Raw genomic sequence first — 71,504 nt, 5'->3', positions numbered from 1 at the left:
ACTAACCTAAAATTATATCAACTAACCTAAATCAAATCCTAAATTTAACCAACAAATAATTTTAATCTAAACATATAACTCAAACTGACATTTGATGCAGGTGGTGGGCGGTGGGGCGGCGGCTGGGCGATTCTCCAATCGGCGGCGGCGGCAGGAATCCAATCGGGCGCGGCGGCAGTGCGATTCTTCAAGCGGCGCGGCGGCTCAGCAGTTCTTCAATCGCCGTCGAGGTCTTCAAGCGGCAGGCTGTTGGCGGCGTCGTCTTCAATCCGGCGTCGTCTTCAATCGAGCGTCGGGGAGAGTGAAGCGGGGCGGCGCAAAGGAGGAATCGGGCGGCGCAGAAGATGAATCGGGGAGAGAAGAAAGAAAGAAAGAAAGAAAGAAAAAGAAAGAAAGTCGCGGGTTTTGTTTTTTTAATTGGTCATTACCGAAAGTTTTATGAATAACTTTCGGTTTTGATCAATTAATTATTTCCGAGAGTTAATCACAAAACTCTCGGTTTTGATGTTTCATTACCGAAAGTTTTATGATTAACTTTCGGTTTTGATCAATTGATTAATTCCGAGGGTTAATCATAAAACTCTCGGTTTTGATCAATATTTCCGAAAGTAAGGTAATTAACTTTCTGTTTTACAACTTCACAAATTGTTAAATTTATTGGTTTCTCACTTTCTAATAACCTTGAACAACATTAATTTAACACATTTGATATCCTTAAAACATTTCCCAATCCATATGATCAAACATTACACAAATACATAAGATAATCCTACATAAACATTCATATACACTTCTCTATATGATCAAACACATTCTTGAACACTTTAACATTAAACACAATCTAAAATTTTCAAATAAAACACACACTTGATAATATTAGTTAGAAGTCTAGATTATAACCAAAAAAACCAATTAATTTAACAATTTGTCACATAGTAATTCCGAGAGTTAATCATAAAACTCTCGGTTTTTATGGGTATTTCCAAAAGTTTTACTCTAAACTCTCGGAATTACCATTTCACAAATTGTTAAATTAATTGGTTTTTTTAATCTTCTAATGACTTTGAACATTATTAATTTAACACATTTAATAACCTTAACACATTACATAAGCCATATGATCAAACTTTATACACATTCATATCATCATAAACACAAACATATAAATACACTTCTTTATATAATCAAACACAATCATAAACATTTTAACATTAAACACAATCTTAATTTTTAAAAAACAACACACACTTGATTAGATTAATTAAGATTCTAGATTGGAGTGTATCAAACCAATTAATTTTCCAAATTATGATTTGGTAACACCGAAAGTTAATAGTATAACTTTCGGTTTTTATGGGTTTCACTGAAAGTTTTAAGGAAACCTCTCGGTCCTGACCTTAAACAGGAAGGGTCAAAACCGAAGGTTTTCAAATAAACCTTCGGTTTTTACCCTTCCCCATACTTAGAAAAATTTCAGATTTTTTTAAATTGGGGTCAAAACCGAAGGTTTATTTGAAAACCTTCGGTTTTTACCCTTCCCCATATTTAGAAAAATTTCAGATTTTTTTAAACTGGGGTCAAAACCGAAGGTTTTCAAATAAACCTTCGGTTTTTATCCTTCCCCATACTTAGAAAATTTTCAGATTTTTTTAAACTGGGGTCAAAACCGAAGGTTTATTTGAAAACCTTCAGTTTTTACCCTTCCCCATATTTAGAAAATTTTCAGATTTTTTTAAACTAGGGTCAAAACCGAAGGTTTTCAAATAAACCTTCAGTTTTTACCCTTCCCCATACTTAGAAAAATTTCAGATTTTTTTAAACTGGGGTCAAAACCGAAGGTTTATTTCAAAACCTTCGGTTTTTACACTTCCCCATATTTAGAAAAATTTCAGATTTTTTTAAACTAGGGTCAAAACCGAAGGTTTATTTGAAAACCTTCGGTGTTTACCCTCCCCCATATTTAGAAAATTTTCAGATTTTTTTAAACTGGGGTCAAAACTGAAGGTTTTCAAATAAACCTTCGGTTTTTACCTTCCCCCATATTTAGAAAAATTTCAGATTTTTTTAAACTGGGGTCAAAACCGAAGGTTTATTTAAAAACCTTCGGTTTTTACCCTTCCCCATATTTAGAAAATTTTCAGATTTTTTTAAACTAGGGTCAAAACCGAAGGTTTTCAAATAAACCTTCGGTTTTGACCCTTCCCCTAGGGTCAAAACCAAAGTTTTATTTGAAAACCTTCGGTTTTACCCTTAGAAATTTTTAGATTTTTGTAAATGAGGGTCAAAACCGAAGGCCATGCTGTTTTTTTTAAACAAATAAGATGAAAAGTAAACAATAGTAAAATAATTCATTAACAACCTATTAAAACCAAACATAATAATAATAATTCATGAATATTAAAACAAAACACATAAAAATATTGTCATCGTTCGTACGGAAAAACTAATAAACACATAATAAATCTAGAAATTATTAGATGGGGTGGGAGGAGGGGGTGGTTGATTCAATCGACTCCTCAACAATACAAGTTCCTGTTCGAGATTCTCTAATCTCTGGGCCATTTCGGCCCTGTCCGCTTTAATTTCACTAAGCAAACGGCCTCTTTCCGCATCCCTTAATCGGATTTGTTCCATTTCCAGCGTCATCTTTCTTACCTCTTCCTCACGTGCCGCAATTTCTGATTGTGCTATCAGATTCTGGTAACACGGATGCAGTTTCTCCGGTGTACGCCGAAGTCTCTTCCATGAATCACCCATATCCTAAATGAATTTCAGATATATGTATATATATATATTAATCAAACAAAATAACGTTAACTAGCATAAATCTAGATAATATATATATATAAACTTAAGAAATCTAAATCTCATAATAAACAAAACAAAAAAAAACCAAATGAAACAAACATGAACGAGAGAAGAGAAGAACCGGCATGGAGGAGGCTAGGCGGCTGCGGCGCGGGAGAGAGAGAAAGGAGAGATGAGTTGAATGAAAAAGAGAAGGGTTAGGGTTTGTATTTATAGAGGTAGATGCCGAAGGTTTTCATATAACTTTCGGTTTTGATATTAGTCAAAACCGAAGGTTTATTAAAAACCCTTCGGAAATAACCATTACCAAATTTAGAATTTTTTTTAATTAAGCAAAACCGAAGGTTCTTTGTAAAACTTTCGGAAAAGAGAATTTCAAAAAAGGTAAAACCGAAGGTTCTTTGAATAACCTTCGCAATTAACCCACATCCAATACTTAGAATTTTTTTGGTTTTTTGGGAAGGTAAAAACCGAAAGTTCTACAAAGAACTTTCGGTAATAATTAATAAACCCGAAGGTTTTACGCCCCCCTCGGAATCTATTTTTAATACCGAAAGATTTGTTCCTCTCGGGAGTATTTATGAGAGTTTTACAAAACCTTCGGGAAAAACCGTCGGTAAAGGTCCTTTTTTTACTAGTGTGATGCGTCAGTGTTTAAATTTAACGAAACCTAGAAAATGTCAAAGGAGAATGTTAGAATTAAATAAAAATAATGATGAACTAAGCAGAGTTGGTTGAGATATCACAAGATCAATGAGTTTCTTTTGGTTATCTGCTCAATTAGGAATTATAAGTCAAGATTTTGATACCCAATATGAAAATCAAACATAACTCACAATGTTTTAAAACAAATTAAGCGTTTCCGTTTCCGTTCAAAATCCATCAAAACCCATCAATACAAAGGAAGTATTAGGTAAATAAGATGGGTTTCTCAATTAATACTACTCTTAAACTAATTTTTAGAAACTGAGTATTTATATCCAAGTAAAATATGAAATTACAAAACTAGATTTATGTCATCTCACACAAAAAAAATGAACAAAGAAAATAAATCGGAATACCTTTGAAGTTGCTAGATCAATTTCGCCGATGAGGGAAGACGATGATAAAAGACGGCTTCAATAGTTTCCTCAAGAAGACATCTTTGAGAAGAGAGAGAAAATGTTGATAAATAATGATGTGTTTGACATTAGAAAATATTTTATTGTCACGTCAATTAACATAGACAGGCCTAACGTTCGTTTAGTAAAAAGCCCTAAATGGCCAAATCTTTAATAGTTCGAGCCTCATATGACTCAAATCATAGTTCGAGCCCCATATGATAAAAATGTCCCAATTTTGAGCCCCAAATAGTAATTGGGCCTATTATTATTTCGTTTATTTTTTAAAATCAATATATATTGTTGAATGATGAAATACATGCCGTGAGATTAGAAAATATGTCAATTTCAAATACAAATTTAGGTGATATTATATTTGGGCATAATAAGCATGGCTTTGTGGTTGGAACGAGAAGAATCATTCTTTCACAATTGAGAAGTGAAGAATTATGCACAACAAAGCTTCCGCCAAAAAATATTGCCCTTAAGAATGATTTACAAAAGTTAGCAAATCATCAAAAGGCATATGAAATTAGAACTGAAATCAAACTAAAAACAGTTCACAATGAAATATTGGCTGATAAAGCTGAATTTGAGAAAAAATAATTGGCAATTATAATATCATTTATGCCGTCCACTACATCAATGTCTCCCACTTCATCGATGTCACCAAGTGTATTGCTTCATGATATAAGTGAGATTATTACAACATTTTTTATTGTTTATATTATTATGAAATACTAATTAATTTTTTTATTTTAACTTGTTAACTAATTCATAGATGGGTTCATTTTGGATGATATTCAATAAAATAATGAATAGTTTTCATTGTTCAATGGATTAATAGGTATTTTTTTGTAGCTTTTATTATTTTAACTTGTTATCTAAATTTTAGTGGTAATTTTACTATTATGTTGGTTGATTTCACTAATTTTTCTTATTATTGATAGGTACTTTAAATTCAGAAAGATAGAGATTTTTTAAAAAATATTGAAGACTTTTGTTCTTATTGTTTAGGTTTTCTCTTTTCTCTCCATCGACGTATCTTTAATTTTTTTAAAAATTTCAATCATTCCATGTTTCAGTTTTTAATGAATTTGTCGATCTACATTAATGTTATACTGATATTAAGATTTGAGATGATTTATGTATCAATGTGTGTAAAAAAAATATTATATAGTTGATCTTTGTGGTTCAGAACCGAGCAAATAGAATGATCATGAATGATATACTAATATTAGGATTTGAGATGATTTATGTATTAATATGTGTAAAAGGAATATTATATAGTTGACTTTGTGATTCAGAATCGAGTGAGTAGAATGAACATTATTTATATACTAATATTAAGATTTGAGATGATTTTTGTATCAATATGTGTAAAAAAAATATTATAAAGTTGATTTTTATGGTTCAGAATCGAGCAAGTATAATGATCATGAATGCATTAAGATTCACAATGATTTATGTATCAATATGTGTAAAAGGAATATTATATAGCTGATTTTTGTGAGTCATAATTGAACAATTAGAATTATAATTATTGCTATACTGATATTATGATTTGAGAGTATTTATGTATCAATATGTGCAAAAGGAATATTATATAGTTGATCTTTGTGGTTCAAAATCTAGCAAATAGAATGATCATGAATGTTATAGTCATATTAGAATTTGAGATGATTTATGTATCAATATGTGTAAAAGGAATAGGGGAGGAAATGATGTGTCACCATATCACTGGTTGAAAAAAAAGATAAAGGGTGAGGAGAGAAAAGAGAGAGAAATTTGTTATTTTTTCAGCAGTTAGAACATATAAGTAAGCAAGAACTTGTTGTAGATTAAGAATGTATTTCTGTGTATTATTACAATTACAAGAGTATGAATTTATACAAAAATAAGAGAAACTAAAATGTTAGAATATGTAAAGATTTTAAATACACTTAATAGATGGAATATGAAAACCAAGAGACTAAGTATGTTGCTCTTTAATGGTAGAGTCTTTTATACCTTCCCTCAAACAAAACGGGGAGGCACACACCGTGAGTTTGTTACGTAGTAAAGTAAATCGGTTTGACGCAAGTCTTTTGGCGAAGATGTCGACAATTTTATCATCAGTAGGTATGTATCGGATTTAAAGAGCTTTCTAAGCAACACGTTCGCGAACAAAGTGAAAATCAATCTCTATATGTTTCATACGAGCATGAAAAACTGGATTAGCCGACAGAAATGCAACATCAATGTTGTCACACCATAGAGTGGGAGGTTGAAGTGGGGAGATGCAAAGTTCACGTAGCAAGGATTGGAGCCAGATGAGTTCAGCAGTGGCATGAGCTAGAGCTCGATACTCAGACTCGGTACTAGACCGAGCAATAACTTGTTGTTTCTTTGAATTCCAAGAGATAAGATTTTCACCAAGAAATATGCAGTAGCCAGTTGTGGAGTGACGATCGTCCGGACAACTAACCCAGTCGGAGTTAGAAAAGGCAGATATATCGAGAAAAGATGATGGACGAATGAGAAGTCCATGATGAGGAGTAGGACGAAGGTAGCAGAGTATTCTTTTTATTGCAGACCAATGAGTGGTGGTAGGAGACTGCATGAATTGGCAAACATGGCTGACAGTAAATGCTAGTTCAGGTCGAGTATGCGTCAAATATTGGAGAGCACCAACAATGTTGCGATACAAAAATGGTTCAGGAAGAGTGTCGCCATCATGGCGAGATAAAGATGACCCAAAAGAGATTGGAGTATTAAGAGGTTTTGAGTCACTCATATTGGCTCGAATAAGAATGTATTTGATATATTTTGATTGAGAGAGAAAAATTCCGGAGGTAGATCGATGAGCTTCAATCCCGAGAAAATAGTGTAGTGGACCTAAATCTTTAAGGGGAAATGTGGTTAAGTTGAGAGATGATAGAGGAGATGTGAGAGGAAGAATTACTAGTGAATATAATATTATCCACGTAGACAAGAAATAACGATGTAATTTGTGGAGAGTGATACATGAATAAAAAAGAATCATTTTTGGATTCTTGAAAACTAATAGAAAGAAGAGCAGATTTCAAGGTAGTATACCATTCACGGGGAGCTTGTTTAAGTCCATAGAGTGATTTGTCAAGTTTGCACACATTATTAAGATAATCAGGATGAGTGAACTCAGGCGGTTGACTCATAAGAACTTCCTCGTGTAGAGTTCTATGTAGAAAGGCATTGCTAACATCGAGTTGATGAATAAGCCATTGACGAGTGACAGTAAGTGAGAGGATGGTTCGAATGGTAGTATGTTTGACAATTGGGCTGAATGTTTCAAGATAGTCAATGCCTTCTTGTTGATGAAATCCCTTTGCAACTAAACGAGCCTTATGACGTTCAATGGAACCATCGGCTCTTTACAACTAAACTCATTTGCAACTCACGATATTCTGCGAGGATCGAGGAACAAAACACCACGTCTTGTTTTGAATTAGAGCATTAAACTCATTTGCCATGGCAGAACGCCATTGAGTATCTTTATTGGCAGTGGAGCATGTGGGTGGAGAGGTGGAGATGGTGGCAATGTTAGCATTGTGAAAGGCACGAGTTTTGGCACGTGTGATCATATGATGAGAGGAACATTCAGGAGCCTGTATAACGGTGGAAAGTCCACGTATTATAGTAGGAGGATTGATTGAAGATGAGTTGGTTGCTGATGATGGTTGATAGGAGTTTGATGTTGGCGAGTTGATTGGTAAAGATGGATGGTTGGAGTTTGATGATGATGATGAGTGTTCGGATGTTAGAGAAGATGGTACTACAGGGATTTATGATGTTAAAATTGGGGAGATTGGTGGTGATGAACGTGGCAGAAAAGAAAAGTGTGATATTGGAGAGACTGATGATGTAGAAATGTTGGTAGATTTTGATAATGTACTTTTAAATGGAAATGATAAATTGGGCATGATAGACGGTGTTGGATGCCATGAGTTTCAAGATAAGATTTCAGACTCCAGTATTCGCCTCCCCAATTAGATTGTAGAGTTTTGATAGATGTGTTGAATTGATTTTCAACAAGTGTCTTAAATTTAATAAAAGTTGGCAAGACATCAGATTTTTTATAGATAGGATATAGCCAAGTAAAGTGGTTGTAGTCATCGATAAAATGGACAAAATATCGAAAACCGTTAGTAGAAAAAAGAGGAGCAGGACCCCAAACGTCGTAATGTATTAATTCTAATGGAGATTTACAACGAGATTGAAAATTTGGAAAATGAATTTTGTGTGCTTTTCCATATTGACAAGATTCACAAAAACTTAATTTCTTGTTGCCAATAATAGGTAAATGAAAAGAAGACATAATAAAGGTTGATGTTGATAATGAAGGGTGTCTAAGATGATGATACCAAGAGTTGGCAGATGAACGAGTTCCAATAGTTTATCATTTTCATCATGTAAGAAATAAAATAATCCATATGGAAGAAAATAATCTGAATAGATGGATCCTCCAACAAAGAAATAAAGATTTCTGGTAGACCTCAATTCTCTCCAAATTTGAGTCATAATCACACCTTTTTGTTAGAATGGTCCATTTTTTCTTATGATATTATCTTTTCCCAAAAAAAAATGAACTATTTGTTACACAAAAATAATACAATTTGTATTATCATGATCTTAACTTTATTTAAGAGTTTTATCATTAAATGGAATATAAAACCTTTAAAACCTTTCATTTTTGTAATAATATTATTTTTACTTTTAAATAGTTACCTCAACTTTCAAAAGATTAATATCCATCATCGAGCTAGGAAATGTAGTACTCCATTAAAAAAATTCACCTCTAAAGAATAAATAACATTTTGATTTTGATAGAGAGTTATTGTTAAGGTTAGAGTTATGGTTAGGTTAGGGTGATCCAAGCCCATCCCAATTAAAGAAAAAGAAAAAAGAATGTGATATTGGGTATCATATTATTTTTTTTAAACTCACTTATTTTTTTTTTCACACCCATTAAACTCGAATTCTTAGATTTATCTATAAATCCCGATAAACATTTAAATTAATATATATTATAACTAAGAAGAAATTCATAAATTAGAGTTGATATAAGTTTGAAGAAAATAAAAAAATAATTGTAAATAAAACGAATATATCAATTTTAGTATTCATCCAAATTATTTAATACAAAAGAATATTCCTAATAATATTAACCATATTCCTAATAATAGCATGTGCTTACTAATACAAATAAAATATTATTTATTTATAAATATTTTAAATAAAATTAATATTATTCAAATTTAATTAATTTAATTTATTTCTAATTTATAAAAATAATGTTAAATTCAAAATTTAATGTTAATCTATAATTTAAAATTGATTAAGTATCTAAAATAAAAAATATATAATTTTATTAGATTGTAATCCTCGAAGTAATATCCTCACTGTATACCTTTTAATTATAATACAGTATATTTAAATCTTCAAAGTAATATAGCTAATATTTTAATTTATAAAATATATATACAACCAAAAAACAATCTTTCTACAAAATTGTGAAGTATTTTCTATATATGGAAGGATATAATATCTAGCAAATATTTTCAAATATCTAACGGGCCACACATCAAGCCCTATAGTTTAAATATCATAATATCTTAATCTATAGTTTAAGTTTCTCTTTCAGTTCATCTTCTTCTCTTGAATCTTCCATATAATAATTTCTGCAATTTTAGGTTTATATATTCCTAATTCAAGATCGTTAAATCTGCGGTTTATCTTCTTTGTATAAATTTCAAGATTACACAATGAGTCGAGGACTCAAATCAGTTGAATTGATGGTATTATCTAGACTACATTTTTTAATAATATATAACTAGTTGTAATTTTCAATTGATTTTTTGCTGTTTCAAAAAACCCTTTTGGATTCCAAAAGAACGATCCTCTTAACAGGTTGCCCGATGATGTTCTTAACACGATCATTTGTAAACTGGAACTGAAAGATGCAGCAAAGACAAGCGTTTTATCAAAAAGATGGAGATATGTTTGGATTAATCATCCCGATCTACACTTTACCCATTTGAATGTACTTGGATTTGATTATAGCCAACTTAAGAGAAACTGGGTAGGAGTAGATACCATCTTTGTGAATTTTGTGGATCAAATTATGAAGCAGAGGTTTAAAGGAGAAGACAAGATTAACTCCTTTTGTCTTCGGTTTGAATTGGGGAAACCCTTCTCTCATTGTATTGATAAGTGGATCAGTTATGCTGTTCGAAAAGATGTTGAAACCATTGATCTTGACTTCTCTAGATTTCCCTTCAACGCTTCTAGATATTCATCTTTCAATCATCGATTTGCGAGGTATAACTTTTCGTTGTTACGAACAACTTCAGAAAATAAAGGGTCATTGAAGCATCTTCGAGTCTCCTATTGCAATTTCATGGGTCGGTCAAGTTCCAAGAAGTTTGATTCACTGGTTTCCCTTAAGCTTCTAAAAGTAAACATAAGCGATATTCAATTGACAAAGGTTCTAGAATGTTGCTCGTTGCTCCAAGAATTATCTCTGCATAACTGTTCTAATAAACTCACTTATTTGAGTTTCGGGGATTTGAACAACAACACCCGTCTCAAGGTTTTGTCATTGAAGAACTGTCTCAAACTTAGGGAGATTAATCTAATCTGTGCCCACAATCTGATTTCCCTTGAGCTTGAAAGTATAAATATCAGCGATCTTCAATTGGCTAAGTTTCTAGAAATCTGCCCGATACTCGAAGAATTGACTCTCAATACATGTTCTCAACTAATGTATCTGAGAATTGACAATTCCAACAGCTCTTGTTTGAAGAATTTGTCCTTGAACAGTTGCTCTAATCTTAGGGAGACTCGTCTTTGTGCCAGCAATCTTCATACGCTTTCATTCACAGGTCACAAGGGAAGTTTCTATTTTCAGAGAACCCCGAATCTTGTTAATGTTTTCATAGGTGAAAACATAAATGGAATGCATCCATTCAGTTTGTTGGAGTCTGAAACCTCGGTAATCAAGAATCTAATATTGTCGCCATATCATGATTTATATGTAAGACTTGTTAAATCTTCCTTCAACTATGTTCTTGACCATAATTTCCTCTCTTTTTAACTAATATAGTGATTGTTTCTTGTTTGCCAGGATTCAGTTGTCCCATCTGATCTCGTGATGAAATTCCCAAATGTTCGGAGGTTGGTTTTGTCTAGTTCCCCGTTCAAAAACGACGACGAATTGTTATGGGTCGAGTTTATCTTTAGGAGTTTCCCATTGTTGGAAACATTGGAGTTAAATGTAAGACAAGAGACAAGATTCATTCAGTTTTAGTTATTGCATTAACAATATTCTTGACATTATTCTTTTGTTATATATGCAGTTGTGCAGCCCTATGATAAATCATGCAAAAGATCGAGATAATGTTTTCGAGAAATGCCCTAATCGATGCATAACCAAGTTAGAGTTGAATGGTTTCGTGGGTAAACAACACGAAGTTGTTTTGCTTGAGTATCTATTAGATAATCTACCCGGGCTTCGAGTATTGGCCATTGGTCCATCTCAGAAGGTTTACAATGGTTTCAATAGTTTTGTTAATGAAGAAGCAAGCATATGGGGGAAAAGATGGTTTCAAATCCATTCTAATTGGCTTCGATCTATAGTTCCTTCTTTTGTTCGTATAAAGTTTCTATAATTTGAATAATCTAGATCTGTAATAATATGTTGGTGTTTTAATAATTTTTTCATTTAACAAATAGGGAAACCTTAGTTTGAATTTGTAAAACATGTAATTGTGTTTCATAAAGTTAATGGTTTAGTTTTGATTCAGCTTATAAGCTCACATGATATATATATTCTTTATCTGTATTTATTATTTAAAATAGTATAAATTCAAAATTTAAAGACAATATAATGTACACTTTTATAATAAATAAATTAAATAATAGATAAAAATTCCACAATAAAAAGAGTACGTAAAAAATAATACTATAAAAATTAAATTACTTTCTTTCTTATTTTTGTATATTTATATAATTAATTATTTTTAGTTTAATCAAAATTAAAAATTATATATTAATAAAAAATAATATATTCCTATAACTCATTTTAAAATTAATTAATTTTTAATTTAAGTAATTTTTTAATATATAAAATTAAGTTAATAAAAAATTAAATAATTTTAAATAAAAAAATTAAGCTTATAATTATATAATTAAGTAAATAATTTTATATTATTGATGATTTATAAAACATTACTAAAATTAAAGTGATTAATAATTTTAAAATATATTTCAATTTATATTAATTATTAAAAATTATTATAAATATAATGAATAAATAAGCTATGCCATTTACACTTAATCAAACATAACTCAAAATTCAATGCAAAATAAAATGAGATATTATCATGAATTGTAACTAAAATAACAACAAAAAATACTTTATTGGAAAAATAAATTACATGTATTACAACTAATATTTTGAAAATAAGAAAACTAAGTTACATAATATGTTGTAAATACACTATATGAAAAAAAATTATGAACTAAACATGTTTTTTTTACCAATTATATTTTGATAAATTATGTTACACTTTATCTAAACATAATTGTAAAAATATAACTATTTATATTATTTATTATTTATATGAGCTCAACCCATTTTAGATTTAAAATTGTAAAATAAGTAATGAAAAATCACTAGCTAAAAAAACTCAAAGTCGTAAATATTGGGATATAAATAGTCGCTATAAATAATTAGGAGTGGTGAAAACGATTGTAGTTGTCGGCATTGCCCAAAACACATATACCGACCATTTTAGTCCACTCTCACCATTGTCATAAAATATTCTATAACGACGACTTCTACATTCGCCATAGAGGACTTAATGGCGACAACTCCTACTGTCGCTATATAATGGTCTATGGCGAAGAATCATACTGCCGACAATCGCCAGAGAGGACTCTATAACGATTACTCTCACCGTTGCCATTGAATGCTATGTAACGACCACTCTCACCGTCGCCAAAGAGAACTATATGACGTCTACTTTTATCCCCACCATTAGTAAATTTATTTTTGTACTAATAGATCTATAAAATATTAAACTAACTAAATTATATTTTTAAAACATGAACTTAATAGATCTTTCTAGTTGTAAGGCAGAGTATGTTGTTGTGATAGAGGCTGCTAAGGAGATGATGTAGTTACAACCCTTTTTTGCTAGAATTGGGTTAAGACTACGAGTGAAGTGTGTTGCGATGCGACAGTTAGAGTGCCATTCATTTGGCAAAGAATCCTGTTTATCATGGAAGGACAAAGCATATACATGTTTGTTATCATTTCATCCGGTCAGCTTTAGAAGATGGAGCATTAGCTCTTGAGAAGATTCCCGGGAGTGAGAATACAGCTGATATGTTGACGAAAGCTGTGACAAATGAGAAACTGAAGTTGTGTGCAACTTCAGTTGGTCTTCTTCGTTAAGACACCGAATGGAAAGCCACTACCGGTCGAGAGGTGATGAAGTTAGTCTCCAAGTGAGAGATTGTTGAGTTATGGAGCCTACACTTATAATAAACTCTACATTGTTAATTAGAGTTTATTGAGTTTTCTTTTTAGTTTTGGGTTTGGGCCTGACCAAAGTTATTTAGATTTATTACCTGAATGTTTACCCTATAAATATGTGATTATTAAGGGTTTACATTGTGAAAACAGAATTTATAGAGAAAAAGTGTGAGCCAAAAACTCTGTATTCATTCTTCTTCTTCATAGTGAAATCTGGTGGTGGCTGAAGTGGATGTAGCTCAATTTGAGTGAACCACTATAAATCTGTGTCTTCTTGTGTTCTTCTTTCTTGCATTTTTACAAATTGTTTCAAGCTGGTCGGATTTAGAAGATACAAATCCTAACAAAGAAGAGTCTTTCCTTCACAATTGATTAGTGAAGAATCACAACAAAGCTTCCGCCAAAAAATATTTCCCTTAAGAAAATTACAAAAGTTAGCATATCATCAAAAGACATATGAAACTAGAACTGAAGTCAAACTAAAAATAGTTCACAATGAAAGATTGGCGGATAAAGCTGAATTTGAGAAAAAACAATTAGCAAATATAATATCATTTATGGCGTCCACTGCATCAATGTCTTCCACTTCATTAATGTCACCAAGTGTATTGCTTCATGATATAAGTCAGATTATTACAATATTTTTATTGTTTATATTATTATGAAATACTTATTAATTTTGTTTATTTTAACTATTTCATAGATGGATTCATTTTGGAAGATATTCAAAAAAAATAATGAATAGTTCTCATTGTTAAATGGATTAATAGGTATTTTTTTTTTGTAACTTTTGTTATTTTAACTTGTTATCTAAATTTTAGTGGTGTTCTTACTATTAAGTTGGTTGGTTACACTAATTTTTTCTTATTATTAATAGGTACTTTAAATTTAGAAAGATTGAGATTTTTGAAAAAATACTGAAAACTTTTGTTCTTATTGTTTAGGTTTTCTCACTTCTTTTTTCTCTCCATTGACGTATTTTTAATTTTAAAGATTTCAATCATTCCATGTTTCAGTTTTGTATGAATTTGTAATGTTATACTGATATTAGGATTTGAGATGATTTATGTATCAATATGTGTAAAATCAATATTATATAGGTTATTTTTGCGGTTCAGAACCGAACAAATAGAATGATCATGAATGATATAATGATATTAGGATTTGAGATGATTTATGTATTAATATGTGTAAAAAGAATATTATATAGTTGATTTTTGTGGTTCAGAATCGAACAATTAGAATAAACATTATTGATATACTAATATTAAGATTTGAGATATTTTTGTATCAATATGTATAAAAAAAATATTATACAGTTGATCTTTGTGGTTCAGAATCGAGCAAGTAAAATGAAAATGAATGTTATACTAATATAAGGCTTTGAGATTATTATGTATCAATATTTTTGAAAAGAAATATAATATTGTCGATCTTTGTGGTTTAGAATCGAACAAATATAATAGAATGATCATGAATGTTATACTGATATTAGAATTTGAGATGATTTATGTATCAATATGTGTAAAATCAATATTATATAGTTAATATTTGTGGTTTATAATCGAGTAAGTAGAATGATCCAATAATTGTGTAAGATTTGTGCATAATTTTCTTTCGTTTATGGTTCAGGTGGACGAAGTAGATCCTGTTGTTGTGCTAAGTTGTCCTTTAAGGATGTTTCATTTGAAGTGTGAAGTGGAGTAGATGAATTTGCTCTTGAAAGTTTATCATTTCTCTTGCCTGAAATTAATCATTTTATTAAAACTGTAAAATAATTTCAATTTTATTTTATAGTAAGAAAATAATTGTGACCTAATTACTGTTCAATTTTAAGTTAGGAAGCGATTTATTAAATCCTTAAAAATAAATATTTTATAATATTCAATGTTTCGTTTATGTTTTAAAAATATCATTTACTTAGTTTTAATATTTAGTACCACAAACAGATTTACTTAATGGAGGGATAAAAGTAGTCGTTATAGATTCCTCTATGGCAAGGTAAGAGTGGTCATTACACAACATTCAATGGAGATGGTAAAAGTAATCGTTATAAATTCATATATGACGACGGTAAGAGTCGTCCACTACAACAAAAAAGAGTTTCAGCGACGCTTAAAAATGTTTTTACCAACCCTTAAAAGCGTCGCCAAAATATCACCGATACTTATTCATGCGTCGTCAGAAGCAGGGTGGACGCAAGTTATAACGACGCTTAATTAAGCGTCGGTAAAATTACTTTAAGCGTTGCTAAACGTCTATTTAATTTTTAACAATTTTCTATATTATTAATATTTTTTCACAAATTTTTCTGAATAATTTTTGTCTTTTATAAATAAATAATCATTAAAAAATTATTACATAATACTAATTATTATTGACATTTTTAACTATAACAAAATTAGCATAAATTCTCATAAAATCATATCACAATCAAAAAAATATACCTATAAACAAAATAGTTTTGAAAAAAAAACTAAATAGATAATTTTTATTACTTCATTCATCTTCTTCATGGTCCTCCACTATCTACTTCAACTTCTTCTTTCTTAGTCGTCCACTGCAATTATGTAAAAATGTAAAATAAATATAGACAAAATTTGAAGAAAAAAAAACCTAGTTTGTATATACATTTCTTATTCTTACCGTTGATAATTCATTGATGAATACTTTAGTCAGCCAACACTACAATTTAAAAAAATCAAATACAAATGATTAATTTTCCTTTTACAATACTATAACTCAAACAAAAAAAAAGTAAAAAATTAAGGTCATTGCAATGTTGATGTTGCACTTGCAACCTGTTGTAAAAATAAAAAGATTGAAATTTTGTAATATTGTTGGATTTGGGTAATGGGTATAATAATAATAATAATAACAATAATAATAATAATAATAATAATAATAATACCTGAGGGGGAATACCAAACTCTAAGAAAAGGGGACCCAATATGAAACCACCGCCTAACCCGAGCAAACCACAAGAAAAAGTAGATGTGGTTTCCAAGTTGCTGGATTCAGTTCTTTTCCCTTTAATTCAATCACTTTACTACCTTTGTATAAGCTTACAACTTCATATATTGTCACAGATGCAACTATAGACACCTAATTGTCATAAAAAACGATTACATTTTTTATATTTGAAGAGAAATTTTATTTATCAAGATTTGTTAATACCTGTCAGGCATTCAGGATAAGTAGGCAGCTGAACACGGTTCGGTGTATGTCTGTAACAGGATCACCAGCATTAGATTAGTTGATGAAATATTTAATAAGATGTTGAAACAGGTAGATTATTTAATTACCTTGACTATCTGAACTAGAAGGAATCCTAGCCAAACATATATCAACAATGACAACTCTTTCCAGTGAAACCTTATCAAATACAGGAGGAGGCAGATTACATTAGGAAAACTAATTGAATTTATAAACAGAGATCACTACTATATTTTACTTACCTCTTCTTCTTTTGAGTTATTCGAGCCACTGACAAATAATGGTCTATATTCCCCTCCCTAATCAGAAGAACCATCTTCTGCAGCAGCATATGGTTTTACTTATGATTCATACAGTTAGCTTCTTCCTACAAAAAAAAGTCATTATGCATGTCAACTTTCATTTTATTTTTTGAATAAAAAAACATATATTAAATAAACACTTGTTATAACATCTGATCTAAGAACCATATATTTCACATGATTAACATTGATGTGAGAATTTTGTACAACTTGTCGAGTTAAAAGAATCATAACAAATTTTCAAAATCATATTCATCTTTAATTGATTTAGCATATATTATAAATAAAATTATATACATGGACTTACCTATCATTTAAGATTACTATGCTGAGTTCCATGAGAGAAACAACAATGATAACAAGTGGGTTCCTAAAAAATCCTAGGTATGTGAATCACAACAAGATACATCCATAAGTTTGCAAAGATAGATGAAAGACACACAAGTGAGAGAACAAAGAGAGACCCTGCTTTACTTGATGAACATAATCCTAATAAAGTAATTGGTCTTGTAGCTTTAATATGAACATTTACTAAGAAAGTGACAGAATTTTGTCCATGGATTATCAATAGCCATTAATGAAACAACTGGAGATAATGGTGGTTCTATGAAAAAAATGACAATAAACACAAAAGCGACAACTGAGGATGATGGTTCTATAACAAAAAAAAACATTCAACACAAGACAACAAGAAAAATCAACTTCCTTATTGAGTTTCTATGGCACAAAATCAGTAAAAACACAAAACATAACTAATCATAACAAAAGAAAACAAATAATAGCCAATCTCAATAAAAGATTACCATATACTGAAATCAATCAAGACAGTTATACTTAAACCACAATAACTAAACCAAAATAACTAAAGAGATTGTAATTTGCATAATAATATAACCTACTAGAAGGTTAGCAGAAGGTTAGCAGTAGTAGTGCAGAACTTATAGAAATCCATTGCATAAATACAAAAAGAAAAAGGAATTGATTTGGGTCATTAAGCCCACCTAGTTAGACTTACCATTCCCTTCTTTCTACTGAAATAAACAACTAAGAAGTATCACCATAATCACTTACCAAGTCATTTGCACTAAATAAATATATTACTTAAAAAAAAATATTTGAAGTCAGTTTTTGTTTTCTCCATGGACATCATCAAGAAGACATTTGTCAGAAACATGCAAACTTAGTAATACATATGAAACAAATCAGTGGAAAAAACTTAGAAACATACCTAGAAAGGGAGACTTCCATGACCCGCAGATAAGGCAAACCCTAATGGACAACCCTAATGGACAACTCTGTGCACGTTTGATTCCATACCGAGGACGAGTTCTAAAGAACGCCATTTTGTTGCTTCACTTTCCATCTAATCTAAATGTTGTCCTAAATTAAGAAGCTATCTTTTAATTATTTATTTCTAATTTGAATTTATCGTCGTTTCAAATTAATGATCAAATTGTAACTGAAAGATTCAATACATACTAATAAAAGAGAGTTCTGATATGGAGCTCTTCTATCAAAATTACGCTCGTTTCAGAGAATTTAGGTTAACATCTTCAAGGTTATAATGAGTATAATGACATAGTATTATCAAAATTCAAACTACAATCTACAAAAATATACTTCCTAAAAATCGGTTTCAAATCCAGAAAAGAGAAATATATAAAGAGAGCGAGGGAGCACATGTCAAGAAGTGTAACTAAACTAACCTCGTGCACGACGAACTAGCTGCTCTTCGCGATGGAATGTGGAGACGATGAGTCAGACTGATAAGGGAGACGATGAGGGAAATTTGATAATATGACCCTTAAAAGACCCCATTTCCCATATTTAACCTCCAAAAAAACCATTTTGATTTTTAACCTTTTTTATAAAAAATTTCCCCTTTTACCCTTACTAACCTTTTCCCATTTTTTTCTTTTCTTTTTCTTTTCTTTTCCTTCCTTTCCCTCTCATTCACGGGTTGGTCCTACATGTCCCCATTTCCCAAACCCAATCACCTTTCTCTTCTTCCCCGTTTCCTTTTCACCGCGACCCCACCACCCTCCCTTCTCCCAACTGCCAGCCACCGAACTCCGAGGGAGACCCAACTACCACCGCCGCCACCGCCAACGACACAGCTCCGCTGAGACCAAGCGACGATACCTGAGACCCAACTAAGACCCCACGACGAGACCAACCGACCAACATCTAAATGAGTACGTTCATTTATATCATTCTCATTTCATTCACGTTGAAATGCTGTCAAAATATTACGGTTGAAATTCTGGGAAATGCTACGTTTGAAATGCTGTCAAAATGGGTCCCCACGTCCCACGCCCAAGCCCCACGCCCACGCCCCACGCCCAATCCCCACGCCCAATCCCCACGCCCAAGCCCCACGCCCAATCCCTACGCCCCATGCCCCACGCCCAACCCCCACGCCCAAGCCCCACGCCCAAGCCCCACGATCCATTTATGGTAGGTTTTGTTTACTACACTAACATTTAAATTTCTATCAATTGCAGATTCCAATTTATATGTTAGCTGTTTTGTCCTATATGATGGTGAGTGGCTGAAAGATGATGACGATGTTAGTTCTTTTGAGTCAAATTCTTTAGTAGGTGTGCATCTATCCCGAAATACTACATATGAAGAATTAACTGAAATCGTCTATGATGCTATTCGTGTGGACAAAGTGAGATATGATTTAGTGTTGAAAGTGAAGTATAATTGTCTTTTTAAAAAAGCTCCTCCTGCTGTTATCCGATGTGATAAAGATTTGATGTTCTATGTGCAACATATTTTGACTTCACCCCAAGAGCAAAGCACTCCTCTTTGTGTATCTTTAGTAGAGAAGTCACAACCTTCACACCCAATGGATGAAATCCAAAGAGAGGAGGTTCCTGAATTTGAGCATGATGATCCACTCCCCCAAAATGACATACCCAATGCAAAAAATGAAGAACAACAAGTTCCATTTCTTCATCCGAGTGAATTGGTTGCTAGTACCCCCCTTTTGAACTTAGGCCAGCCACTTCCCCTATGAGGAAAACATCCATCCATGTTGAGGAACCAATCCCGATTGAAATACATGCTCAATTAACCCTTGAAAACGGATTGGAAGTGAGTACGTTTTATGAGAACAAAAAAGAACTTCAATTGAGGGTGCATAGATATGCGATGGCTAATAATTTTGAATTCAAAATCGAAAAGTCAACAAAAGTTCTTTGGTTTGTGAAATGTGTGAATGAGAATTACAAGTGGAGGTTGCGTGCCGTGAAAGGGAAATTTCAAGAGATGTTTGAGATTCGAAAATTACTAAATGAACACACATGCTCAATTTTGACGAGGCAAGAGAATGTGAGGCAAGCACCATAATGGGTAATTGCGGAGTGCATCAAACGTAAGTACATGGACCATCACCATGACCACATGCCTAAGAAAATAATGGAAGACATACAGACAAATTATGGGTTTAAGCTGAAATATAATAAGGCTTGGAGGTCTAGGGAACAAGCCTTAATGGCAGTTCGAGGAATAATGGGGGAATCATATGGAAAATTGCCATCATACCTGTTCATGTTGGCGAAGAATAACCCAGGTACCATAACTGACATTCAGACGGATGAGCATGGTCATTTCAGATATATGTTCATGTCCCTAGGCTGCTCAATTAGAGGTTTCAGGTATTGTTGTCCAATATTGTGCGTCAATGCCAATTTTCTTAAACACAAGATTGGATGTCAATTATTGATTGCATTGGATGCGAATGAACAACTATTTCCCGTTGCTTTTGGCGTCGTTGATTCGGAGAATAATAACTCTTGGACATATTTCATGCAACAGTTAAGAGTGGCAATTGGATTAGTCCCAGATCTCGTTTTCGTATCTGATAGACACCCAAGTATTGCCAATACTTTGTCCACTGTTTTTCCAGAAGCACATCACGCGACATGCACATACCACATCAAAATGAATATTATGGCCAAATCTAAAACCGATAACTGCCACGATGAGTTTGATATGGCTTCCCGCGCATACACAGTGCCAAAGTTTCATCAACATTTTGACAAGATCAAGACCAAGGACCCTCGTATTACCACATATCTGGAAGAGATATGAGTGGAGAGATGGAGTCGTGCATTTTTTCCTAGTTTTTGATATAATCAAATGACAAGCAATTACGCTGAGAGCTTTAATAGTCAGTGCAGAAATACTAGGAAATATCCCATATCAACATTGGCTAAGTATTTACGAATCACACTACAAGAATGGTTTCATGATAGAAAAGAAAAAGCTTCTAACCACACAGAACATTTATCTCAATATTATGAAAAGTTCTTACGTGAACAAGCCGAGAAGGTCAGATTCTACAACGTTAATCCGCTTAACAAATTCGAGTTTCATGTGAATGACGGTGAACATGATTTTCAAGTTGATCTCCAAACTCGAACTTGTACTTGTAGGGTATTTGATCTATCAGGTCTTCCTTATAAACATGCCCTTGCTACTGCTCGTTCTCGGAAAACTATTCCATATGAGTACTGCTCAAGGTTAGAGAATTATTGTATTGTTTAATTCTAAGATTGAATTTATATAACTTAAATATTATTTTTTTCAGGTTTTTCACAACTGAAGCGTGGTGCATGGAATATGTAGATACATGTTATTCAGTTTGCAATGAAGGTTCTTGGGATATTCCAGAAAATATCAAGAAACGAGTTTGTCTAAAACCCCCCGTCAAGGTTAAGAAGGGTCGGATAACAACAAAGCGTAGGCGATCACAATGTGAGCCTCGTAAGGAACAGAGACGGTGCAATTCATGTGGCGGTCGAGGCCATAACAGGGCAACATGCAAAACAATGATGCCTGCACCATCTACTTCAAGACAACAAGTGTCACAACCTTCACAACCGTCACAGTTGGCCCAACCTTCACCATCTTCATCTTTGCCACATTCTCTAGACAATATTTCTTTTGGTTAAATTGTATCTTTTTGTTAAATTGTATGTTTTTGCACCAATTGAATCAGTGACTATTCCACATGATGTTTTATATATATATGTAGGTGGTAGTTTTGTCCAGGTGTTAGTCTTTTAATATATGTCATGTATGTGCAGATTTTATATATGTGCAGGTTAGAGAAACATTTGTGCAGGTATTGGGCGTGGGGCGTGGGCTTGTGCGTGGGGCTTGTGCGTGGGGCGTGGGGATTGGGCGTGGGTACATAATGAACAAAAATAGAGAACAAAAATACTTACCTTATCGTGTAACCATTCTTGAGGCTTGAGCAATCTGTTGAAAAAAGAACGATCTGCAGAGCAAACTGTCAACTCCTTGAAATCCTCTCCATCACTCTTTAACCATTTCTTCAACTCCTTCATCTTTTCCTCGTCAATTCGTAACAAAGGATTAACTTTAACCAGATCATTTAGTTTAAATCCTTTCCCACCAGGGTCGGTGTAGTCCCCCAATTGTTTCGACTTCTTCTTTCTCCGAAAACTTTTACCAACAAATTGTGATGGAGTCAATTATTTCACATCATTCACCTCCTTCTCCTTCTCCTTATTCTTCTCCTCCCCAGTCTCCACAATCACCTCCTTCACAATCTCCTTATCCACATCCTCTTTCTTCTCCTTTGGAACATCTTCTTCCTGTACAATCAAAAAACTAGATTAATATACATTGTGGAACGTAGGGCGTGGGACTTGGTGCAATACCTTGTCATTCTTAGTCTCCTCCTCCACCTCCTCTAGGAGATCCTTGTCATGCACATGATCATTGTCATGCACATCATCATTCTTCTCCTCAGGGCCATTAAAACTCAATTTGCGAGAGGCTTTTGGCGTGGGGCGCGAATCATCATTCTGTACAATGAAAAAATCAGATTAATATACATTGTGGAACGTGGGGATTCACACGTTCTATACCATACCTTGTCATTCTCCTTAGTCTCCTCGTCCTCCTCCCTAGTCTCCTCGTCCTTCTCCAAAGTCTCCTCCTCCTCAGTCTCCTCGTCCTCGTACTCGTCCTCCTCCTCGTCGTTCTGCAAAATCAAAAATGAAATGAGATTAATATACATTTTGAGGTTTTGGTCGTGGGGCTTGGGCGTGGGGAGTGGGCCTTGGGTGTGGGGCGTGGGGCTTGGGCGTGTGGCGCGGGGGTTGGGCGTGCAGATTGGGCGTGGGCATTGGGCGTGGGGCGTGGGGGTTGGGCGTGGGGCGTGAGACTTGGGCGTGTGGCGTGAGACTTGGGCGTGTGGGTGTGCAATTATATACCTTTTTCGAATTCCTCTTCTCATCCTTCCTCTTCTTGGCCAACTTATCAGCATTTCTCTTCTTGGCCAACTCATCAACAATCCTCTTCTTGGACAAAATCTCCAGCCTCTCTCGCCTCTCATTCATCTTTCTTGTAATCTCATCATCATCCTCCTCCTTACTCTTCTTCATCTTCTCGTCATTCTTCCTCTTAGAGTTCATCAACTCATCATTCTTCCTCTTCGTCCTATTCTCATTATCAACATCATCATTCTTCCTCTTCGTCCTATTCTCAACAAGTGCAAGATCATTATTCTTCCTCTTTGTCGTCCTCTTCTCATTATCAATTGTAGCAGTACCTGCCTTTTCCTTTTCTTTTCCTCCACCATTCTTTTATTCATTTCTTTGCCCCAATAATGTGATTATAAGTTTTTGATTCTCCTTCATGAGCTTGATTTCACTTTTAATATCATTCACAACATTTGTCAGCACATCAAGTTTGACAGTTATGTCTTGAGAGACTCGATTGGGTGCACAAGATGTAGATTTGTCTTCAGTTGGAATAGGAGTCGTCGCAGAAGGGATTGAATGAGAGGAGCTTTCTTGGCTAGTTTCATCATTAACTTCAGGACCTTGGGACTAATATGTCTACTCTTTTTGGTCGGCGATTTAGGAGTCCTTTCATGTTTTTCTTCTTCTTCTTCTTCAAAAACTTCGATCTTTCTCTTCCTCGTATCACATCCAAAGAATTCATCATAAATGTTGTCTGTCATATCTTCAAAGTCGTCCCCAGAGTACATCCGCTTCTCCTCCGCATACTCATGAATTTTTCTTCGAACAGTGTACTCCTGGATGGCTGTGGATACCTCAGGTCCGGTATAACTCCTAAAAGATTTATAGAGCACCATCCTTGGGATTGTAAGATCATCTTCCAGTGTCTTTTCAGCAAAATTGGGGACGAATGTATCGATAAGCTCATAGGTCCACACTTGGAATGCTAGTGCGAACTCATGTAAAGTATAAGCGACATCACATATGCCTTTCTTGTTCCAGTTTTTCTTCTTGGAGAGATATAACCCACAGAGGTATTTGATATCTTTGTCAATACCCTGCAGGGTAGCTCTAAAGGACACCTTTCCCCATGGAAATTGGAGGAACATCTCCATGTCTTCAACCATGTGAAAGATTCTCAAACTTATCTTCCTCCTATTATCAAATGCGAACAAATACTGGTAAATGAGAAATATGAGCCCCATCTTCCATGAATCCTCCTTATCAGAGCATCCGACGAAAATGTCTTCAAGCTCTTTCAGTCTAACATCCTTTTTACCCTTAAAATATTTGAGGACAAGGGGTAGACATTCTTCAACCTCCTCCACCAAAGGAAATCTGCCAAAGTTGAGGCCTGTCATCAATGCATAATCCTTCATGCCCTAGCAGACCTCCTTACCTTTGACCAAGAACCTTATCTCCTTCGAATTTGAACTGACTTTTCTGATAAGCATCTGATGGAGTATGGTTCCTGAAAATAATAATAATATTGGGGCTTGGAATATAGACTTGAATTGGGTCTGCAAAGCCCTATCCAAAAGATCATGGTGAGTAAACCTCTCCTTTATCTTTGCCAAGCTGGGACCGGTGGATTTCCATGAAACACGTCCATTAAAATCATTAAGAATGGTTTCCTTTGGTGCCATCTGCAAAAACAGTCATTAAAATCATATACACAATGTTAGGTGGATCAAAAACAGTAAAATCATATTAAATATTGCAGCCACGCACCACCCACACGACCCACGCCCAAGCCTCACGCCCCACGCCCCACGCCCAAGCCCCACGCCCAATCTCCACCCCCCACGCCCAACCCCCACTCCCAACGCCCAACCCCCACGCCCAAGCCCCAAGCCCCACGCCCAAGCCCCACGCCCCACGCCCAAGCCCCACGCCCAAGCCCCACGCCACACGCCCAAGCCCCACGCCCAACGCACAACCCCCACGCTCAACGCATTACCATTCTCAGCATTCAAACCCTAAACATAAACTAAAACCCTAAAACCCTAAAACATTTCATAATCAACATGCAAATATACCATTCTCAGCATTCAGAATAAGCAAAACATATACCAAATATTCACAAACATTCTCAGTATTTCAAACTATATCATTCTCATCATTTCAAACAATAAACCTAAACTAAAACCCTAAAACATTTCATACTCAACATGCAAGAGAGGGAGGAGTAGACGAACTAACCTCAGATCGTCGGGCTAGAAGCGTCTGAGGCTTGACGATCGTCGAAGAGGCTGACTGGAAGCGTCTTGGCTATCTCGTCGGGGCTCGAGGGGTTGGGCTTCTTGACGAACGTCGGGGATGGTGGTTGGCGAAGTTCGAGCTTGGCGTCTAGGGGGAGGGCTGGGCGGAAACCGGATGGGGAGAGCGGTGGGAGGGAAGGGAAGTGTAACGGTCGGGGGGAAAGCGGGCATTTTATGACGACGATGAGTGTAAAGGCCTTTATGGTGGCAGTATGATTCGTCACCATAGACCATTATATAGCGACAATAGGAGTTGTCGCCATAGAGTCCTCTATGGTGAATGAAGAAGTCGTCATCATAGAATATTCTTTGACGATGGTGAAAGTGGACTAAAATGGTTGTTCTATGTGTTTATGGGAAATAACGACAAGTGCAATGTCGACAGCTAACTACCGCTTTTTCACCATTATATATATATATATATATATATATATATATATATATATATATAAAATAATGTTTAATTTTCAAAGTGTCCGTATTACCGGGTCAAAAGTTGTGGTTAATTTGGATATATATGTGAGAGTAAATAGATATTTGGGTCGGATTGTGGATTGACCCGCCTATAAACTTAAAACGATTGTGTATGTTTTTATTTTAATATATTATTCGTGATTTATTAAAAAATTTAAACATTGTACATATTATTATAATTTTTTTAAAACCATTTTAATGTTTATATTTTATACGTGTAGATTAGGAATTTTTCTAATTATTTATAGTGATTATTTATATCCGAATATTGACGACCCACGTCGTTATTGAGTTTTAACTTGTGATTAGTCATTACCTATTTTACAATTTTATAACTAAACTGGGTTGAGCAGGAATAAATAAAATCAATAATTTGTCAAAAAAAAAAACATGTTTAGATCATAATTTTTGTTTCTCCTATCGTGTTTACAACATAATATGTAACTTAGTTTTCTTATTTTCAAAATATTAATTGTAATACATGTAATTTATAATATATCAATTAAGTACTTTTGTTGTTATTTTAGTTACAATTCATGAGAATATCTCATTTTGTTTTGCATTGAATTCAAAGTTATGTTTGATTAAGTGTAAATCATAGCTTATTTATTTATTATATTATATTTATAATCATATTTAATAATTAATATAAATTTAAAATATTTTTTTAAAATATTAATCACTTTAAATTTTTAATAATATTTTATAAATCATCAATAATATATAATTTTTTACTTAATTATATAATTATAAGCTTAATGTCTTTTATTTAAAATAATTTCATTTTTATTAACTTAATTTTATATATTAAAAAAATTACTTAAATTAAAAGTTAATTAATTTTAAAATAAATTGTAGGAATATATTAGTTTTTATTAATATATAATTTTTAATTTTGATTAAACTAAAAATAATTAATTAAATAAATATATAATAAATAAGAAAGAAAGTAATTTCATTTTTATATGTACTTTCTTTTTATTTTTATTGTCTAATTTTTATCTATTATTTAATTTATTTATTATAAAAGTTTACAAAATTTAATTTATTAATTTCTTTTAACAATTATAATATTGTTTTACGTTTATAATATGTTTTTATTATATTATTATAAATAATAAATACAAATAAGGAATATATATACATCATGTGAGCTTATAAACTAAATCAAAACTAAACCATTAACTTTATGAAACACAATTACATGTAATAAAAATTCAAATTAAGGTTTCTCTATTTGTTAAATGAAAAAATTATTAAAACACCAACATATTATTACAGATCTAGATTAAAGTCTTTGAATGAATTATAGAAACTTTATACGTACAAAAGAAGGAACTATAGATCGAAGCCAATTAGAATGGATTTGAAACCATCTTTTTCCCCATATGCTTGCTTCTTCGTTAACAAAACTATTGAAGCCATTGTAAACCTTCTTAGATGGACCAATGGCCAATACTCGAAGCCCGGGTAGATTCTCTAATAGATACTTAAGCAAAACAACTTCGTGTTGTTTACCCACGAAACCATTCAACTCTAACTTGGTTATGCATCGATTAGGGCATTTCTCGAAAACATTATCTCGATCTTTTGCATGATTTATCATAGGGCTGCACAACTGCATATATAACAAAAGAATAATGTCAAGAATATTGTTAATGCAATAACTAAAACTGAATGAATCTTGTCTCTCGTCTTACATTTAACTCCAATGTTTCCAACAATGGGAAACTCCTAAAGATAAACTCGACCCATAACAATTCATCGTCGTTTTTGAACGGGGAACTAGACAAAACCAACCTCCGAACATTTGGGAATTTCATCACGAGATCAGATGGGACAACTGAATCCTGGCAAACAAGAAACAATCACTATATTAGTTAAAAAAGAGAGGAAATTATGGTCAAGAACATAGTTGAAGTTGAAGGAAGATTTAACAAGTCTTACATATAAATCATGATACGGCGACAATATTAGATTCTTGATTACCGAGGTTTCAGACTCCAACAAACTGAATGGATGCATTCCATTTATGTTTTCACCTATGAAAACATTAACAAGATTCGGGGTTCTCTGAAAATAGAAACTTCCCTTGTGACCTGTGAATGAGAGCGTATGAAGATTGCTGGCACAAAGACGAGTCTCCCTAAGATTAGAGCAGCTGTTCAAGGACAAATTCTTCAAACAAGAGCTGTTGGAATTGTCAATTCTCAGATACATTAGTTGAGAACATGTATTCAGAGTCAATTCTTCGAGTATCGGGCAGATTTCTAGAAACTTGGCCAATTGAAGATCGCTGATATTTATACTTTCAAGCTCAAGGGAAAACAGATTGTGGGCACAAATTAGATTAATCTCCCTAAGTTTGAGACAGTTCTTCAACGACAAAACCTTAAGACGTGTGTTGTTGTTCAAATCCCCGAAACTCAAATAAGTGAGTTTATTAGAACAGTTATGCAGAGATAATTCTTGGAGCAACGAGCAACATTCTAGAACCTTTGTCAATTGAATATCGCTTATGTTTACTTTTAGAAGCTTAAGGGAAACCAGTGAATCAAACTTCTTGGAACTTGACCGACCCATGAAATTGCAATAGGAGAGTCGAAGATGCTTCAATGACCCTTTATTTTCTGAAGTTGTTCGTAACAACGAAAAGTTATACCTCGCAAATCGATGATTGAAAGATGAATATCTAGAAGCGTTGAAGGGAAATCTAGAGAAATCAAGATCAATGGTTTCAACATCTTTTCGAACAGCATAACTGATCCACTTATCAATACAATGAGAGAAGGGTTTCCCCAATTCAAACCGAAGACAAAAGGAATTAATCTTGTCTTCTCCTTTAAACCTCTGCTTCATAATTTGATCCACAAAATTGACAAAGATGGTATCTACTCCTACCCAGTTTCTCTTAAGTTGGCTATAATCAAATCCAAGTACATTCAAATGGGTAAAGTGGAGATCGGGATGATTAATCCAAACATATCTCCATCTTTTTGATAAAACGCTTGTCTTTGCTGCATCTTTCAGTTCCAGTTTACAAATGATCGTGTTAAGAACATCATCGGGCAACCTGTTAAGAGGATCGTTCTTTTGGAATCCAAAAGGGTTTTTTGAAATTAGCAAAAATCAATTGAAAATTACAACTAGTTATATATTAAAAAATGTAGTCTAGATAATACCATCAATTCAACTGATTTGAATCCTCGACTCATTGTCTAATCCTGAAATTTATACAAAGAAGATAAACTGCCGATTTAACGATCTTGAATTAGGAATATATAAACCTAAAATTGCAGAAATTATTATATGGAAGATTCAATCGAAGAAGATGAACTAAAAGAGAAACTTAAACTATAGATTAAGATATTATGATATTTATACATAGGGATTAATGGGCCGGACTTGATGTGTGGCCCGTTAGATATTTGAAAAATATTTACTAAATATTATATCCTTCCATATATAGAATATACTTCACAGTTTTTTAGAAAGATTGTTTTTTTTTTGTTGTATATATTTTATAAATTAAATATTGGCTATATTCCTTTGAGGATTTAATATACTATAATTAAAAGAAAAGGGTATTTGAATAAAATCAGAAAAAAACAATACTAGGACCTAAATTGAAAAATGGCACTTATTCTAAAATCAAATAAAATAAAGTTATGGATAAAAATTGAACATAAATTAAGGTTTGGGGGTCGGAGCGAAAGTGCAAACAACTAGTTGAGGACTATTAAATATTCGGTTAGTTTATTATTCATTCCATATTTATATTATACTTTTTTATTTTTATAAATTAACAGAAAAAGGTTAAAAATAAATAGATTAAAAATATTATGAGTAACGTCAGGTTAGCGTATTTCAGTATTTGGGTAAATGAAAATTTAATTTAATATTAAGAATGTGATTAATATTAATATATATATATATATATATATATATATTTGTGATCATCTCTTATACTTCGTTGTTGTTATAAAACTCCCTATAAAATGATAGTGCTTGAATAGACTGAGTTGTAGGTTAAGAATATATTATTTTTCTATATTACATTTGTTTTTTTTTATAGTACGTTTTGCATGGTTTAGGCTACCCAAATGAATTTTAAACACTTTCGAGATATTTTATAGGTATTCAGTGTAAGTTCCGGTCTTCGATTGAATCTTAATAAATCAGACATTTTTTTCTCATATTCTATTTCGAATAGAAAAATGATGATGTTGGCAAATGTGCAGGAGTTCAGAGTTGGTGATCTTCCATCAACATATCTTAGTATGTCATTGGGTGTTAAATTACGATCAAAGATCTATTGGGACCCGATTATCACTAAAATGAAATGTAAACTGTCTAGATGAAAAAATAAAATAATCTTGAAAGGGGTCGATTAATTAATCATCATTAAGAGTATGTTTTCATCTATGCCATATTTGAAGTCTTTATTCATTCTTCCTAAAAATGTGGCGGTAAAAATGGAGAGAATAATGTATAAATTTCTATGGGGATTCTCTAACTCATTGTTTTGTCATTTAGTTAGTTGAGATAAAGTTAAATATTTTAAATATCAAGGAGGTTTGGATATTCGAGATCTTATTACTTTAATAAAGCTCTCTATCATAATGGTGTTGTAGATTTGCAACGGAATCGAATAGTCGTTGGGTACCGATGATCAAATGTAAGTATGATTACGATTAGTCTCGTTGGTTTAAAAAAATGTATAATTATCCAACGACGTGTAGTATTTGGAGGAAAATTTCTTTTATATGGAAAAGTTTTCGTGAGAAATCTAGATTTATTGTGGGGGATGATTATTCGATCAGTTTTTAGGACGACAGTTGGTGTAGTGTCAAAAATCTAGCTATGTCGTGTCCTGGGCTTGATTCCATTATTATATGTAGAAATATCACAGTTAAGGACATGTTTGATCCTCGATCTACTAGTCAAATTTGATATAGAAGAAGATTAAACATTATAGAACATTCGTCTCATAATAGAGTTTTAATTTACTTTTGGTAGGACGCAAACAAGTGTTTTTGTTTGAACAATACGTTATGTGTTGGTAAGACATTGATAGTTTCCATGTGGGCATTGCTACAATTTATTCGATAAGATGAGTTCATATATTTTTTTGTTGGGAGAAACTTTGGGAGTCAAAGATTCTATTCAATGATTTTTGAATGAAGCGTTATTCACGATGGAATTTTTACGAATGATATGTGCATGAAATAATGTTGTGTTATGGTTAGTCATATGTGTCACGAGGAGGTTGAATCTGCAACTCACTTATTTTTGCATTGTCGATGGGTGATTAGTATCTGGAGTCTTTTGTGGAGTATCACTGTGATTCATTGGGTGATTTCCGAGTTTTTGGGTAGTTGTTGAAAAATTTGGATTGATGCGGTTAATATGGTAAGCCTATATAATTGAGTTATCATCCCAATTACTTTTTAGTGGACTATCTGGTTGAAGATAAATCGTTGAACTTTCGTTGATCGTAGTCATCTGATTCGTATCATTCATTATGCTATTATTATTATGCTTTCTAAGATTCATTCCGAAAAGTGGATAGAGTCTGTCGGGATTTAATCGTTCTTCTCGAAAACTTACGAGCTCGATAACCTATTGAGTAACGTTTTCTATTTTGTTTTTTGTTTTTATTTTTTTTATTTTCTTTCCATGTCAAAATTTTGTCGTTGTGCTTATACGATTTCATTATTTTAATATAAATATATTTTTTTAATAATAATAATAATAAATTCTTTTGTTGAAATAATTTAAATTAATACAATAAAATTGTTTAAAAACAACTTTTTTTATCTTCTTTAGGTTCAATTTGATCATTGTTTTGGTTTAATAGTTTCATTTAAGCACCAATAAATTCCTTTTCGGAAGCGATTTATCCTTCCCGAACGCAGCATACTACTGCGCTCTCCAAGTGTGCTTGTTCCCCCTTCTTCCTTACCATGGCATCATATATGTAGTCAATAAATGTATCGCCTTCTCTATAAAATAAAATAAAATATTAAAATTAATTTTGTTGAAATAAATTTTAGTTTAATATAAAAAAAACTTAAAGAAAGTTATTTTGTCTTTTTTATATTAGTTCTTTAGTTTTTTTAGTTAGTCGATTCATTTTTTCCCACATAATTATATACAAAGTTGAACGGATCATCTACTAATTAAATAAAATATTAAGTTTTCATTCTCAGATATATTTATACCAAAATAGTATATAAATATTTAATCATACAATCTAATTATTTATAAAATTATAATACTATGTTTTCAAAATAATGTTATAGTGATGTTTTTTTTGTTAGGTTTGGCTCTAGTATTTCGGTTATATGAGTTCCAGAAAATTGTAATTTAACATATTAGCCGGTTTATATTTTTAACAAATAATGATTTTAGCTGACCGGTGTATTTTCAGTTATGTCAATTTAATTGATTTATTTTATAACTTGTTAGACCATCTCCAACCCATAAACTCATTTTCAAACCCAAAATGCAGTAAACATCACATCAAACACTAATTCATCTTCAACCCAAAAACCCATTTCCAAACTCAAAAGACCTTTCTTACACTAATTTTTTTACTTTATTAATATTATCTATATATTTAACAATTTTACATATTTAACCCTAATCTTTTCTCATTCCTTTAATAAAATTAATTATTCACGATAATTTTTTTAATGTATTTTTTATGTTTATTCGTATTGTTTATAAAATATAACGTAAAAATATATAATAAAATATAAATATAAAATAAATTAAATAAAATTTCAAATATATTACAATTTAATGATTTAATTATAAATTTAAAAAATATTATAATTTTTTATCTTAAAATTAAAAATTAAATGATCAAATAATTTATATAAACAAGTTTAATATTTAAATTAAAATGTTTATATATTTGAAGGACTTAAATAAAATTTTTAAAAAAAATCACCAATAAGACGCCATTAGTCCCTAGTTTGTCATAAGTTATTCAAAACTATTCAACAATAATTAAAAAACAAATCACCAATAAGACTAAAATTCTGACTTACATCCACAAAATCAATTCTAGCAATCCAAAATAAAATAGGTGTTTTTTATTTTTTATTTTTTTGATAAATACTAATAAATGTGGTTATTTAATTTATTGCCATTCTTATAGTTGTTTGTATTGTATCATTAATTTATATTTATTATATTATTGAAAATATGGTATTATTTGCCATCTTAACATCTAAAAACAATACCTTATGATTGTCTTTTTTTTTTTTTATATTGGAAAGGTGACATAATTCTTAATTTCTTATTTTTATTTTATTTTATCCACACTTGCTTCTTTTTTTAAAGAAAGAAGACAAATTACATTTATACCCTCGTTTCATTCATAGTTTTTCTTTTATTTTTTTTTAAACTCATCTCAATTCTATTTTATGAATTTGTTCCAGGTTATAATATATATATTAATTTAAATGTTTATCAGGATCTAAAGATGGAGTTGGGTGAGTTTGAAGAAAAACTTTTATTTTTTTGAAACCCATCTCAATTATATTTTATGAATTTGTTCCAAGTTATAATATATATTAATTTAAATGTTTATCAGATCTAAAGACGGAGTTGAGTAGGTTTGAAAAAAAACTTTTATTTTTTTTGAAACTCATCTCAATTCTATTTTATGAATTTGTTTCGGGTTATGACGAAATTGGGTGAGTTTGAAAAAAAAACAATGGGTTGAACTTTAAAAAAAAATACAAGAAAATTAAGTTTTGCCCATATTTTATTAATTAGAGAAACAAAATAATAAATTAAAATTATTTATTTTTTTTTAAATGAGAGAGTTAAATCAAATTTTTTTATGGGCTTCTTCCCAACCTAACCCTAACATATATATGCCTCTGTCAGGATCAAAAATACATTTCCTACAATTCCATGGTGGATTGTATTAATCTTTGGAAAGTTTAGGTAACTATTTAAAAGTAACAATAAATTATTACAGAAATGAAAGGTTTAAAAGGTTTTATATTCCATTTTTAATGAGAAACTCTTTAAGAGTTAAATCATGATAATAAAAATTGTATTATTTTAGTGGAACAAATAGTTCTATTTTTTATGGGAAAATAAAATATCACAAAAAAGAATGGATCATTCTAACAAAAAAAGGTTTGATTATGGCTCAAATTTTGAGAGAATTGAGGTCTACCACAAATCCTTATTTCTTTGTTAGAGGATCCATCAATCAGATTATTTTCTTCCATTTGGATTATTTTATTTCTTACAAATTCAAAATGATAATTATTTAGAAATTAATATTTATAATTACAATCATTTGTTTTAAATTGACAAAGTCAAATTTGAAAATTATATATTTTTTTGTTTGATATAAAATATGTAATTTAAAAGTTCTCAAATAACAATAATGATTATTAAAAAATAAAGTTTATGGTTCAGATTCTTTCTTAAAACAAAGTAATAGATATTTATTTATTTTTTTGAAATAATTAAAGTATATACAAGAAATTAGAAAAAAAAATATGTCTTGGGCCAATTTTAATTAATAAATAAATATATTGTATGAATTAATTAATTTTTTCTTATTAATTATATTAATATTTTTAATATATATTAGGAAAGTTCTATATAATATAATATTTTATTTTTGTACCCATTTTTTTTGAATGGACCTTTACTTTACTAATAATTTTTGGTTGGGCTATCTTCTGTCTTATTTCATGGGCTTGATGGGCTGAGGGTATGTATACAGTGGGTGATTATGACATATTACATATACATGAGACACGTGGATAATTAACCTTCATATTAGTACACGTTTTAATATTTTAAATATGAATAAATTAAACTTTATTAAGCTCATTTGAAATGGTCGTCATGGTCATGTAGTTAATAATCTCTTAAAATCTACTCTCACAATAATGTATGGATTCAGGATTTCAAATGGGATGGGTTTAAAAAAAAAAATTAGAGTGAGCTTAAAATAATAACGAGAAAATTTTGAAAAAAATACGTATATAAAAGTAAAATTTTATAATTTTTTTAATAATTAGATAAAAAATAATAAATTATATTAATTTTTTTTAGGGGTATGCTTCAGCCCACCCGAATCCTACATAGATTCGTCTCTGCTCACGATTTGCTTATTTGACCTTTAGATAATTTTGTTTTTTTTATTTATATTAAAAAGGAAAAATATCCCGTAGATATTTCTAGCACATTTAAACATTCATATATACTAATAAATAAAAGATATTTAAACATACTTACTATCTTTTAAGCTCTTTCATTAAACAGAATTAAATTTTATTTTTTAATTTATATACTTATTAATTAAATATTAATATATTTTCTTTTTACTCTTACTTTTTTCATAATTTGTTTTTTATATATTCTTACATGAGTATTTATTATTAATTATATATATATATATTTATCATTAATTATTTTAACATTATATTTTTTATTAATATTGATTATTAATTATTTTAAATTTTATTATCATTCAATTTATATTGACTTATTCCTTCAAAAATCTTAAAACACAAAAATAAATTAATTAATAATCAAGAATTAAATTATAATACCAACTAATTCATCAAACAACAAAAAGACTAATAATCAAATATTAGTCAAAACAATATTCCTTACTACTATAAGTCATGAATCAAAAATTAAATAAAAAATTATTAATTTTATATTTGTTCATATTAATTTAAAAAAAAACTTTCACAAAAAAAAAAAATAGTAGAACAAAATTCATAAATAAGTTACTAAAATCTCTTAAAAAATGAGAATTTGAGGATTAAGAGAAATAAAAACAGATTAAAATGAAAAATTAAATGAAAGAAAGAGAACCTAATATACAAATTTAAGAATGAGATAAATTTAAATGGTTTAATTCATGAAAATTAAGGAGAGATAAAACATATTAATATTTAATTAATAAATGTGGGGTGATAGGAGAGGAAATTTGAGGGAGGGAATGATGTGTCACTATAAACATCACTGGTTGAAAAAATATAAAAAGTGAGGAGAGAGAAAAGATAGAGAAATTTTGTTATATTTTTGGCTAATCAAATTGGGCTACATCATTATCTCTCATTCCCTCCCAATAAATTTTTATTAGTACATACGTCTAAGTAAGCTAGTTGTACAATTACATGCTAGTGAGTTTTTTTCCTAGTAAAAATGGAAAGAAAAAAATGTTTAATCACAACAATCAAATGACATTAAAAAAAAGTTTTAAAAAATGGTACTCAAAAAGTTATCGAGCCTCGTAAATTCTCAAGAATAACGATTAACTCCCCTAAAAACTCTATTGATTTTCTTGAATGACGTTATAATTGCGCACTCGACGAAAGAGTTTTACAAGCGGCATAACCCTTCTTCACTCACGCGATATTGCTGGATCGGGCTTGAGCCCATTGTCCAAGATTCCCCATTGTTGCCCCCCGCGGGAGTCCGGGCCATGTCTCAGTCCCAGTGTGGCTAATCATCCGAAAAGATCCCTCGCGGGAGTCCAGGCCATGTCTCAGTCCCAGTGTGGCTGATCATCCGAAAAGATCGACAAAGCATCAATTGCTTGGTCAGCCTACCAGTAACCTCCTTGCAAACCATCCTTCCCTTCACATTTGGCTAGTCTTCGTAAGAACAAAATGATAAATATCAGACGATTATGATTATTGAAAGTTCGACGATTTTTCTCCAATCAAATAATCCACAAAAAAAATTGGGATGGTAACCCAAATATGTAGGCATGTTATATCAATCGAATCAATTCAAACTTTTCAACAACTACCCAAAGACTCGGGCATCACCCAATTAATCTCGATAATACTCCAAAAAAGACTACAAATACAAGTTACTCATTGACAATGCAAAAGTAAGTGAACTACCGATTGAACATATTCATGACACATACGACTAGTCATAATACAACATTTTTCATGCACGTATCATCCTTAAGAATTTCACCGCGAATAATGCTCCATCCAAAAACAAGATATTTGATGGAATCATTGACTCCCAAAATTTTTCTCAACAAAAAAATATATAAAGTCATTTTAACGAACAACTTGTAGCAATAACTCATACTTAAATTATCCATATTACTAATGGAAAATGCATCCTTAGCGACGACAAAAACCGTCGTTAAAAGCATTAATGTCGTCGCTAGTAAATATCAATGACGACGAATAAAAGTGACGTTGAAAACGTCATCGCTGAAAGACAATGACTTTTAGCGACAACTTAGTATCGTCGCTGATAGTTAACAATATCAGCAATGTCGAATTATTTGTCGTCGCTGATAATCCTTGCTCTCGGGTTTTTGGATCACTTGAGTTTTTTTTGTTCAATTAGGTTCTTTTGAGAAATGATCATCTTCAATCACAATTGTACTCAACGTGTTATTCTCTACCGGTCTTGACTTCTTCTTATCTACTTCTTTAATATCCTATAGAGACCTTTTTTTATACACATGCAACTCATCTACATATTTATCTTCCTTAACTTGAACAATATGCAAGCCAGGTTCATTCACTTCGATGACCGATGACCGAGGATTATTCAATCATTTGGTCATCTACATCTTCCTCTCCCTCTTCCTTTTCCTCTTCCTTTTCCTCTTCCTTTTCCTTTTCCTTTTCCTCTTCCTCTTCCTCTTCCTCTTCCTCTTCCTCTTCCTCTTCCTCTTCCTCTTCCTCTTCCTCTTCCTCTTCCTCTTCCTCTTCCTCTTCCTCTTCCTCTTCCTCATATTCAATCCAAGTTCATTCTTTCCGATGATCATCGAGGCTTCTTCAGTCATTTGGTCATCTACAATCATCTCTTGATTCTCATGGAATTTCATACATTATTCACCAGAGAAAATATTAATGTAAATAGACTTCCCATCATTAAATAATTAAAGGTTATTGTTATTGTATGTCTAATTTAATATTAGATTTGGAATTCAATTAAGCAAAGAAACATATACTCGTTACATAGCTTGTATTCCACCCAAAATGGATGAAGAGTCTCGACATTCATTCCCTTCTCTAATTGTGTCATCTAAAGCTTATTTTTAACAGAATTTCAATCTATAACATGGTGTTAAACATCACTTTTGGTGAAAACAAAACGATTAACAAGAAAAATAATCGATATGTTTTCACCAAAACTGATGTTTCTCTATGTGATAGGGAGAGGATCGACGACAGAGGGAAAGTAAAAGAGAGAAGAAAAAAGAAAAAACGTGTTATTTAACATATTATTAGCGACGATATTGTCGTGTGCCGTCGCTGATATAACAATAGAAACAAACTCAGGATCATCGTAGTTAATGTAATTTTATTTTATTAATATAATTAATTATAAATTTTATTTTTCTAAATTATATTTTATAAGTTGCTTTTATAATCAACTAAATTTTATTATATGGGCTGTTATAGTTTCAAAAGCCCATTAATTAGAGATGGGCTTGGCCGTCATTTGGGCAGATCCCATTAAGCGAACGTGGCACAGTTTTATTAGTTGGGGAAGTGGAAATGTTACAAACCAAGTTAGCGTAATGGGATGAAGTAAATAAATGGACAAGATATTGGAGATAATTACAATAATATCCAACCCTAGGTAGCCTCACATGCATGGCACGTGACACATATAAACGAATATTGAGCGCCGCAAAGGTTGTAAAACACAAGAAATGCGAGTGGGCTAATTACAACCGTCGGATTGAAAGACACGAAAGCGATCCGAGTCGTGTTGAAAATGAACGGTTGAGATGAAGTTATTGCAGAGTGCTACTGCTTGAACGCTGAAGCATCTCTATTCTCTTCTCTCTCTATTCTCCCCTGTTTTTTTGGCAGAATTTTTCTGAATTAATTTTCAATTTTTCTCTTCTTTCTGAAGAAGAAGAAGAAGATGATGATGACTGTAATGGAGGAGGAAGATAATGAAATTTGTTTTGAGAAGAGTGAGATTGATGACTATGAATTCGTCAACGGCGATGATAGTGATTGTTTAGAAGAGGTAGACGGCGCTGAGGAGGATGAAGAGGAAGATGATGGGGAGGATGATGAAGATGATGATGAGGAAGAGGAGGATGATGATGAAGGAGATGATGAAGACGACCATGAGGCTCCTCCAACAACCGCAGCACCTCCTGTTCAGACTATAGAGATTGATGATGATGAAGAGGATGAAGATGAGGATGATGAAGGCGCTGGAGATGATGATGATGATGACGACGACGACGATGATGACGATGAGGAAGACGACGACGACGCAGAGGTGAGTTATTTTGTATTAGATCTGTCAAAATTTGTTTAAAGAAACAACCCTTTTCTTTATAGATTGAGATTGTTTATTTATGAACTTTGTTGGGTTTTTTTAAAGAAGTTATTTTTCGTAAAAGAAACAGTAGGAATCTATCTATTGTACGGTCTTGTTTCCTTTTCTCCTTCACCGTGACCTGGGTTTTGTCCATTTCGCCGGATCTAAGTCATCTATGGAGTTTCCAGTTGTCAGATCTACGACATTTCATGTTTATTAGGTTAGTTTTTGTAGATCTAAGCCTATAACTTACTACTAGGTCTGTTTGTTTTCACTTTTTCAATACAGCAGGTTACCAAAACCAATCATGGCTACACTTTATTTATTGGGTTTATTAGAATCCGGGTCGGAGCTTAGTGGGTTTATAACCAAACACTCCCCAAGGGTTTCAAAAGAGCTATCTTTTTGTTTTGTGGTGTTTGTCCTTTTACCTTTTTTTGATGGTTGTTTTTGCTATTGGATTCTTTAGGAGGAGGAGGAATTGGGGACTGAGTATCTTGTTAGACCGATTGGTCGGGCTGAAGATGAGGAAGATGCAAGTGATTTTGAACCTGTAGAGAATGGTGAGGAAGATGATTTTGAGGATGAGGAAGAAGATGATGAGGAAGCTAAACCTAGTGGTGTTGGTGGGAAGGTTGAAAAGTCGACAAAAAGAAAGAGGTCTGGAAATGAAGAAGATGAGGATGATGAAGAAGAGGATGAGGATGATGACGACGATGATGATGATGATGGTGGAGATGATGATGATGATCAGAGACCATCGAAACGATGAAGATGATGATGATGTTGATGATGATGATTTGAGTTTAAAGTTGAAACACCCATGAAAAGGCTTTAGGTTAAGTCAGTCACTACTGTTTGGTTATGTTATAGTGTTTTTACTAGGTTGGATCTTCAAAACTTGCCTCAGGTTTAGGCTTTTGTTGTGTAAGGGATTGATGATTATGTCTTTGTTTTTCTTGATTATTATTATTATTATTATTATTATTAGGGTTTTATTCTGAAACAGTTCAGAACATATCTTGGTTTGTTTAATTGTCTTTTTTTACCTATCATTTCTTCAATCAATCTTTTTTATACTTTTTACATAAAATAGTTAAGAAAAACAGTTGGTGGTCAATCAATTATATTACTATTTGTGTTATCCAAGTTTGAACAAAATGAAAATATAATTTATTTATTTTTAACTATATGTATATATTAATCAAACAAGTCTAATTTGTGACATAGTGGATAAAATTAAATAATTATTAATCAATTTTTTCTTCACCACTTTTCCTAGGAATAAGAACTACCCATCAAAAAGGACAAACTGGAGGAAATAATGCCAGAGGGAGAGAACTTGGATTTTTGAAGTACAATGCATTATTTTATGATATTAAATCATGTAATTATTTGCATAGAAAATAATAATAGCATTCTTTTTTTTTTCAAATTTCATGAATGACTAGAGTAATTAAAATCTTATCCTTTTATCCCATAAATAAAAGTCCAACAAAATATCATTTAAAAACTAAACTTTTGTTAGTTAATACAGATAAAGATTACAAAAAATAGATGTGATTTCTCCTTAAATTCAAAAACACTAAATATATATATAAGGAGGAAAATCTTTTATCTAATGAAACCTTAATTTATAGTCTAAGATCTTTGTGATCTTAGCAAAATACTACAATTTCCAGCCAAAGAAAAATACAACACAATAGAGGAAGATAAAACAAACCTAAAAATGAACAGATCTCTATCATCTCTGTCTGGTCTGGCTAACATTAGGTTGCTTTTTTGTGTTCTTATTTACCATGTAATCATCTACTTCTTGTTCTTCCTCCACATAGATAATGTTACTTTCATTGTCTATGTCTACTTCGCCTTCTTCTTCTTGATCATCGTCATCTTCTTCTTCTTCTTCTTCTTGGCCATCATCATCTTCGTCTTCATCTACATCATACATGTCAAAATTTTGAGCATGGAACTCAGGAGGTGGGGGGCAGTCTTCAGTTTCAGCCCGATCTTTCTTCATCACAAGGTGGCGAATAACCCTTTCATCCTTATCCAGCAAACTCTTGAATTCGTCAGTCCATTTCGCATCTATTTCAAAGTTCATTAGAATGTAATGAGCTCTCTTTGCTTTCTTTATCTTATAAGCCAGCCTTCTAAGACCCCAATCACTGAACCTCCATAACCTTCCTTGTTTTTCTTTCAAGAAATCTGATCACAAATTTAATCAATTTCTTCAAACTGAACAAGTAGAGAAGCATATTAACATAGCAGATTAATTCACCTCTGACTTTGGAGTTCACATTCTCCACCTCTTCATCGTGATCTTCATGAATCAAGTATACAACTTCATAGTGTCTCACTGCATATCAATAGATTAAACAATTTGAATTCAAATAGTTAGTGTAATTAACAGTTGAGAAGAAGACATTGCTTACTCCTCTTCAGTCCAAGATCACTTTCCAGTTCAAGATTCAGTTGTTCAAAGAGTTCTCCTACAAACCATGATCAATCAATCCACTTTAATAAAAATGGGTAACAAGAGTATTGATTAAAACATATTAAAAAGACAATGGACTGACTTTCATCATCATCTGCAAATTCAGGGAGAATTGTTCCATCTTCCTGAACTTTCTTCTGCAATGTTAAAAAACCCAAACATAACTTCAACTCAAAAAGTAGAATCCAAACATATTTCAAGCAATTGAAGCTTAAACATCAGAGGGTTTATCAAATTCAACCAATAAAGCAAATATGAATAGAGAAAGTAGATATGGTCAGTCTATGGCTCATAATCATTAGGTTTTGATGGAACTGACCTCTTTGAGCAAAACAGCTTCTGGAAAAAAGCCGGAAGCTTCATCTGGTCTGGAGACGAAGCTATGAGAATCGGATTTCTTCTTCCCTTTACCAACCGCCGTCGCAATTGAGGATTTCCTCAGGCTTATAGAGATTTTCCTAGTAGAAAATGAAGAGAACGAGGCCGATTTTGACACAAACAAGCAAGAGGTCTGCTGATTGAAGGAGAAATCTGGAACAGGCACCTCGATAGAGAAGCAAGGAAGACGATGATGCATCGTCTCCATCCTCTGTGTGTGTAAGTGTGTGAGAGAGAAAGAGAAGAGAGAGAAGAGGGATTACAGAGGTTTAACAAAATCCATGACTATCTTCTCTATCCATCACCCTATGCTAATAAATACGATACAGGTCCTCAAACTTCAATTCATACTTCACAAATGTCCATATATATTTCAATTATTATTTGAGCATTGAACTTGAATCAATTTTATAAAATGAAACGACTATCATAATTTTAGGTATTTAAGATTTTTTACTTTCATTTTATCACATTTGTACAAATAAAATAGTTTTTTTTTTTTTGAGTTTTCAATATTTTACACCTTACACATTTTCTAAAACATTCAAACCGTATAAAGCAGTTTTGAATGCGTATATCTTGAAAATATATACAATTTAAAACACAACTATATCCGTATATCTTGAAAATATATACAATTTAAAACACAACTATATCCAAATTGGTATACCATAAAGTCATTACTAAGTTTTTTTAAATAAATACAAAATCTATCTTCTAAAAATTTCAAATTTTTTCTTAAATTATACTTTTGGCAGTCACCTAAACAAATTAGAGGGGGTAAATCTTGAAAACAATATGAAAAAATTATCAATTTTAAAAATACGTTAAAAACGTTTTTTAATATAATTTTATTTAAAAATGTTATAAATTAATTAGAAAAATAAATTAATACGTTAAAATAAGATAACACATTTCTGTGCATTTTTTATAGTTCGATTTTCATTTAATAAAAAATTCGATTTTCATTTAATAAAACGATTTAAATTCGAGCTTCAAATAAACAAATATTTTTCCTAGGTAAGGAATTATGGAATCCATGAACTTATTTCAACTCTTTATAATCATGCAATTAGCTAATACCATATTCTATATTTCACATTTTCACTGTTATGTGATCAACGTATTTTATCCTTAAAAAAATAGAGTATATATATGAATTTTCAAGACCAAAATGAGTTTATAGATACAGATTCAAATACAGAGAAAATTGTGCCACCTTCAAATGAAAATTGTTCAAGAAAATCTATTTTAACCATCACCTAAGTCCAGTAAATCTCGGGGGGCCTCGAGACGGAAGAAGGAGGATTCTGTGATTACAGATTTGGACCTGTATATGGGTCGAACCGAGTTCGGATACACCATATTTCCAAAGGAAGGCAGTGTATACATAAAAAGAAAACATGGTGAATAGGACAACTCAGCAACTCTTCTGCTTGGGAAGAGTTCTTATGACAGTATGGTATACTTAAGAACATGCACAAAATAACTCAGACTCATCTTTGCTTCTTTCCCTTCTTTCTCTTTGCATTGTTGTTGTTGCTACTGCCATTGTTGTTGTTACTACTTCCACCACTCTTAGAGTTTCCGGTTTTGGGAGAGTTATCAGTTGGCATAGTGTCTGAAAAGTCTCGGAATTGGCCAGATTGCATGGCATTCTGTAACCACTCAAAGAACTCTTCCTCAGTCATTCCTTCATCCATGTTAACATTCGATGATGATGGATTTGTCTTTCCTCTTTGTCCTTGTCCGGTTCCCTTCCCATTGCTGTTATGCTTTGCAGAAGAAGCACCCACACTTGTAGTATTCACATGGAAGCTTGGCTTATGTGTATTCACTCCACATGTCATTCCCTAACAAGAAGAAAAAGACCCATTTAAACTCCATTCAACCATAAACCCATTTTGATATGAACCTATTTAACTTTACAGAAACAATAAAGAATCCCTAATCCAGAATCCAAAAGGATCGTTTTGTAATCAATTTATTTTTCACGTTGATCATGATCCAATGAATTTTGATCATGATCATGAAAAAAATTCTCTAAAACTAAATGAAGCAAAAAAACAACACTAATCCAAAAGATAATTTATAAACCAAATGAAGTAACAAAAACTACACTATAATCTCAACCATGATCCCAAAAAAATTCATCACTTTGACTATTTTCAATGAGATTGTGATTTTGACAAACATACTAGTTCCCAAATAAGTTCAATTACCTGGCACATGTACCATTCAGTTGCATCATAAATCTTGTTATCGACGCAAATAAAAGCGCGAGGGAAATCAACCTGCATGTGTTGATGGAATTCAGGTCAGGACCTAAGTGAAAATATTTGAAGAAAAAAATAATATTAACAAGATCCTATGCTGCTAGGGAGACTGTTTACCTTCTGCAGAATTCCAAAAAAGAAAGGCTGAGAAGCCTGCTCAACCCACCCATCTCCATCTTTAGCCAGATGAAACTCTTTGCAATCCTAAAAGGAAGCAGATTTTAAGTCTATTTAGGGTTTATAGGTTATGGGAACGATAGAATTAATAATGAGATGAGAAATAAGGGCAAAGATCAAACATACTTCATTAATTATATATTGATTTATAATTAGAAGAGATTTAGTGAAGACTAAAAAAGATAACCTGACACCATCTTGCTGTGGATTTCACTTTCTTGGTATGGATCCACACGTGAAAATTTCCACATTTCCTACATGCAATATGTCTCGACTCTTCAAGAGGATTCATACTGTCGGCTTCACTCGAAAATCTGGACTGAAAGAATCCTTGCCTTCCATTCTGAACAGTATTTTCTTAATCAGCAAATAAGTTATTGTATAAACGGTGCCAAGACTCTAAACAAGATCAAAATGTAAACCGAGCCCATTTTATGATTCGAACAAATCTACATTTGTTATGTAAAATCATAATGATCTAAATCATTATCCAAAAATAATCTAGATCATGATCCACAAAATAATCTTTATACCAAATGAAGTAAAACAATCACACTATAAGATATATCATGATCTAAAAAATAATTTTATCCAAACGAAGTAAAAGAAACAAACTATAATCTGGATAATGATAAAAAAAATTAAAAAACTGGATCATGATTCAGGAAGAGATTATGACAAATACCAATTTCCAAATAAGCTAAATAATATTTTGTCATAGCATGCAAGTTTTTTGCCAAATGAAAACGAAAAGAATATCAAATGTCTCAACAAAGTTCTTACATTTTTCAGAAGAAACAAAAAAATACATCAGCCTTCCCATTGACAAATAAATTCAGAAAATGAATAAATAAGAGCTTGTTTGATATTGGGTTATTTGTTTTTCTTTAAAAAAAAACTCTCTATCACATCATTCAAATGAGTTCGTCAAATAAAATACCCTTACTATACTCTTTATAAAATTTAAATACAAAAGTACATTTTAGTAACTTTCGATAACCCCACATCGAACAATCTCCAAGAGAAAATGTTTTCATCGCAACATGGAATTTAAAAAAAAAACACATCTTAGCAGAGCATTAAGGATCATATTTCTTTTATTGAAAGGAGGGAAGCCAATTTGAAATTTCAGAGATTGTAAGTAAAATGTGCCTTGAGAGAGAGCAAGGGAGAGGAAATGCTAAACCTTCGAAGAAGTATCTTGAAACTTGCGGAAATAATTCAACAGTTCATCCCTCCTCAGTTCATTGTCATAAGCTTTTCGCTTAATGGAATCAAGTAAAACCTAAAAGAAAGTCCATGATAAAGAAAGTTGCGCAAAAACCAAAAGGTCACAGAATTTAAGAGACTCTTATCAGAAATTGGAACGTAAATGAAACCCAAAATCACACCTCATATGCATTTTGAAGCTTCTTAAAAGCTTCGGCAGCTTTTTCATTGCCCATGTTTTTATCAGGATGAACCAACATAGCCTGAAAAACAAGAAAAAAAGAGGTCAACTAGAAAGAAACATTATTAACAAAATCTGTGGATGAGAAATTAATGAACACTCTCCTTAATATAGCTGGGAACATGATACTCTAACTGAATGATAGTTTAAATAATCATGCTAGTGCTACTAACCTTTTTTCTATATTCTTTTTTTAGTAAAGTAACATCGACATCTTCATGCCGGGACAAGCCTAGTATTGAATAGTGATCTGTACAGTTTAATAATCTAACAACTTCATCTTCAGAAGTGACCTCAGAATCGGCCCCACTGGTGGAAGCCATTCCAGAGCTACGATCTGATGGACTATTTGCTGTCTCAGATGATGAGAACTCTGGTTCACTATTAAAGAAGCTGGGATGCCCTTGTGCACCAGCTGTCGTTTGCTCCGGGTGAGAATTTCTGTGCTCATTTATATTATTTTTCAGAAAGAATACCAATGCATCACTTGAGATGAAAGATAAATTCAGAGCAAGAACCAAATACAGCCACCCTAGACTTGTCCATAAACAGTATACTGAATACAAGGTGGCGATCAACAATGCCACGCGCCCATGACTAAACATAAATGCCACGCCTAAATTTCAAAGTAATTGTCGTAAGTCACAAAAGAAAAGAAAAATATACAAGGCAGGGAATTTCAAGTAATTACCTCCAGCACAGATGACAAGGCCAGTTATCCAAAAGCTTCCATAAAACCACATAAACACAATACCATTGATAACAGTCAACAAAGTTCCAATGGAAAAACCCAAGAAGAAGGTCAAAACCGTTGCAACCTGAGAAGGATTCAGTCAAGAGGAGTAAATCAACAAAGTTAATCAAACCAATCCCATGTTCATATCATTTCGTTATAAGAAACTAAATTTTAGGCCTTAAAGGTATAAATATGGCATTGTTTTTTTAATTATAGAGGGTATTTTGGTTGATAATTTGAATGAAGTGATTGATGAGTAGATTGTTAATTGGATAAAGGCTTATTTGAAATTAATCTCAATTAACCCACATCAAACAAGGCTTTACTAATAGGTGTAACAAAATAATTAGTTTACCATGGCTATTGTGAACTTGGTCAGTCCAATCATTGCAATAATAGTAAAAATGCTGCACCATACAACTGAGAAGAATGAGGCTGTTCCCATATGAATAAAGGACTCGATTCCTCTGAAAGCGCAATCTAACCATACCACTGACAGAAGCAGCATTATGTTTCCAAGACTTACGAGACATCTCAAGATAATTGGATATGCATGTTCAAATTTCTTGCCAATGACACGGCCAAAATCTTGTATTTTAGTTCTTAGAGTTAAAACTGTTGGTTTCTGCTTCTCTAGCCACACATTACTTGCTCGTACAAAGGATAAAATTGAAGCCTTGGAATGTTCAACCGCTGGTCTCAGTGTATGCAGCCTATCCAGTAAGCAGTTGAAACTACTGTTGATGTTCTTGGAGAAGTGATTACTGCCATCTGTTTGAATTTCTTCATCTAAACCAGTTGATTCCTCCACCAACACTTTTTCCACACAATCTACAGAGTTATTGTCACTACCCGTTTCTTGGTGATCTGCATCAAGCACGTCTACATTTACCTTCTCTTTTTTGGATGATTTCCTCAACCTTTTCTTGCTTTTCTTCTCGATTCCAACATTTTTACTGTTATCTACAGTTTCAGACCCAGGCACACGTTGCTTGTTAGAATTAGGGGTGTTTTCTGCAGTAACAACCCTTCCTTGACTTGCTTTTCCTTTTAACAGTTCACGATCGGACTCCACTTTCTTATGGTTTTCCGAACAGTGATCCAAACCATTCTTTTGCTGACTCCCCTTACGAGCCATGGTTGTATTAAAACTACTTACTACAGATTGGATGATGTCAAGCTTACTTCACTGGTAAAATGAGTTTCCATAGGAAGCATTACCTAGAGAATAAATGGTGCACAATTATATCAAACATGAACTATGGGTGATTAAAAGACAACTCAAGCTTCATGTCTCATTGGCAGTTAAATCTAGAGTTCATACTTACATATCACATTGAAGGAGAGCAATCAAAAGCAAAATCAGACAATTATTTCATAAGGCTAAGATCAAAAGCACTTCAGAAATCATGAACCCTTTTCCTGTATTTTCTTGGAATGAATTTACCTATGAACTCACATTGAGTATCGTAATTTTCCTGGCCCTAATACTATTTCCTCGAATTTTACACGAATTAGTTCGAATATTAAGCCCTAGACATGTTACCAAAGGGTAAGATAATAAACTCATTGAGAAATAGACATGCGGAGTCGTTCAGAGAGAAAGAAAGCATGGTGCTTTACCTGATTGCGGCTGCCATGGGAGGAGAAACGGATGACATAGATAGAATCGAGACAACGAAGGATTGATGGAGAACTCCGGCACCAATTGGAAACAAACCCAATTCCTCTATCGCTCTCCTTCACAGAATACGTACACACAAGAGTATATAATAGCGTTCGTACGGCCTAGGAAGAAGAAGAAGACCAGTCGGAAGAAGAAGACCAGTCGGCAAACCAGAGAAGAAACACTCAATTTTTTTTTTGAGTCGTGAATGATTCACTTCTGTATTTGTTTGGATCTTTTGATTAAAAACCACGCTGTTTTTCTTCTTCTTATTTTTTTTTAAGAAAAATAACTTTCCATTTTGGTAATTAGCTACCATAACAAATGATTTTTAAAACGCGATTTTTACGAGAATTATTATATCGAATAAATAGGGTATATTAAGGTCTGAGAATTACGAGAATCTTGGGTATATTAAGGTTATTAAATCGAGGACTACGAAAATATTTTTATTGAATAGATTTACGAATTGATGTCTCATTCAAAACGTTATGATTTCATATAAGTTATTTATGTTTTCATAACATTTGAGATTTTTGTATTGCTTTTCATACAAATTTAAATGAAATTTCATATATAAGTTTTGTTATGATTTCATCTTGGTTCAATCCAAACATCTAGGTTCAATTAGCTTAAGATTTATGCACATTGTATACTCCAAAAAGAGAACATGAAAGGACAAAATATATCCTTAAAGGATAACACATTGAGTGGATGCTATCCATCACAATCCTATACAAACAAACTGCAAACAGCGAAAGCTTTTTGATAACAATTCCAGCATTGTCTACCAATTATGATTCGAAACCCTAATATCGATCAAAGTAAGATAGCTGAAAGGTAATAGATTCTTCTTCCAAAGTTGGAACCAAATACAAACTTCTTCATACCAATTAACAGAACTACTGATCTAACATCAATAGAGCATGACAGGCATGTATTTACACAAAAGTATTTAAGAAAACTAGAGTCTTCTTTTAATGACAAGGGAATATTGTGGTTCGGAATGGATACGAAGAAAACCACAAAGGAAGTGTCGCTCCATTCTTCAACGAGTACATTTCTTTCCAAACTCTACCATCCGGCTGATAAACCAAAACATGCTTATGGGTAGCAAGAAACACACATTGATTTGTATGACAGATCGGGAAGATACTAGGAACCATTCCCTTTATACATCGAAGACTGGCTCTATCCACCACTTCCCATTCTTCCCTCTCGTAGTCTTTCAATACCCATATAATCATCCAAGCATCGGATATCTGAAACAGTGACAAAAACCCGTTTGATTCTAGCAGATAAACTCTATACCCATTACCACGACACACCTCATCTGGCAATGATATGTTCCTCCATGTATCGGATTTCAGATCCAGAGAAAGTATATAACTGTAACTTCCAGTCAACCAATGAAGCGAACCATTAACATACACAACTTGATTTCTGTTCATATGAGTGAAATAATAATCATCTTGTATTGACACAAATTTCCTCCATTTGGTTGATTCAGAATCAAATATGTAACATGTGAATGTCTTTCCCGGCCTTTGGCCAAAAGATCGATGATAACCTGCCAAAACAACGTTAAACTTTTCCAAAGACAAATCACAAGCCAAGCCAACAAGAGTGGCTTCCCCATCTGGATGAAAACGAGAACAGGGTCTTTCCCTGCTCTTTGGTAGAAGCTTATATTGTCTAGTCATAGGATTGCAGACATAATAAACACCTTTGTTTGGAACACTAGAACAACACAAAAGGCCATTACAGGAAGCTCTAACCTTAACTCTGTCTTTGATAAAATCCAAGGAAAATTCAGATACACCTTTCAATCTATCAACGTAAACAAAGCTTGATTTGGATTCGCATGAATCAGAAATTTCTACCAACAACATGGGATTCTTAGCTGAAACTTCATTGTATAATCGGAAGAAAAATTTATCGGAGGTTAGTTCATACCATCTTTTGCTGACGGATTTACATCTGAAAAGGGCTTTGACGGGTAATCGCGCGAGTATCTGAACAACGACTTCATCGGGAAAGAAGTTATTTCTCCAAGTGGATTGACTCGTCATATGAAAGATCAAAAGAAAGACGAAATCAACGAAGGTCGTCAATTGGATGAAATTCGTTCATGGAGATTTATCAGTTTGAGTCGAGGTGGAAATGGGAAGGGGAATTTGCAATCTTTTCTGGCATCAATTTGGAAGATCGAGAGACAAGCGATGGATGGGATGAAGATGATAAATAAATGAATATGCCCTTGCGAACCCCCCTAATATTCGTTACACTCATATTGCCTAAATATTTAACTGAATTCTAAAGTTTTACATTATAATATTTTTTTCTCCACAACTTTTACTTTTAACTATTTTTTTCAATTAAAATATAATTACCCATCTCATATCAAATCAAATATACTCAATTCTTATCATCAATTTAGCTTGATTTTTACCATAAGAAGTCACTGTATTATTTAATTGTGTTTTAGCAACAAAATCGCGAACGGCTAGAAATTAATTTCTATCATTATGCGGTGAACAATCTAAAAAGAAATAAATAGAAGAGTTTCGAAAGCAAAATCATGCATATGAGCGCCTCAAAAGATTTATGTTATACCCGTTCGCCTCAATCCGAAAAAAAGGACTTGTACGATATTAGAATTTTTGAATCTTATTGACATTTAAAATTAATATATTATTTTATTATTTATTGTTTTGTTTTTTTCTTCCCTTTTGTAATGTATGAACGTATTTTGCATTAAAAATTAACAATTTTTTAAAAAAAAGTTTAGCTCGATTTTTACGAAAAAAACGTTTTAAGTTTAAGTTGAGTTAGATTGTGAGGTTGTATAACAATTATAATCCGTTCCACGGTTATCGATCTGAATAGTCCCGTTATGAGAGATTTTTCTCCAAAATCGAACAGGGTTGGGGCGGGAATGATATTTATGTCCCGGTCCGATTCTCTCCGAACAGATTAATCAACATTTTTCATAAATTTTACAAACAAAAGTTATTATTTTCATTCTTTTCATTCCTCACCTTAATTTGGAAAAAAATATATTTTTTGAATTATAACATTAATAATATTTTAGAAGAGTTTTAAGTTTATTTCATATAATAATTTTTATATAATATTAAAGTATTCGTGGTATGAAATAAAATTTTGTTTTTTAGATAGTATAGTATAATGGTGCCTCACAGATATTTCCTGAAACTGAATGGAGCTGGAATAGTAGTAAAATAAATCGAAATAGAATTGAGCGGGGATAATAAACACATTCCTCACCCGATCCACCTAATTTTCATCCCTAGACTCGTACAAACTTCCTTAAAAAATGGTTTCAAATAAAAAGGTAAGGGTTGGATTTCATAGCATATGAAATTATGAATAACCTTATTGTATTATTAGCTATAACTCATTTGCTTGGCCAATATGTTCAATACATAATACAAACTTTCTATTTGAGGATGAGATGTAAAACCCACTGCAAATTCATGAACCACACCATTGATGCTAATCCAACTCTGCCCTTTGAGTTTTTTAATCCCTCTTTCCCTCATCAACGCCCTTAAATTTGATACATCGCCCCATCGAGAATCAACTGCAAACGCATTCGATAACATAACATATCCCCCGGAATTTTCAACTTCTTCTGTCTTGGCAAGCCTTCTGGATATGACTTGTGCCAATTGAGGTCTATTATGAAGCAAACAACCTCCTAACAAAGCTCCCCAAACAAATTCATTTGGGGCAAATGGCATTGAATTGACAACTTCAATTGCTTCTTCAATTCGACCTACACGCGCAAGAAGGTCAATGTAGGAAGAATAATGTTCCAATTTCGGTTCTAAAGAATAGAGTTTACTCATGTCTAGGAATATTTCTCGTCCTTCATTTAGCAATCCAGAATGACTACAAGCACAAAGAACAGCGAGGAGGGTTCCTCCGTTAGGCTTCAAACCGATATCTTTGGACTTGGAGAAAAGACTTAAAGCTGACTCCCCTTCCCCGTTTGTTGCAAGACCCATTATCATGGCATTGATAGTGACAATGTCTTTAGTTGTTGTTTTGTCGAACACCTCTTGGGCGTCTCTCAAGCAGCCGCATTTCGAATACATGTCAATTAGTGCAGTGGCTACGTTTCTGTTCAATGCTGAAATCCCTTTTCTTGTTTGAAGATTGATGTATTTCTTATGTGCCCATATTCCACCATCTAGATCGCCTATTTGAGCACAAGCCGAGAGCATGCTCACGATTGTCACGTGGTTCGGTTCGCATTTATGGATCTCTACCATTTGTCGGAAAAGGGTGAGAGCTTCCAATGCTGAGCCGTTTTGAATATATGCACTTATCATGGCATTCCACGGAAGAACACTTCTTTTCCAACTTTTAGATATTTCGTCAAACGATTCCCTACTTCTATCAATCTTTCCCGATTTCCCAAACAAATAAACAAGAACAGTTCTCACAGAATCAACCCCTTGATGATTAGAATCGATAGTATTCACAAATCTTGATAACTCTCCGACCCATTTCTCGATTTCAGCAATGCGAAGGTTCGAACAAGCTGATAAAACACTAACCATTGTACTATCTTCTGGCTTCAGATTATTATCAACCATTGATAAGAAAATCGATAGAACATCCTCACTCTGTCTTACCTGAGCATATCCAGAAATTAAACAAGTCCAACAAGACACCAAACTTTTATGAAGCATTTCATCGAACACCTTATGTGCAGACACTAAATCCTTCAAACCCTTAGCATATACTGCAAGCAGACCACTACAAATAAAGGGATCATTAGAGAACCCAACTTTTACAAGGTGGGTATGAAGTTGTTTCACGTAAATTGCATCTGTGAGTCGTAAACATGCCTTGAGAAGGAATGAAAATGTGAAATCGTTAGGGGAGAGTGAATGAAATCTTAATCTATTGAAAATGGAGAAGGCGTCAAACCAAAGGCCTTCTTCAGATAAAACCCTGATAATCGCATTGAAAGGGTAAATATTTGGAGCTTCCAATTGATTGAATACTCGTAGAGCTTGTAGACTAGTGTACTGACCAATGAGACGGGTAGCAATCAGATTGTCCTGGTGTGCACCAGCAAGAAGAACACGAGCATGAATCTGAAGGAGATGGGAATGAGATATGCGGCCTTGAAGAAGATCAGATAGAGAATTAGAGAGATTTATGTTTGAATTGGAATAGTGAGAATGAAAATGGGTACAGATGAGATGAATTGGGATAGATGAATGATGATTGCGATAGAAACGCAACATAGCTAATAAATTATACCCAAGTTCTGGAAAATTTATGCTTACAAATACAGTTTCTTCAATTACAGATATCTATCTTTTGCACAATTCTTTGAAAATTTGAGAAATTTGAATTTAAACTTCAAAGGATAATAATTCAGAAGTCCTTACATAGTTTCGGGATCAGCTCGAAGATGCCAATGTTCAGCATCTTGTACTTCAAATTTTCTTGAGAAGCCATTGTTCTTCTCTTTTCTCCCCATTTCCCCTTATACTTGGCTGAATGCGCCTATTTTATATGCTTTGCTAATTCCTTATATTTATTTATTATTAATAATAAAAAATAACAGTTATTTCAACTATGTCATTTTTAACTCATTAGTTAACTCAAAAATAAATAAATAAATTGCCTGACCAAAACTCTTATTAATATCTCACTCAATAAGTGTCAATTTCAAAAATAAAATAAAAAACAATAAAAAAATATACTTTTATTTCTATTTTTCTAATATGTGCTCGCGAGTTATTCGAATCTCGGCTCAGCAAAAAACCCGTTCGTTAGCCTTAATGAGTTGAGCTTAGACTCATTTAAAAGCTCGAAAATTTAAACGAGTCAAGTTTGAGCTTCTCGATATCCGGCTTGTAAGCTCACACACATGTTCGTTTATAGGCTCGCTGATGGGCTAGCGAACATGTTCGTTTATAAGCTCACGAACACGTTCGTTTATAATATCGTTTAAATAATTTGTAATTTGTTACTCTTATCATTTAAAAAGTATATTTATAATTCTAATTTTAATGTTTCATTCATTTCATGGTTGAATTTATAAATTCAACTTTTATACGACAAGGTAAACAATCTTTCACTAGACGAGTTCTAAAGGAGTTCAAACTTTCTAAAGGAGCTCTAAAATGAGCTTTCTAAACAAGCCGAGCACAAGCGCCTCGTGAGCTCAGCTAAATTCATACGAGCCGAGCTCAAACTTAAGCCCGAATATATACTAGACAAGCCGAGCTCGAGTCTGATACTGTTCGGCTCGGCTCAATTACATCCCTAAGTATAACCTCACACATCAGCGTATCAACATTAGAGTTGAGGTGGGCTCAAGCCCACATGAAAAAATATATTAAAAAAGTGATTTAATTCCTAATTTTTTATTTTTTAAATTTAATTTACTCGTTTCATTCCGTTTTTTTTTTCTTTTAAGAACCACTTTTACTTGAGCTACCTTAGTGTGTTATACTCATATTTATTTTTATTATTTGAGGAGAAATATTTTATTTAATTAATATTAACTTAAAATGTGATTTATTAGCAATCACAAATATATTTACCTAACTCAAATATTGTCAAAGTCAAGAGTCTTATTATTGATTGAGAGAGATCAAACATTTTGGTTTCATTTTCTTAACAATAAATTTTAAAATAGTCTTGACAACCTATATATATGTTTTTATAAAATAAATAAATAAACATTGGGATAACATAAAAAAAATACATTTAATATTAAAAAATATATATATGTCAAGAAATGACTTTAAAAATTAAGTCATTTTTAACTTACAACACAAAACTATAATGAAACAAATTACATACAATAAAGTGAATGATTTGTAACTAATCCATCTGAGTTGAACCTCCGTCTTTTCTTCACCGATTGTAGTACTAATTTACCTCATAATATTTAAAAAATAACAATTAATGCAATTTTAATCTATATGTTATTATTCTTCTATTGTAGGAACCAAATATCGTCCATGTTCCATAAATTGTCCGATGTAACAGCCAATTGATCATCCGACCATTGATTTTCGCAACGAATCTCTGAAATGTCAGGAAAGTCGAAACCGTGGCTAAAGTAACCCGTAGGGCTAATTAGAGAATCCGGATAACATTGTTCTTGATTATTATTGGCATCATTAACCGAATTATAACCGTTATTGTTGTAGTAATAGTCGACCTGGTTCGAAGTATTTGACCATTGTTCGATAGATCCGAACGAGTCAGAGGATGTCGTTGCACTAGATTGCTCGGGCTTGTCGTAGAATTCGTCAATAACAACTTGTGGGCTGCCAAATTCAACCTTAGTACTACCCGTTGTAGGCAAACCGACCACATTCATACAACTATTAATGTTGTTATCCAACTCAATTGGGGTTGTTGAAGAGATTTTCGCAGCCTCAACCTGAATTTTTTCGACAAGTCGGGGCATCCATATGTGTCTCATGGTATCTTTAAATTGTTTGCTGTTCACATCACATTTGAGTTGCTTGGCATATTTTTGCACCCGTGTTCTCCAATAGTTTTTGATTTCATTGTCCGTTCTTCCGGGTAGATATTCCGCGATTTTTGACCATCTATATTAAATATAACAAGGTTAAAATTAATCAATTAAATGTTACAAATAGGGTAATTAATTAATAAATATATAGAAAAATCGAATTTACATACCGGTTGCCCCATCGAGAATGGAGTTCGAGAATTAAAAGTTGTTCTTGGAGAGTAATGTTGCCTCGACGAACATCAGGACGTAAATAATTTAACCATCTCAATCTACAACTCTTACCGGTTCTTTTTAAACCTACATGAATTTGAAAACGTAAATCCAACTATACATATGTTTAACAAATTAAAAAAAAATAAGGAAATTAAAATACCTGCAGAAAGAGATAAAGAGTTCCAATGGCCTTCACCATGTTTAGTTATGTAATTCATGAGAATGAAATCTTCCTCGACAGTCCATGGTCCTGATCTCTTCATCTGGTCTTTTTCGATTTCTTCGATTTGATTCGACCAAGATCTATCTTCATAATGAACATCCATTTCCTTCAAATTCGATCGATTAATTTGCCACACGAAAAAGAAGAAGAAAAGGGTTTTTTTGAAAAAGTATGTTTTGAGAGAGAGAATGGTAATAATGGGGAAGAGAGAGTAGAAAGATGGCTTTATATATAGATGAATAAGTTTGAAAATTAAGCATAAAATGAAAGTGACTTTATATATTGACACGTGATATAAATGCACACTACACGCACAAGCCGCAATACGAGTTTAATTTTTATTGTTTAATTGATGTTGACTTATTTATATTTATTTTATTTTTTATAATAAAATAATGAAGTTATTTGAAGTTTTAGTTGATTAAATTATTGTAATGTTATATTGTATTTAAATTTTTTAATTTTATAAAAATAAAATAAGAATTTTATAGTATTTTGATTCATAAGTATTTTAAAAACAAATATTAATTATGATAGTTCTCTTAACTAAACAAAAGTTGTCAAAGGTAAACCAAACTCATCTATAGATATTTTATCAAGATTTTCAAAATAAACTTGATTATTAAAAAAAAGTTGATTGGTTATAATTATAATTTTTTTTTTAAGTAAAAAACCTTAAAAGATATTAATATGTAATAATTAAATAAAAAATAATAATTTAAAATAAATTATATTTTAATATTTTGATTAATAAATTAAATAATGTGATTATAGAGAATTAAATGATTTTTTTTTTAATTTTGATTATTCAAATAATTAAAATTTAATAAATAATATTTTAAGAACCTTTATTCCAAATATTTTATTATATAATTTATTTCAATTTTTAATAAATCAATGAATTTTTTTTTTAAATATTTAAATTCTAATTTGTAAACTTTTTACTTTTTATTTATTTAATTTTTTTTTTCTCTCATGTTAAGTTTATATAGTTAAGTGCATTTGTAGCAGAATCCTTAAAATGTGTTCTATCTTTATTATAAAGATAAATAACATAAAAGTTGTAAAAAAAATGCTTTATCAAATTTCATATCTTTATAATTTTTTAGGAATGATGAATAGTAAATCCTTATATTTATGGATTACTGTAGCATCCCTAAATAATAAAATATTATATTTTCTCTTTCATGACTAACAATAAATATTTAAATATATATGAATAAGTAATTAAGTGGTTGAGGTGGTTGAAAAATTGGTTGCTTTAATGAATATTTAAATGATATATGGATAAAGATAAGGAAGCTGATGTAGAATAATTTATATTTTGATTTTCTCAAAAATATGAATATTATTATTTTATATTATTTTTAGGGATACAAAATAGGGAAACTGGGTATTTGTACCCTAGTACTCCTAATTTTGTTTTTTTTATCATATATATGAATTATTTAAATAATAATAATAATTAATATATTTTTTTTTGAATAAAAAATATAATCCGTCCAGGTTGGCTCGGAAGTAAATGGAAAATAGTCCATTACTAGGACACGTATACTAAGAGACTTGGAATGTTCGTTTTATTGGATGACAAGGACGAGTTTAGGCCACTCAACTAAAAGAGTCAAAAGACTTTTTCCCTTTTTCAAGTTTTGTATAATATTAAATAAAATAAATAATTAATAATAATAATAAGGGGTTTTGAAGTTTGACCCATGTTTTCTTTACTAATTTTATTTTACTTGTTGACTCATATTTAATTTTGTTATATTTTTTTTAACTAATTTCATTTTTATTAAAAAATTATCTAAGTTCAAGTATGTGAATTTGTTCTTCTACTTAAAAAAACATTGAGAATAATAATTTGAAGTTCTTATATGTACTTTTTCAAATGTATTTATAAAATAAAATGTGTATTTTAAAATATTAATGTATAATGAAAAAAATATATTCTTTTAAACATAACATTAGAGAAAATAAAATAAAAAATCATAAAACATAAAAAAAAAAAAAAAGAAACACATTTTCATATAGATTATACCTTAAAAAAATAGTAAATAAATTTTCGACTAAACTCACTAATTTTTTCGGACGAATCTCATAAAACGTCATAATAATAATGAGATTATGAATAATACGAATGAGACGAATATTTTAAAAAATTATCAACCTCGTAAACCTTAAAAAAAAGTGAATAGTTTTTGATCAAATTCACTAACTTTTTTCTAGATGTATATCAAATAACATCGTAATAATGTCATTATGAACGATACACATGACAATTATGATCGTTAAAGGTTTAACGAGTTCTTTCCAATCATATAGTCTATTAAATAATAATCAAAATAATTATTAAAAAATCTAGGCATAACCTATCAAGTGGCACAATCTAAATTTTTAACAAACTATGAATGTTTCGAATATCACATAGTGAATCTCAATCATACTCTACCAGACAAACTAAATATCAGTCACCATCAACAATGCAATAAATATCACTAATTTCACTTTTTTTATATATATATTTATATATCAACTACTTATTATAAATATAAGTGTACTTTTAATTTTATTTTAAATTTAATAATTAATAGTGTGAAGACTCATAATTTAATGTTATAACTTAATAACTCAGGTTACTCTTACTTACATCTTCATGGTCTTAGATTTGAGTCTTCCAAGTGTACCATTTATAAAATAAAATAAGCAATATTCATAATTAAAAATCAAAATATTCATCTATATATATATATATATTAATCATTTTAATGTAAGTTGAATATGGTTTTCCACCTACTATTAGTCTTAGGTATATGAGCAAGTAATAGTACATTTTTGAAATTATGAGAGACTAATTAATGTCAATTGGCACGTGTTATTGAATCCCCAAACCCTTCCTCTTGTGAACTTATATTTACACATTAACTTCCTCCTTTTCCAAGAAAGCATATTCGGAGCACCATTTTAGCTTTGTAAAGAAAATATATATATATATATATATATATATATATATATATATATATATATATATATATATATATATATATATATATATATATAATAATGTTTGGATGCATTTTGGAATACTCATTTATATATATTGTTAGTTAGACTTGTTTGTATTAATTTAAAAAAAAATATATTAATAGTGTACTGGTTCATGGCAAAGTTTATGCTCATAAAATAAATTAGTTAATCATTTTAAAGTAATTTAAGTGTGACTTATATAAGAATGATCTAATGTTTTGTTTAAAATAAACTTATTTAATGAAAATAGAGAATTGTGCTATTTTTAATTGGGAATAAACTCCAATAAAAAAAAATGATTTAAAACTAGTTTGTTTTGATTTGATTTGTTACCAAGAAATACCAATAATTGGGTAATGAAGCACTGATGAGTTCCTTAATCTGATCTAAAAGACTATATATATATATATATGTTTGAATTATACGAGGATAATTAATATATAATATACACATGGTTGGTCAAAAGGAGACCATTATACATATTATAAATATATATTTTTATATCTAGTATTGTATAAAAATGGTATACGCATGTGCATGTATATATATTATATAGTTTTTTTATTAATTAATATTCATTTATGTGGTCTTCGGGCAGTAACTTATAATTGATGACATGACTAAGCTATGAAATAAATACTTTAGAAACAAACATGTGTCCCATATCTGTTAAGACCAGTCATGCACGTTTCTCACTTTATTCTTATTTTAATTCATTAATTTTGCATTAATAATTTGATGTATTTAATTTTCATAAGATACGTAAACTTTATGTCTTCCAACTCTATGTTTACACATTATTTTCAATCAATCTATCTATTATATTCCAATCTCTATCGTAGGGGCGGAGTCAGATGAAAAATTACATGGAGCTGACTTATTTGCCCAGTTTATTTACTTAATTTGTTCCATTTTTTTTTATTTAGGTGGGGCGGAACCAACCCTAACCAAAGGGCAAATCTAGATTTTTCACTGGACTGTAAGATTTTTTGTATTATACTATTACGTGTATTAATACGTGAACATATTAATCGAATCTTTCTACAAATACCCTTACTAAATAGATCTTCGACGAAACCTTCCTAAAATAAAATAAATAAACGAAATTTTAAGAGTGATTAGTGAATTTTCGCATATTTGGTAAGAATATAAAAAAAAATGGAGAAGATGATTATAAAATATTAATGTAAACTGTTTTGAAAAAATAAATAATATATAAATTTATTTATTATTATATAATAAAGAAACTAACATTATAATAATTTTTATAAAATTATATGGGAGGACAAATTTTAAGAGTGTTTAGTAGATTTTCGCATATTTTGTAAAAATATAAAAAAAATGGAGAAGATGATTATAAAATATTAATGTAAACTGTTTTGAAAAAATAAATAATATATAAATTTATTTATTATTATATAATAAAGAAACTATTAAATCCAAAGCCGCCAGGACAAATTGTTACATGTTTAAACTTAATATATATATATATATATTTAAAATTTTACCTTCCACTACAACCCAAGCATTTTTTTTTTTTAATTTAGGTGGGGCTGAGCCCACCCTAACCCAAGCGTAGCTCCGCCCCTCCTGTATCATATGATTAATAATAATAATATATATATATATATATAATTAAGGAAAATTAGTTTATTTCATTCGTTGGGATCGGTTTGTCTAAATCATAAACAGTCGGTGGTTTGGTTGATTAATCGATTCAATGATTGATTCGGTCAGTTTTTTCGATTAATCAGTTTTAAAAATATGTCTTAACAAATAGCGGACAAAAATATTAGAATCGAAAAGAACCAACTCAAATAACTACAAAATGGTGAATCATTAAATCAAACAAATTGAATTGTTTAAACTATAAACAAATTCAACTTATCATATTTAAAACATACTAAACTTCAAACAAAATACTTCAATATTTGAAGAGCTTACTGTTCCGTATGTGCTTGCCGATCCAATTGTTCAATATTAGGTCGAAATGTCGAAGTCTCTGTTCAAATTAATTGAATGTACGTGGTAATTAAATCGATGGGTAATAATAAAAGTGTATAACACCAAATCATAATCATCATTTATAACTTCTTCTGCTCTAATGGCACGATCCACAAAACAGAAGAATGTGAAGTCGAAGATTTCTTATCAAATAAATGAAGACGAAGAGTCATTTGCTAATTACTAATGTGATGGATAAATTAGACCGGTTAAAATAAGAACTTAACAAAAACAAATTTCCTATGCAGGAACGGTCAAGAACTTTGAACGGTCAAAAATCTAACCGGTCAAGTAATCAAACCGGTTAGAAGAATAAGCAAATGATATATCCAAAACCGGAAGTTATCCGGTTAACCTGAAGCTATGAACAACCGGAACGGTCAAGAACTTTGAACGGTCAAGAATCTAACCGGTCAAGTAATCAAACCGGTTAGAAGAAGAAGCAAATGATGTATCCAAAACCGGAAGTTATCCGGTTAACCTGAAGCTATGAATAACCGGTAGACATCCTAAACCGAAATGAAGTATTCAACCTAAAACCGACGAGGAGACTACTTAAAGAAAGAAGTCAAGATTATCAAACTAAGTACAATCTACAAATTGGTGCAAATGAACACTTTGAGTATCTGCGGAAGATGATATCAAAAGATCAGACTATGACATTGACATATCCATACAAGTCTGATGATACTCTGAAGGCTGCAGAAAATTGCCTGAAGAAACAGTTGCCATTTTGATACAAGTCAAAGGTGCAGCTTTCCAGATGCAGGAAACTGGCCAACCGGCAGTTGCCATATTAAGTAAAAGACAAATGAAGTCGGTCTGCTCCATGCCTTGGAAGCTTAAACCGCAATTAATGCAATGCTGAACCTCTGCTCAACCAATCAGATTCAAAGATTATCCTGAAAGTATCTGTTGAAGAAATGTGATCGTTGGCACATTTCACCTATAAAAGAAGGAGCTGAAGAGGAGTAATTCTAGTCACAACAATTCAGAGTTCCAACAACCCAAGTTACAAGTTACAACTACAAGATTCAAAGTTTAAGTGTGCATTTGAAGTGTGATTACAAATTTTGTGAGAATTGTAAGAGTGTTATCGAGCAGTAAATAAGTCCCGATTGTGTAGTGTGGTTGAGTATTCCTTAGTGAATATCCTTCTCGCGGTTTGAGAAGAAGGGATGACGTAAGAGTTTTATCTCCGAACATCCATAAAAACTTGTGTCATGTTCTTTACTTTCTGCCGGTTCCGCTTTCTAACTGACTCGTACTGTCTTAACCGACTTACATCATTCTAACTGACTCACTAAACCTCAAACCGACTTTCTTCAAACTCTACCTCTATTCATCATGTGTGTGTGTTGCTTCAGTCTGAAACAAACCACTTCCGCACTTGAACTCGGTTCAATGGCTTGTGACAGCATGTGTAGTATTGAAACATGTGTTAATTTATAACCGGAATAAACGCCAATCGTTGAGTGTTGCAGTGTTAGCCGGATTCCGGTCCACCATCGGCGATCTAGATCCTAACATAATGCAATAATGATTCTCTCGTCCTTGGATAAACAATTAATTATAAACTTAATAATATAACATAGTAGTTCGGGTCGGTAGTTCGGTTTAGCAATTAAGGAACCGACAAACCGAACCGAAAGACTTCGGTTCAAATAATTTTAGGCCGTCGGTTTCCTGGTTGACCAGTTCGGTTCATTTGTGGTTCGGTAATTGGACGGTTTAGTCCAGTTTTAGGCGGTTCGGTGGTTCTCCGCTTGCTTTTAAAACGTTACTTTTTCCATTCGGCCACCTTGATAAGAAATAATAATAATAAAATAGTGATGAGCATTTTCTACAACAAAATGGAATAATGTAATTTTAAATTCAATTATTACAACATTAACAATATATTTTAAAGTTGTTTAGAAGCAAGTTACAATGTAAGTTTTTTCAAGTGTATAATGTTTTATAGTTGCCTATATATTTAATTAACGACATATATGACCACAAGACACTATACATATATATGGAGTTGGGGAACAAAAACTGATCAGGGTTAGCCTACTGAGTATTTATCCTATATTTAATTACTACAATATTTAATTATATGGGAATAATATATAGAGAGATGACCAAATATATACATTATTGAAATAAATAATTCTTATTAATTAAGTATAAATTATTTATATATAGTAGGATGAATGTTGATTGATCTCAATTAGTTTGACTAATTAAAATGATTAAAATATGAAAGATGATGATACATGGGGTAATGAAATTAAGAAGCTTAATTAATTTATTAACAATACCAACCCATTACTTAATATAATTTAGTACACCACCACCGACTTGCTAATTGATCCTCTTCTAGAAGCATATACAATTGAGTAGAATAAATAGAAGAAAAAAATTGTCCATGTGATCTCTCATGTGAATTTATAAATTATGTAAATAAGTCTTACTATTCAATTACTCATTGATACATTTCATTTTAATAATTATCCTTCTAAACTTAAATAGAAAAAATATTTCTTCATTGTATAAATTCTTATTAAAATTTTGAAAAGTTCAAATGTGTGGGAATTTCAAAAGATACTCTTAAATAATTCAATACTTATTATTTTGGAAGGAATTAGTATTAGAGTTCAAATATCAAATGTGATTATATTTGCGAAACTTTTTTAAAAATTAAACTATATATTATTATTTCTTGTAAATGTGTAATGTTTGAGTTTTATTTATTTAATCAAATGAATTTGTATCATAAGACCAGTACAATCTTTTATTATTATTTATTTTTATTGGGTTTATTTAATTTTAATCACTACCTCAATAAATATGACTTTTCATCATTATTTTAATCCAAATTCCAAAACTAAATTATAATAATTGGGTTAGTTTGATTTACCACATTTTTTTCTAGAAAAATATTATTTGTTCCAGCCTATTATTTATTTGACTTAACTTAAAATTTGTTGTGTATTGTTGTTATTGATTATGTTCAAACAATTATTATCTTAAACAAGACACTAACCGTTCGAGAGCTTATAAATCTTCTTATAAATTTTCTATGAAAAAAAATAAAAGGTCGAAGAAAAAGAATTTTTTTTAAAATAAAGGGTTGAAGAAAGAGAATTTTTTTAAATTTTTTAACGAATTAGATTGTAAATTGTGTAAATTAATTTTATTTCCTAAATTCCTTCCCTAAATCATTTATAGTTATTTTTCTCTTGTATTTGGATTGAACAATTTATCTAGATAATAACAATGTAAGACTTATTATTTTGTTAAAATGATTTGGTTTAATTAATAACTTACTTAAAGATAAAGTTTTCTTATTTATATATATCACTAATTATTTCACATATTTTTAGAAAATATTATAGAACAACCCATCTATGAGAGTCTACATTTTCTTCTGCATATTATTATGATGCTCGTTTCACGTATTTAAATTTAATTACTAATTTGAAACCGACTATCAAACTATTGCTAAATTAATATTAGAAAAATACCGAAGAAATTAAATTAGAGTATAAAAAAAAGACGTAATAAATAATAATAATACACAATTTCAAAATTATTATTATTAGAAAAAAACGATAATACATATGAAGGATCATTCCCAGCTAATGGCCCAAAAAGCCCACCCAATTGTAAAAGTTGAAACCTTGAGGGTTAATAATTTGTTGGGATAATTCTGAATTATTTATCTTTTGGTTTATTAAATACATTCATGTGGTTTTCTGATTTCAATCTCAATTTGATATTGTAGTTTACTAATTAGTTTTTTTCTCTAAATGAAATTAGTATAGATTTTGAATCTTATTTATTTATTATTGTGAAGTCTAATGTATGTAATGTGTAAAGCTTGATTAACTTCTAACACTTATTTTTTATTTTAAAAAAATAAAAAATAAATTTTAATTAATTAAAATTTTTAATATTTTTTTTTTGTATTAATAACTAATTTCAAAAAATAAAAATAAAAGCCCTACACGAGGAGGACACGAAAATTTACAAATGAATATGAATATTTTTTTTTTTTATTTTAAAATTAAAACTTAATTAAACTTGAATGTATTTTGTTTATAAATTGACTTCGAAACGATTAATTTGTTGTCGGAAATTTTATTAATTATTAGTTTAAATAAATTATGTAATTTATTTAAGGTGTATATAAATCAGGTGGCTTAAGCAATAAACTGATATAAAAAAATTATATTTATATAATCTATATTTGATAATTATAAATAATTAATTATTAACATAACTATACCAACTATATTTATATTTTATTTAAATGTAGAATATAAAATAAGATATTTGTTTATTATTATTTATTATGCAACCATAATTTGATAAATCGAAATATGATAAAACAAGAATAAAAGTGAATTGTAAAAAATAAAAAATAAAATAAACCTGTAATTTAAAAAATATAAAACTAAATTAAAGTTTTTTTAAAAATATTTTAATTATTTTAATTAAAGTATAAAATACATTTTAGTTCCTAAATAACTTTAAACTTACAATTTTATCTTTATTTCTATAGTTAAATTTGGGCTAAACTTGTCAAAGAAAAACTGAATGAAAAAAATAGACAGAAAGAAACTGAGTTAAATAGATGAAAACCAATATTAAGGTTTATTTTAAAGACATTATCTAATTTTATTTATGTAGAATTTAGGTATAAATTACATTACAGTCCCTAGATAATTTAAAATAAAAAATAATACATTTATTAAAATAAGACAACTAAGTTGTGCTGTGAATTTTTTAATAAAAATAAATAAATACAATTAATTATAAATATATATTATTTAAGTCATATATGATATTTATTAACTATATATAAATATAAACATTTTTTTTTCATTTCAGTTGTAAATATTTTTTTTAACAATCAGACTTATATTTTATTAAAGTGTGATAAGTATTGTTTAAAGCTTAATCAAATACTTATTTAAAAAATAAAAAATAAAAAATAAAATATAAAAACAAATATCAATAATTACTTTAATTTGATTTTTTTTTAAAATTATTTTTTAATTATTTTTACATTATAAGCACGAGAACAACATAAAATGAAAACACCCGAACACTATATTATTGACAACATACTATAACTAATTAGATATATTATCAAGCTGAATTTGAAAACTATTAATTGAACTTAATTTAAAAAAATTGCCAAATGACGCAATGAGAAGACGTAGAAGATCCTAGCATCAATGATTTTTCATATTTGAATTTTTTGATAAAAAATTATTATGATATAAAGTTTCAAATAAATATACATTTTTTTTCCAAAAAATATATTATTATTATTAGCGTATCATAGTTTAACATAAACTATAGTTATGTTTACATTATATTTGAATTTAATAATTTAAAAAGAAAATTTTATTACTATAGGATATAAGAGAAAAGAGACTAAACAAATTTGAGAATAACAAAGAAACAAATGTATATGATCTGAAAATATAGTAAACTAATTTAAGTATAATTTTTTTTATTCCTTAAATAACTTTATACTATAGAATTATATAATTGTATAAATTGTTTTTTAATTAGTTACACTTTAAGGTTATCCATGTCCAAGTCCTACTGAATTATAGATAAGCAATATATAATTAGTTATATTACTCCGTGCGAGATCGGGCCTGTTTCGATGATGAAAGCCCACAGAATGGACAGTCTAATTTTCTCTATTTTATTTTTATTTTTTTACTAATAACATATTATCTTAAAATTATGTTAAATAATTTGTTATTTAAATTTAATTAGTTTATGCTCGTATTTGATTATTATTCAAAATTATAAATATATATATAAATATATTACAGTTTTAATAAATTCTTATGATTATTATTCTAAAAATTAGTATAGCTGGATTGTTAAAAATTATTACTCCTTTCTTTGTTATTTTATTTTTTCAATTTTTTTTTCTTAGTTCGTCTCTCACTAGAAACTTAGTCCGAAGTTTAAACCATTTTTGCCGAGAATATCGCCTTCTTCGTGTCGCTCCACTTAGAAGAATAATTTTTTTTAAGTATATGACTTGGGGTCGATTACAACATTATGGTGCTTAATTATTTTTTAAAAAAATAGTCAACTATTAAATTTATTTGAGATAAACATCAAATACAGAAAAATGGTATACTGGCTTAACTCAAATTATTATTTAAGTTATTTTGAGAGTAAAATAATAATAAAAAATTATTAAAACAGATGTGACTTTCCTATCTTGATTAGCAAGAAAAAAAAAAAGACTATTTTATTTAGAAAAAAAACACAGAACAAGACTATTTGAAGAAAAAATGTACAGGGCGCTGTAGTCCAGGTAATATTTTTATTTTATTTTATAGTTTTTCTATAAAAAAAACTAAGAAATAATAATTTTAAAACATCAACTTATGGATGTATTAATTTTAAAAAATATATTTGACAACTTTTGTATTAATTTAAAAATATATTTTTGACAACCTTTTAAGAGATAATACTACAATAAACTTTTTCATAATTTTTTTATTAAATTAAAAAATATTAGTTTTAAAACATCTAACTTATGAATTTTATTAACTTAAAAAGAAATATTTGAGAAACAAAATTTCCATTCTCAATTTTCTAATATATTATTTCAGAGTTTTACAATTCAAGAGTCCAATATAAGAACTCAAATATGTGGAAATGATCATCCTCGTGATTAGATTTGGACCCGAGTTTTGGTGTACTCCAACCCCAGTATAAATAAAATTGATTTTTTTTTTATTATTGTCCTAAGTCTAGTTTAAAATATTAATAAAAAATTGTTCTGTTATTATATTTGAACTCAAAACTAAATACAAATTTTAAGTTTTTATCTTAAACCACTAAATTATAACATTTTATGTTTAAAAAATTACAAATTTATCTAAATACTTTATATGTTTATTAAATGGGCTTTCCCAACTCTGTCTTAATCCAAGGTTTTACTTGAGTCTGCCTTGTTTATAATCATAAAAAAAAGTATGTAACAATATTAAAGCTAACAAAAAAAAAAATTAAAATAGAATTATAACTTATATTATAATAACAGTAGAACGATAATAACCATACTTCAAGAGTTATATAAATATCGAGTAATAAACTAACATCACTAAAATGATTAGTAAACTAAACTTAAGAATTATATTTAATCTGTATTAAAATGAACCGAGTAAAAAACGATGTAATTATTTTAAAAATAGTTTTAAACTATTTCTAAATGTTATAAAAATTATAAAATAATATTAAACCATGTTTACTAAATTGAACCAAGCAAAAAAATTATATACAGTTAGTTTTAAATTAATTTTAAACTATTTCTAAAATTTATAAAAATATTTAAAATAATATTCAAAAACAAGTTAAAATAGTTACATTAATTTGGTTTAATTATTTAAATAAAAATTTTTTAAAAATAAAAAATAAATCGATTATAAAAGAAATATTGGACCATATTATCACAAATTGATCGAATATAGAAAGTCATTCATTTGGAAATTGATGTATTATTTATTCTTTTAAAACAATTTATAGACATTAATATTTTATAATCGTTTTCTTGAGTAGCTATCCACTTGATAATCTATTTTCGGCGACGATTTGGGTTTTTGTTATTATTTCCATTTTATGTGTCTTTAAACCCTTACATTTTCACTAAATAATGTTGAAATTCACTAAATTAGATTTTTATATTTTTATTTATTTAAATAATTAACCTTCACTTATTTAAAACTTAATTAATTTAATTTTTTATATTTTCTTAACTTAATTTCTTTTAAATTATATAATTTTAAATATATAAATTTCTATTTAAATAGGATATTCTTCTCATATTTTTAGATTATCATATATTTATTTTATTCTATTAGGAGTAATAGTGATCATTAGGGAAATTTGAGGAATGACCCTAAGAATGACATTATTTTGGGAAATATGATGGCTCGATAATGTTTACAAATAAATGATTTTTTAATACGTACAAAATCTAAAATGCCCTTTCACGGATATTATTTTTTACAAACATTATTATAACATCTCTTCGCATCATTACATCGTTGCGTGATGCGAAGGGATATTTTCGTCTTTAGACTGACCGAAAAAGTCATTTTTACCAACTTTTATCGAGCATGGGTCGTTTTCAAAGAGGTTATTAGCGTCATTTCGCCAAATTTACCTTTGAATAATATGCTTAATATGTACCAATTTTTTATTTTTAGTCGATAAAAAAAATTCCTGATTCGTTCTTGCATAGCTGCTGCTCGGATTCTTTCTTGCCATAGCTGCTGCTCGGATTCTTTCTTGCCATAACTGCTCGACAATAGCGATTAGTTCCCAAGTTTCTCGAGAAGAAGAACTGTCACAGAACGATACATAGAGATGGTGAAGGTTCGGATGAACACGGCGGACGTGGCCGCCGAAGTCAAGTGCCTGCGTCGTTTGATCGGTATGCGCTGCTCAAACGTCTACGATCTATCTCCAAAGGTAATCAATCAATTATTTGTTTCTATATCCGAGTTTCGAGTATTTTCTTGAAGTTTCGGGTGATCAGATTCATTTTATTGGCTGCAGACTTATGTATTCAAGTTTATTATTTATTTGACTTAATGTAAAATTTGTTGTGTATTGTTGTTATTGATTATGTTCAAACAATTATTGAAGTTATTCGTCCAATCAAGCAAGTTCAATGATTTTTTTTTTTTTTTTTTTTATCTGTTCTTGTAAAGGGATACTTTCATTTTGGTTTCATGCCTCTTGTTTAGTTTTTTAATGTGATTTCTGTTTATTTAAATATATTTTTCATAAAAAAAAGTTCTTTAAAAGATTTTTGAATGTCGTTAATTATTTACTTCGATAATATTTTTTTGAAAATTAAAGAATAACTAGCATGACACCCATTTGTATAACCCTCCACTTAAACTCAAATCGTTTTCAGATAAAATCGAACTCATGACATTTTGGTATTTAATAGACTCTAGTCTCTAACTACTGAGTTACCTTAGTGGATACAATTTACAGTACATCTATAATAACAATGTAAGACTTATTATTTTGTTCAAAATAATTTGACTTAATTATTATTTACTTAAAGATAAAGTTTTCGTATTTATATTTATCACTATAAATATTTCACATTTTTTTTTATAAACTATACTCTACATGTATTTTTTTTATATAATAATAATTAATGGTAAATTATCGAAAAACTAATATATGAGTCACATTTTCTTCTAAATATTATTACGATACTTGTTGCACATAATTAAAATTAATTATTAACTTGAAACCGAGTCAGTATCAAACAAATGCTAAATTAATTATTAGAAAAATACCAAAGAAATTAAATTATATTATAAAAAAATAAAATAATAATAAACAATTTCAAAATTATTATTATTATTAGAAAAATGATAATATATATGATGGGCTTGTTCCTAATGAATCATGCACAGCCAGTGGCCCAAAAAGCCCACCCAATTGTAAAAGTTGAAACTTGAAACATTGAGGGTTAATAATTTGCACAATAAGGGGAAATTCTAAATATGTATTTTACTTTTGCTTTATTAAATACATTCATGTAGCTTTCTGATTTCAATCTTTATTTGAACTTTTAGTTTACTAATTAGTTTATTCTCTAAATGAAATTAGTATAGATTTGAGTCTTATTTATTATTATTTAATTTCAAACACTTCATTTTTTTTAAGAATAAAATATAAAATTTAATTAATTTAAATTTTTATTTGATTTTTTTAGTATTAATAACTAATTTTAGAAAAACAAATAAAAACACTACAACAGCACGAAAATTTACAAACGAATAAAACTATTTTAATTTTAAAATTAAAACTTAATTAAAATTGAATGTATTTGGACTCTAAACTGACTTTCGAAAATGATTAATTTATTGTCGAAAATTTTATTCATTATTAATTTAAATAAATCCTGTAATTTAATTAAGG

General features: G+C 30.6%; 10 protein-coding genes across 11 annotated transcripts; 3 read left to right on the top strand and 7 right to left on the bottom strand.

Moving 5' to 3' along the window:
* Positions 1-9,590: 9,590 nt before the first annotated feature.
* On the top strand, positions 9,591-11,596 carry LOC124910863 (F-box/LRR-repeat protein At3g03360-like). The gene is made up of 4 exons (XM_047451527.1): positions 9,591-9,724; positions 9,820-10,962; positions 11,053-11,202; positions 11,285-11,596. The coding sequence occupies exons 1-4, from the start codon at positions 9,692-9,694 to the stop codon at positions 11,594-11,596; spliced, it is 1,638 nt and encodes a 545-aa protein (XP_047307483.1). The 5' UTR covers positions 9,591-9,691.
* Positions 11,597-20,411: 8,815 nt separating this feature from the next.
* LOC124910759 lies at positions 20,412-22,012 on the top strand. Its single transcript, XM_047451471.1, has 5 exons — positions 20,412-20,565; positions 20,629-20,891; positions 21,303-21,517; positions 21,586-21,885; positions 21,997-22,012. The coding sequence occupies exons 1-5, from the start codon at positions 20,412-20,414 to the stop codon at positions 22,010-22,012; spliced, it is 948 nt and encodes a 315-aa protein (XP_047307427.1).
* Positions 22,013-27,216: 5,204 nt separating this feature from the next.
* LOC124926177 lies at positions 27,217-27,870 on the bottom strand. Its single transcript, XM_047466361.1, has 2 exons — positions 27,708-27,870; positions 27,217-27,625 (listed from the first exon to the last, which is right to left on the bottom strand). The coding sequence occupies exons 1-2, from the start codon at positions 27,828-27,830 to the stop codon at positions 27,314-27,316; spliced, it is 435 nt and encodes a 144-aa protein (XP_047322317.1). The 5' UTR covers positions 27,831-27,870; the 3' UTR covers positions 27,217-27,313.
* A 70-nt stretch (positions 27,871-27,940) lies between these two features.
* On the bottom strand, positions 27,941-29,282 carry LOC124910664 (F-box/LRR-repeat protein At3g03360-like). The gene is made up of 3 exons (XM_047451372.1): positions 29,190-29,282; positions 27,997-29,097; positions 27,941-27,949 (listed from the first exon to the last, which is right to left on the bottom strand). Exons 1-3 carry the CDS (start codon positions 29,220-29,222, stop codon positions 27,941-27,943), a joined length of 1,143 nt encoding a protein of 380 aa, XP_047307328.1. The 5' UTR covers positions 29,223-29,282.
* Positions 29,283-38,770: 9,488 nt separating this feature from the next.
* Positions 38,771-40,338, top strand: LOC124926304 (nucleolin-like). Of its 2 annotated transcripts, none has more exons than XM_047466509.1 (2): positions 38,771-39,291; positions 39,806-40,338. In XM_047466509.1, the coding sequence occupies exons 1-2, from the start codon at positions 38,923-38,925 to the stop codon at positions 40,103-40,105; spliced, it is 669 nt and encodes a 222-aa protein (XP_047322465.1). In that variant the 5' UTR covers positions 38,771-38,922; the 3' UTR covers positions 40,106-40,338. The 2 variants fall into 2 exon arrangements, with proteins under 2 accessions (XP_047322465.1, XP_047322458.1); XM_047466502.1 differs by having other exon boundaries at positions 38,776-39,291; positions 39,803-40,338.
* A 591-nt stretch (positions 40,339-40,929) lies between these two features.
* Positions 40,930-42,490, bottom strand: LOC124920607. Its single transcript, XM_047461128.1, has 5 exons — positions 42,150-42,490; positions 41,913-41,967; positions 41,769-41,825; positions 41,615-41,692; positions 40,930-41,541 (listed from the first exon to the last, which is right to left on the bottom strand). The coding sequence occupies exons 1-5, from the start codon at positions 42,414-42,416 to the stop codon at positions 41,078-41,080; spliced, it is 921 nt and encodes a 306-aa protein (XP_047317084.1). The 5' UTR covers positions 42,417-42,490; the 3' UTR covers positions 40,930-41,077.
* An 883-nt stretch (positions 42,491-43,373) lies between these two features.
* LOC124919474 lies at positions 43,374-48,715 on the bottom strand. The gene is made up of 10 exons (XM_047459716.1): positions 48,471-48,715; positions 47,203-48,068; positions 46,803-46,929; positions 46,285-46,727; positions 46,053-46,133; positions 45,848-45,946; positions 44,849-45,004; positions 44,602-44,688; positions 44,431-44,502; positions 43,374-44,061 (listed from the first exon to the last, which is right to left on the bottom strand). The coding sequence occupies exons 2-10, from the start codon at positions 47,983-47,985 to the stop codon at positions 43,705-43,707; spliced, it is 2,205 nt and encodes a 734-aa protein (XP_047315672.1). The 5' UTR covers positions 47,986-48,068; positions 48,471-48,715; the 3' UTR covers positions 43,374-43,704.
* Positions 48,716-49,179: 464 nt separating this feature from the next.
* Positions 49,180-50,782, bottom strand: LOC124920574 (F-box protein At5g49610). The gene has a single exon (XM_047461081.1). The coding sequence runs from the start codon at positions 50,583-50,585 to the stop codon at positions 49,491-49,493; it is 1,095 nt and encodes a 364-aa protein (XP_047317037.1). The 5' UTR covers positions 50,586-50,782; the 3' UTR covers positions 49,180-49,490.
* Positions 50,783-51,897: 1,115 nt separating this feature from the next.
* On the bottom strand, positions 51,898-53,932 carry LOC124921606 (putative pentatricopeptide repeat-containing protein At3g08820). The gene has a single exon (XM_047462279.1). It carries the CDS (start codon positions 53,796-53,798, stop codon positions 51,921-51,923), a length of 1,878 nt encoding a protein of 625 aa, XP_047318235.1. The 5' UTR covers positions 53,799-53,932; the 3' UTR covers positions 51,898-51,920.
* Positions 53,933-55,425: 1,493 nt separating this feature from the next.
* LOC124921607 (transcription factor MYB108-like) lies at positions 55,426-56,632 on the bottom strand. The gene is made up of 3 exons (XM_047462280.1): positions 56,433-56,632; positions 56,227-56,356; positions 55,426-56,132 (listed from the first exon to the last, which is right to left on the bottom strand). The coding sequence occupies exons 1-3, from the start codon at positions 56,596-56,598 to the stop codon at positions 55,508-55,510; spliced, it is 921 nt and encodes a 306-aa protein (XP_047318236.1). The 5' UTR covers positions 56,599-56,632; the 3' UTR covers positions 55,426-55,507.
* Between the last annotated feature and the right edge of the window lie 14,872 nt (positions 56,633-71,504).

Source organism: Impatiens glandulifera, chromosome 1 (genome assembly GCF_907164915.1).
Source record: "Impatiens glandulifera chromosome 1, dImpGla2.1, whole genome shotgun sequence".
NCBI classification, from domain to species: Eukaryota; Viridiplantae; Streptophyta; class Magnoliopsida; order Ericales; family Balsaminaceae; genus Impatiens; species Impatiens glandulifera.
Note: the sequence above shows the minus strand (reverse complement) of the source record. Positions and strands in the feature narration are given on the sequence as shown.

Bases quoted from the DNA above. Each gene is read 5' to 3' on its own strand.
- LOC124910863 (XM_047451527.1), top strand. From the start codon at position 9,692: ATGAGTCGAGGACTCAAATCAGTTGAATTGATG. The intron at 10,963-11,052 runs GTAAGACTTGTT...CTTGTTTGCCAG, and splicing joins CGCCATATCATGATTTATAT to GATTCAGTTGTCCCATCTGA. The intron at 11,203-11,284 runs GTAAGACAAGAG...TTATATATGCAG, and splicing joins TGGAAACATTGGAGTTAAAT to TTGTGCAGCCCTATGATAAA.
- LOC124910759 (XM_047451471.1), top strand. From the start codon at position 20,412: ATGGAAGACATACAGACAAATTATGGGTTTAAGCTGAAATATAATAAG. The intron at 20,566-20,628 runs GTACCATAACTG...TCATGTCCCTAG, and splicing joins GTTGGCGAAGAATAACCCAG to GCTGCTCAATTAGAGGTTTC. The intron at 20,892-21,302 runs GTTTTTCCAGAA...TATTATGAAAAG, and splicing joins TTGCCAATACTTTGTCCACT to TTCTTACGTGAACAAGCCGA.
- LOC124926177 (XM_047466361.1), bottom strand. From the start codon at position 27,830: ATGAAATTCCCAAATGTTCGGAGGTTGGTTTTGTCTAGTTCCCCGTTC. The intron at 27,626-27,707 runs GTAAGACGAGAG...TTATATATGCAG, and splicing joins TGGAAACATTGGAGTTAAAT to TTGTGCAGCCCTATGATAAA.
- LOC124910664 (XM_047451372.1), bottom strand. From the start codon at position 29,222: ATGAGTCGAGGATTCAAATCAGTTGAATTGATG. The intron at 29,098-29,189 runs GTATTATCTAGA...GGATTCCAAAAG, and splicing joins TCAAATCAGTTGAATTGATG to AACGATCCTCTTAACAGGTT.
- LOC124926304 (XM_047466502.1), top strand. From the start codon at position 38,923: ATGATGATGACTGTAATGGAGGAGGAAGATAATGAAATTTGTTTTGAG. The intron at 39,292-39,802 runs GTGAGTTATTTT...TGGATTCTTTAG, and splicing joins AAGACGACGACGACGCAGAG to GAGGAGGAGGAATTGGGGAC.
- LOC124920607 (XM_047461128.1), bottom strand. From the start codon at position 42,416: ATGGAGACGATGCATCATCGTCTTCCTTGCTTCTCTATCGAGGTGCCT. The intron at 41,968-42,149 runs GTCAGTTCCATC...TTAACATTGCAG, and splicing joins AAGCTGTTTTGCTCAAAGAG to AAGAAAGTTCAGGAAGATGG. The intron at 41,693-41,768 runs GTAAGCAATGTC...ATTGATATGCAG, and splicing joins TGATCTTGGACTGAAGAGGA to TGAGACACTATGAAGTTGTA.
- LOC124919474 (XM_047459716.1), bottom strand. From the start codon at position 47,985: ATGGCTCGTAAGGGGAGTCAGCAAAAGAATGGTTTGGATCACTGTTCG. The intron at 44,689-44,848 runs GTTATCTTTTTT...GCTTCCTTTTAG, and splicing joins CCACAGCAAGATGGTGTCAG to GATTGCAAAGAGTTTCATCT. The intron at 44,062-44,430 runs GTAATTGAACTT...TCTTCTTGTTAG, and splicing joins CTGAATGGTACATGTGCCAG to GGAATGACATGTGGAGTGAA.
- LOC124920574 (XM_047461081.1), bottom strand. From the start codon at position 50,585: ATGACGAGTCAATCCACTTGGAGAAATAACTTCTTTCCCGATGAAGTC.
- LOC124921606 (XM_047462279.1), bottom strand. From the start codon at position 53,798: ATGTTGCGTTTCTATCGCAATCATCATTCATCTATCCCAATTCATCTC.
- LOC124921607 (XM_047462280.1), bottom strand. From the start codon at position 56,598: ATGGATGTTCATTATGAAGATAGATCTTGGTCGAATCAAATCGAAGAA. The intron at 56,357-56,432 runs GTATTTTAATTT...AAATTCATGTAG, and splicing joins CTCTTTATCTCTTTCTGCAG to GTTTAAAAAGAACCGGTAAG. The intron at 56,133-56,226 runs GTATGTAAATTC...TATTTAATATAG, and splicing joins CATTCTCGATGGGGCAACCG to ATGGTCAAAAATCGCGGAAT.